At 34.6% G+C, this 72,089-nt stretch overlaps 3 protein-coding genes and 1 long non-coding RNA gene across 5 annotated transcripts; 3 read left to right on the top strand and 1 right to left on the bottom strand.

Moving 5' to 3' along the window:
* The first annotated feature begins 21,905 nt into the window (after positions 1-21,905).
* Positions 21,906-25,818, top strand: LOC100260085 (cellulose synthase-like protein E6). Its single transcript, XM_002266237.5, has 8 exons — positions 21,906-22,309; positions 22,399-22,717; positions 22,937-23,077; positions 23,183-23,314; positions 23,425-23,637; positions 23,745-23,969; positions 24,046-24,393; positions 25,006-25,818. Exons 1-8 carry the CDS (start codon positions 22,029-22,031, stop codon positions 25,555-25,557), a joined length of 2,211 nt encoding a protein of 736 aa, XP_002266273.1. The 5' UTR covers positions 21,906-22,028; the 3' UTR covers positions 25,558-25,818.
* Positions 25,819-39,245: 13,427 nt separating this feature from the next.
* On the top strand, positions 39,246-40,681 carry LOC104877625 (cellulose synthase-like protein E6). 2 transcript variants are annotated; one of them, XM_059735369.1, is made up of 3 exons: positions 39,246-39,475; positions 39,618-39,839; positions 40,047-40,681. In XM_059735369.1, the coding sequence occupies exons 2-3, from the start codon at positions 39,618-39,620 to the stop codon at positions 40,599-40,601; spliced, it is 777 nt and encodes a 258-aa protein (XP_059591352.1). In that variant the 5' UTR covers positions 39,246-39,475; the 3' UTR covers positions 40,602-40,681. The 2 variants fall into 2 exon arrangements, with proteins under 2 accessions (XP_059591352.1, XP_059591350.1); XM_059735367.1 differs by lacking the exon at positions 39,246-39,475 and having other exon boundaries at positions 39,485-39,839.
* A 40-nt stretch (positions 40,682-40,721) lies between these two features.
* On the top strand, positions 40,722-52,187 carry LOC100242996 (cellulose synthase-like protein E1). The gene is made up of 12 exons (XM_010646294.3): positions 40,722-41,593; positions 41,860-42,178; positions 42,738-42,878; positions 43,038-43,169; positions 43,340-43,552; positions 43,640-43,861; positions 43,944-44,291; positions 44,395-44,907; positions 46,326-46,511; positions 50,644-50,830; positions 50,929-51,036; positions 51,920-52,187. Exons 1-12 carry the CDS (start codon positions 41,328-41,330, stop codon positions 52,051-52,053), a joined length of 2,769 nt encoding a protein of 922 aa, XP_010644596.2. The 5' UTR covers positions 40,722-41,327; the 3' UTR covers positions 52,054-52,187.
* Positions 52,188-53,085: 898 nt separating this feature from the next.
* On the bottom strand, positions 53,086-56,610 carry LOC100852587 (protein NOI4). The gene is made up of 3 exons (XR_784654.3): positions 56,479-56,610; positions 54,063-54,245; positions 53,086-53,475 (listed from the first exon to the last, which is right to left on the bottom strand). It is a non-coding gene; the product is annotated as a protein NOI4 (long non-coding RNA).
* Between the last annotated feature and the right edge of the window lie 15,479 nt (positions 56,611-72,089).

The following is a 72,089-nucleotide window of genomic DNA, read 5'->3' as shown; positions in this document are numbered from 1 at the left end:
ACTATATCTAACAAGTTTCTTGGAGAAAATCACATATGGTTTTGAAGCTTAGGAAGTCAGGAATCCAACACTACAAATGGTTTGCAATTTAGAGTTGAAACGAGGTAGATATGACCAATTGAAGTAAGGTTGCGCAAAAAAAAAATGCTATTTCAAGATTACATTCAAGTCCAATTCATTTTGGTTGTCTGGGCTCAATTTTGGGCCTCTTCTTAGGCTCATTTTTTGGTGGCAATTGGGCCTTTTAGAATTTTTTCAATTTTTACTAACCCTAATCTTTGGTTGCAAGGCTATTTTGGTAATTTGGATTTTATCCAAATTTTAACTACCAAATATGCAAAAAGATCCCTAAAGGCTATGCGAAATATTTCTAATTAATCATTCCCTTGTTTGTATTATATGTTTTTTTTTGTTTAATTGCATATATGGCCTAAAATAAGATATTTTGGTGTTCTTAATTAGAAATAATTTTTTATGAATTTTCAAAATTAGAAAACTTATTTAAATTGGAACATGCATGGTTAGAAAATTTTATTTTAGGTAAAAGATAAGTTAGAAAAAGATTAGGAACTCTCTTACCTTTTAAAAAAGGGTTATTTGGTTAAATGGGTTAAAATAACACCCATATTTGCAAAAGTAACCCATCCCTCAAAAAACATAAAAAATGATTTGATTAGGACAAAAATGCCCTTTATTTTGTTTCCCTCCAAAACAACTTTCCCTGTATTTTATAGATTATCTTCTTGCCTTTTTATTTTGTCATATTTTTACTCTTTCTCTTCATTCTTCTGTAGAGAAAAAACCTAAGTTTTCACTATTCTTTCACCTACTCTTCATTGTTTGCCATGAAAAGATATTAAGAGTTGCAAGTAACTAATATTATTTTTTTATATTATCATTTTATTTTATTTTTCTATTTCATCTATAATAAGGAAATTTAAAATCTCACTTTTGTCCTAATATGGTTATTTTTTATGCTTTTCGAGGGATGGGTAACTTTTGCAAATATGGGTGTTATTTTGACCCATTTAACCAAATAACCCTTTTAAAAAAAATTAATTTTTAGAGATTTTATTTTGTTTTTATAAAATTTTCTCAAATTTTTGAGATCTCTAAGAATAAAATCTTTTTTTTTTTAAGGAAAAACTTCTATTTTTCCAAATCTTTATGAAATAATATATTTTCTATTTAGCACAAGATTAGGATTTAAAGAAAATAAGTTAATTTTGGAAATTCATGATAGATAATTTATAATTAAGAAAGTTACCAAAATTAGTGTTCAAACCTAAAGAAAAGTATTTTAGTATTTTAGTAAATTTTCATGAGAATGTTTTTTTTTTTCCTAAACATTATTTATTTAAATTGATTGTTGCTAATAAAAATGCTATTCGTTTGGGAACTGTCCACTTGGTTTTAGCATAGGTGGTTCTCCAAACTCTCTCATTCTGAGAGAAAGAGAATTACACCTATATGGTCCTTCATAGTCGATCTCTTTCCTTGAGAGAATGAGGAAACCATTTTGTTTGGATATGGATAATTCAACGATATGGAATAAGACAATTCTTTTAGAATAAGAGTTCTGATTTAAAATATAAATAATGGATTTGAAAAATCTTATGATAGAGAATTTAAGATAAGAAGGGTTGCCAAAATATTTTTGGAAACTCTTAGTAATTTAATGGAGATATAAAATATTTTTGAAAATACTTCCAAAATGGGTTGTTTAATTTGTTTTTGGAATTGAAACTAAAAAAATAAATTCGATCTTTTCAAAACTTTTGGAAATTTTTGAAAAATGACACTGAAAAAAATTAAACCTAAAATTTTCGAAACTTTTGGAAATTGACGTTAAAAAACTAAATCCGGAATTTTCAAAACTTTTGGAAATTGACGCTAAAAAAAATAAATCCAGATTTTTCGAAACTTTAGAAAATTTTCAAAAATGACACAAAAAAAAAATAAAAAAAATAAAATAAATTATGGACTTTTAGAAAACTAAGATAAAAAATATTCAAAAACTAAAAATCCATTAGATATATTTTTTTTAATAAAACCAGAAAACATGCCACTCACTTATCCTACACGCATTCATAGGAATTTTTTTTTAACAATCTCATGCCACTAATATATTCTGTAACTAGCTACATTATCACGTGGAATTTTCAAATCAACTTTTCAATTTCTTATTATTGTTTCTTTCAAAGCCAGCACGTCACCAACACACCTTCATGGATTCAAATTTCCGGAAATGGATGTTAAAAAAAATAAATTCGAACTTTTCGAAACTTTAGAAAATTTTCGGAGGACTAAAACTTAAAGATTAAATAGACAAAAAAAAAAACAAGGATTTTAAAATGCTATTTGGAACTTTTCGAATTTTTGGAAACTTGGGTATGTGAATTTTTTTTTTTTAAAAAATGAATCTGGGATTTTTGGAATTTTTGGAAACTTTGGTACGAGAATTTTTTAAAAATGAATTCGGGATTTTTGGAATTTTTGGAAACTTGGGTACGAGAATTTTTAAAATGAATTCGGGATTTTTGGAAACTTTGGTACGGGAATTTTTAAAAAATGAATCCGGAATTTTTGGAATTTTTGAAAACTTGGAAAGGGAATTTTTAAAATGAATCCGGGATTTTTGGAATTTTAAAAAACTTTGGTAAGGAAATTTTTAAAAAGTGAATCTGGGATTTTTGGAATTTTCGAAAACTTGGGGTACATGAATTTTTTTTAAAAATGAATCCGGGATTTTTAGAAACTATATATATATATTCTAAAACTAACAACTAAAAATCATAACTTGCTATGTTACTAAAAATCTATATAATAACAATTATAATCTTTAAACTCATGCTACCATATCAAAACCAATACATGCCGGAGCTAGTAAGAGTCAAACCACCCAATATTAATATAATTCCACTTGAAAAAAAAAAGATAAAAATAATCTAGACTTGCACTGTTACTGAAAACCCATATAATAACAATTCTAATTTTTTAACTTATGCTACCATATCACAATCAGTACATGCCGGAGCTAGTAAAAGTCAAACCATCCAATATTAATATAATTCCACTTGAAAAAAAAAAGATAAAAATAATCTAGATTTTCACTGTTACTGAAAACCCATATAATAACAATTCTAATTTTTTAACTCATGCTATCATATCACAATCAGTACATGCTGAAGCTAGTAAAAGTCAAACCACCCAATATAATAATCCAACTTTAAATAGTATATTACAAGACATCAAAGTTCCACCGAATGTAATAGATAAAAAAAAAACTAAACCAATAAAATGAATACACATGAATTAAACCAAAAGTAAGATTTTGCTGCCAATGCCATATTGAAATGAATACACGCTAGAGCCAATAAAATAAATTAACCCATTCAACCCAATATAATAATCTAACTTTAAACAGTACATCACAAGACATCAAAGTTCCACTAAAAACCCATAAAAAAAAAAATTAACTTACCTAGTCGGCTTACCAAAACAACCCGGTGGCATGTAGTTACTTTCTTTTCCCCAGTGATGCTCAGGAACAGCAGCAGCTGTCCCCTTATCCAAATAAAAATCAGCAGTAGCAGCACGGTGATCTTCAAAATAAATCCTTCAACCGCCGTCCCTTTCACGTTGTCCCATTCTTCTCTCATCCCAAAGAATCTTCTCTCTCGATCCCCATTTTAAAAAAGAAATGGCACCCTCTTATCTCAAAACCTCATCTGATGCGTCATTTCCAGTCTCCTAAAACTGTCGCCCGAATTCACTCTCTTCTTGGACTGATTCCCATACATCTCCATTTTCCCATGGCCTCCTCGGAAAACCCCACTTTTCATTCCTCTCAAAGGAACTTTTTTTTTCTTCTCATTTTCTTCATATTTTCTTTTAAAAACTCCACCACTTCTTCATTCACCAACCGATTCCCATGCCTCTCTATTTATCTATATTTTTATTTTATTATTTTTTTTCCTTTATTATTATTATTATTATTATTATTTTCTATTATTATTATTTTTTTGGTAAATAAAATTAAAAAAATAGAAATAGAAATAAAGATAAATAAACATAAAAAAATGAAACTAAAATAAGAATGATAAAATAATAATGAAAGTAACATATAGTAAATAAATCCTAATAATGATAATAACAATAATAAGATAAAGTCCTTAATCACATGCAATTTTCTGAAAGTAAATAAGTAAATGAAGGAAATAAATAAAACAAGAAAAATAAATAAATACCAAATGCATGTAAACAATAATCTAAATATTAAACTAAAACACAAATAAAAAAAATAAAAAAAAATAAAAACCCAAAAATATCAAATTGTCACAATTAAATATTGAAAATTCATCTTAAGCAATTAAAATAGAAAATTAAGCTAAATATTCACCTAATCTCAAACATCTAGCAGTCAAGAAGTTAATCTTAAGGAATTAAGCCCACAAAAAAAAATATCTAAGTGATCTAGGTGTCCTAAGTGAAAACTAACCCAAGGAGGTGTCCAAGTGATTGAAGAAAATGTGCTGAGTGACCTAGGAATGTACCTACTGGGCCAAGTGTATCCAAATGGGCTTATGGTGCCAAGAATGCCAAAAACCAACTGGTCGATCCAGTTGAAAAAAATTCTCAAATTTTAATAGAATATCCCTCGAGAAATAAGGAATCCAACAAAAAAAAATAAAAATGGTGAGCAATTCCAAGGATGAAGGAGAAATGGCTAAAACAAGCCATAGTGCTCCCGACTTGGATTGGCTTTAGCAAGCTCCAATTGAACTGAAGCTTTTGTGTGGACCCTAGCTTCTGGCCTGTAGCATGATGTGAACAAGGAATTGGCCATGATGGCATTTCATAATGGACCAAACGCTCTCACTAAATCAAACCATAATTGAACTCATGTGAGGTCCGAAAATCGATTAAGCCCAACAAGGGTTCCATGGCTGTGACATATAGAAATTGGATGCGGGTGACACCCCCAAGATACATGCAAGTGGTAAGGGACAAAATTGAGGGTCTATAAATATGCCCCTCTTCAGTAGAGTGAATGAACGGATGGTTCGTGAGCATGAAGTGCTAGCGATGAATGAGTAGAAATAAACTATAGTGAAGAAATAAAAAGCCAACAATTTTGTCATTGCACAACAATACTGAAGGCCAAAGGAGTTGGGTCTCAATGACTAAGGACTAAGGGATCCAGACACAATGTCGGAGAGCCGTTGAAACGATAGGGGATCCGAACACGATATCGGAGAGCCGCCGAAACGATAGGGGATCCGAACACGATGTCGGAGAGCCATAAAAAAGAAAATGGATCCAGGCATGATGCCGGAGAGCCATCGAAACGATATGGGATCCAGGCACGATGCTGGAGAGCCGTTGAAATGATAGAGAATCCGGGCATGATGCCGGAGAGCCGTCGAAAAAAAAAAAGATCCGGGCATGATGCCGGAGAGCCACTAAAACGATAGGGGATCCGGGCACGATGCTGGAGAGCCTCGAAATGAAAAGGGATCTAGACACGATGCCAGAGAGCCGTTGAAACTATAGGGGATCTAGGCACAATGTCGGAGAGCCACTGAAAGGAAAAGGGATCCGGGTAGGATGCTAGAGAGTTACTGAAATGATAGGGGATCCGGGCACGATGTCGGAGAGCTACCGAAAAGAAAAGGGATCTAAGCACAATGTTGAAGAGCCACTGAAATGATAAGGGATCTGGGCACAATGCCGGAGAGCCGCTGAAACACTAAGGAATCCGGGCAAATATTCTGGAGAGCCGTTGAAATGATAGAGGATTTGAGCACGATGCTGGAGAGCTGTTGAAATGAAAAGGGATCAGAACACAATGCTGGGGAGCTGCTGAAGTGATAGGGGATCCGGGCGCGATGCCGCAGAGCCATTGAAATGATAGGGGATTCGGGCGCGATGCCGGAGAGCCGCCGAAATGAAAAGGGATCCGAACACGATGCCGGAGAGCCGCCAAAATGAAAAAGGATCCAGACATGATGTTGGAGAGCCACTTAAATGAAAAGGGATTCGGACACGATGCCAGAGAGCCGCTGAAATGATAAGGGATCCGACACAATGTTGAAAAGCCATCAAAACGATAGGGGATCCGGGCGCGATGCTGGAGAGCCGCCGAAATGAAAAGGGATCTGGACACGATGCCAGAGAGCCGCTGAAACAATAGGGGATTTGAGCACGATGCTGGAGAGCCGTCAAAACGATAGGGGATCCGAACAAGATGCCGGAGAGCCACTGAAATGATAGGGGATCCAGGCACGATGCTGGAGAGCTATTGAAATGAAAAGGGTTTCGGACATGATGCCGGAGAGTCGCTGAAATTATAGGGGATCCGGGAATGATGTCGGAGAGCGACAGAAAAGAAAAGGGATTTGAGCACGATGCCGGAGAGTCGTTGAAACGATAGGGGATCCAGACATGATGTCGGAGAGCCACTGAAAAGAAAAGGGATTCGGACATGATGTCGGAGAGCCATAAAAAAGAAAAGTGATCCAAGCACGATGCCGGAGAGCCGTCGAAATTATAGGGGATCCAGGCACAATGTCGGAAAGCCATTGAAACAAAAACGGATCCGGACATGATACCAAAGAGCTGCTAAAAATATAAGGATCAAACAACTCAAAGAAAGAGAGGGGATGCCCTAGTATAGCGTCTAGGAAATGCCGATAAATGACTTGAATAAGCAATAAATCAAACGCCTAAATAAAGATGAAATAAGGGAGTATGCCCCAGTCTAAGACGATATGTAAACACCAAGAGTTAGCGTGAGGCAGAAAGAGAGGGGGTATGCCCCAATCTAGGATATCAGTATTTTGCAAAAAAAAATGGGGTATGCCCCAGTCTAAGATATTAGTACCATGTCAGACTTCCGCAACTGCACATGCAATTAAAATCAAAAAGCTGAAAGCATCACACATAATCATTCATGACAAATCATGCACTATTTTCTACAACATCTAATGTCCACAAAGCCGTTAAGGGGAATGCCCTTGGATGTACATCTAACATATGTATTCCCTAGAGAACCAACTACGAAAACGCATCCCCAAAGACCATCATCTGTATGAACATGCGAACATGACAATGCATGGGATATGCCCCAGTGTACATTCCTACTGGGTTAATGAATATGGATGAATCTGATCTTGGGCGAGCCCCGTAAGCACTCTGTTGTATGAAGAATCCAGGTTGAATGTGGAGTATGTCCCAAACACTGATGTCATGGTGCGAGGGTAGGGGGTATGCCCTAGTATGAACATGTCAAAGTAGCAAGTAAAGGTGTCCTCGATAGTCTCAACTCTCTGCATCATCTATATCTGATCGTGGCCTAGGGGCGAGGAGATCAAATGGAGAAAGCATTATGCTATTCCTTGATATCATCAAGAAATGGAGGTCGGCCGACATCCCATACTTCAACCAGTGAAAGGAGCCTGTCCAAATGAAATATGTCGAAGCGAACATGAGATCTCGTGGCCTCAAGGTGGTCTTACGACTCGGATCGTAATGTAGGTCAGGGTAAAAGGTGAATGAAACGATGGGGATACAAGACTCAAATACCCAAAAGGTAATACCAAGCCTCTAAGTGCACAATGTCAGATACTAAAGAATCGTGTGAGCCTAGTGACTCAACCTACATATAAATGAACAATGTCAACTGACGGGTTATAAACGCTAGATGACACACTGTTCAAGAAGCAAAACAACGATCGACGAGGGTAGAAAAAAAATGAAAATGGACAAGAAGAATGATGAAGGGATACAAAAGAAAATAGTGAAAACAATCGGGATAGAAAACATGACAACATGTGAGAACGACGAACGACGAACAACTGACCCCAATGATGACAAGTCGAAGCAGGCCACTGTAGGACGGAAATGGTGATATAGATAATGATCTAGGGGACCCAGCACTAAGGGAACCCATTCCTCACTCCCAACGTATCTTCTAGATCCATGCAGAAATAAATCATACAATGCTCTCACCCACTCTTAGAAGAAAAATAAAATCACTTTTGCAAAAAACGACATTTGATGACTGAGCCGTGATATTGAAGGCTAACAGGGTTAACTCTAACATCAAAGAAGTGAACAACAAACAAACTTATTTTATTTTTTATTTTTTTTGCAATGACACCACAAACCAAGTAAGCTAAGGGCTACACTAGCACAATCTAACAAGTTATTTTCAAACCCCAAACCCAAATGGTTCCCCCCAAACTAAGACTCCTAGATCAAAACCTAACGGTAGAATGAGGGAAGTGACATGCTCGACCTGAAATACTGGGATGAGAGCGCATCATCATCGTGCATGGGAAAATAAAAGAAGGACAAGACGACATGATAAAAACCAAACTAAAAAATAGACAGATCGGCGATGCCAAATGGATGGATAAAAAACTATGAAAGACATATAGAAAAGAACAAACAAACAATGACACAATGTGCTCATAATACTTTCCAATCAAGGAAGTAGCTGCACAGTGCACCATAAGAGGCTCCCAACCCAGGCGAGAAAATGTATGTAGGGCTAAATGAACGAAAGGGTCGCAATGTACCATGCGAGGCTCAATGGGCTAGCAACTGGATATATCAATGTATGGATACACAAAAGAAATATGGCTACTTGAAACGATGGCCACGCATTATTCGACCATGATCTCACACGTAAAACTTTTTCAGCTGATCCACGTTGACAGGCTCCGAAAACTAATTTCCGTCCAGATCTGTCAACCAGACGGCCCATTCTCGAGTCAACTCTCAGATAACATAAGGCCCGCTCCAACTTGGTCTAAACTTACCCCTAGGGTCACCGATCAATCCTTTGAGGACCTTCAAGACTAGGTCACCTTTCTAAAATTTTCTGGGCTTGACCCTCTTCCTGAATGCACGAACCATTTTCCTCTGGTAAGCACACATGTGATCTGCAACTCTCAATCTTCTTTCATCAAGTAAATTCAACTGGTTGTATCTGGCTCGTAGCCAATCCGTCTCAACAATCCGATGCTCCAAAGCTACTTTCAATGAACCCACCTCTATCTCAACAGGCAGGACAACTTTCATGCCATACACCAATGAAAAGGGAGTAGTCCCTGTGGACGTGCAAAATGATGTGCGATATGCCCATAATGCAAAATGAAGTTTTTTTGACCAATCTCGAGATGTTTCGACCATCTTTCATAGAATCCTCTTGATATTCTTGTTTGCTGCCTCAACTACCCCATTGGTCTGCGGCCTGTACGCAGATGACCGATGATGCCAAATACCATATTCCTGAACTAGTGTATCCACTTCACCTCTGAAATGTACCCCCCTATTTGAGATCAACTCGTGAGGAATCCCGTATCAACAGATAATATGTGATCTGATGAACTTGGCCACCTTGGCCGCTGTCAAGCTAGCATAAGAAAGGACATCCACCTATTTGGTGAAATAATCAATAGCTACTAGGATGTACTCATGACCACTAGAGGATTTCGGAGAAACCTTCCTAATCACATGAACACCCCATGCTGAAAATGGCCAAGGAGATGTAAGTGCATGTAGCTCAAATGGAGGTACATGTATCAAATCTCCGTGCATTTGACATTCTGGACATTTCTATACAATCTGGCAGCAATCCGTCTCTATAGTCAACCAAAAGTAGCTAGTCCTCATGATCTTACGTGCCAGCATGTGACCTCCCATGTGTGGTCCGTAGACTCCTGCATAAACCTCTCTCATCACCATATCTACTATGGCTTGATCTATACATAACAACAACGTGCCATCTAATGACCTCCTATAAAGGGCATCCCCACAAATAACAAATCTGGTGGCCAACTGTCTCAATGATTTCCTATCCTTGGCTATAGCTCACTCAGGGTAAGCACCATATACCATAAACTGATGAATATCGTGATACCATGGTGACTCAAACTAATCCTCAACATCTCCAATCAAACAACAGTAAGCTGGTGCGGATCTAGTCTCAATTAATAATGGTCGCATAGTCATTCCTACAGGAATCTTAATCACAGAAGCCAAGGTGGCTAACGCATCAGCGAACTGATTCTCTTCCCCTAGGCAGATGTATATACCTCAACTCATCAAATCTATCAACCAACAAGTCCAAGTAAGCATGGTAGGGTTTCAACTTCTCATCCTGAGTCATCCAAATACCCCGAGTCTACTGTATCACCAAGTTGGAATCTCCATGGATTTCCAACTGTCTGACCCCAAGATCAAGTGCAGTCTCTAGGCTTGTGATGCATGCCTCATACTCCACAACATTATTCGTCAATCAGTGATGATCGAAAAATGCTAACCGAATAGACCTAAGGATATGATCACTCTATGGTGATATCAACAAGATGCCAATACCAAATCCCGACTGATTGGTGGCACCATCAAAGTACAAGCACCACCCTATAATACTAGCAACTGAAACAAATTGCTCGTTAGGAAAATCGTCATCGATTGGTCCATCATCAGATACTGGTAATGAAGCTAAGTAATCTGTGACAATGCTATCTTTTACTGATTTCTGTGTGACGTATTGAATATCAAACTCTGTCAACAGTACCAACCATCTCATGAGCCTACCAGTTAGAACAAACCTATCGAACAAATATCTCAACAGACCAAATGTATGGAGTACTCTATCATGTAGTGCCTTAGTCTCCTAGTGGCCCAAACCAGTGCCAAACAAAGACGCTCAATCATAATGTATTTGCACTCATACTCAAGCATTCTTTTACTCAGGTAGTAAATGGCTCGCCCTTTCCCTGAATCATCAAGTTGAGCCAACATGCACCCTGAAGCCATGTCTGAAATTGACAAATATAGAAACAGATGGTGCCTCGGTGTGGGAGGCATTAAAATTGGAGGAGAGAGGAGACACTCCTTAATCCTTTCAAAAGCATGTTGGCAATTCTCATTCCAAACTGTCGGCTGGTTCTTCCTCAGAAGACGGAAGATAGACTCGCATATGTCTATCAATCTAGCAATGAAACGACTGATTTACTGTAATCTGCCTAAAAAACCTTTTATCTCTCTCTCACTTCTTGGAGTAGGCATGTCAAGTATGACTATGATCTTCTCCGGATCAACCTCTATACCACACTCGCTAACGATATGTCCCAGTAGCTTCCCAGAAGTTACCCCAAATGTGCACTTCTTGGGATTTAATCGTAGTTTGAATTGTCTGATTCTCTTAAAGAATCTCTATAAGGCTGCTAGGTGATCTACCCTGTCTCGGGCTTTTACTATCATGTCATCCACATATACCTCAACATCTTTGTGCATCATGTCATGGAATAGAGTAATAGTGGCTCTCTAATAAGTGGCTCCTGCGTTCTTCAACCCAAACGGTATGACCCTATAGCAATAAGTGCCCCACTCAGTGATGAAAGATGTCTTTTCCATATCCTTTGGAGCCATCAAAATCTGATTATACCTAGAAAATCCATCCATAAATGATAACATAGAATACCTTGCAGTGCTATCAACTAACATATCGATGTGTGGAAGGGGAAAATCATCCTTAGGATTGGCCTTGTTAAGATCCCTATAATCGACACAGACCCTAACATTGTCGTCCCTTTTAGAAACGGGAACAACATTAGCCAACCACTCAGGGTACTCGAACACATATAAGAAATCGAAACTGAGTTGTTTCTGAATCTCATCCTTAACCTATAAACTCCACCAAGTGTGTAGTCTTCTCAATTTCTGCTTAACTGGTCTAGCATGTGGCAGAATGGGCAGATGATGTTGAACTATAGAAGGGTTAAGGCCTGACATGTCCTCATATGACCATGCAAATACATCTAGGTATGACCTAAGCAGGTCAATCAATCTACTCCTCTTGTTAAGAGATAGGGAAGAGCCAATCTTAAGTTCCCTAGGTTGATCAGAAGTCCTGAAATCCACTGACTCGGTGCTACCAGAGACATGTGTAACTTTCCTTTCTTTTGAGTCTGAATCACAATCTGACTGACCACTCAGTGGGTCATCTGGGTCTTCCACATCATCAATATCATGCATCGGTGCTGTGGGTGCCTGAGGTGCGATCAAAGGGAAATGTTGTGACACAAGTAAGTACTCGAAAATGCTCATGTCATTATTATTTCCATTAGACATAACATCATAACGGGTGACAAACCCGGACATAAAGTCAAAAGAAAGAGGTCGGTCCATAGGATCGGACGCTCCCTCAACAAAAATGAAACCAGAGGTAGCAACATCAGTAATAGAGTCATCCTCATCTATCTAAAGCATAGAAAAACCAAACAAATCAAAAACAGAATGAAGCCTGTGTGGAGTAGAGTCAAGAATACGACCTATGCTCGTCATGTCCATCTCGTCAGTGTAGGCATCATCAAGGGTCACTCCATCGGGTCCACCTCCAGAATCCATGAGCAGTCCATAATCAAAGTCCTCATTCGGGATACACATAGAGAACCTGTCCTGGTAACAAGGGTGCAACTATCACAACACCAGACCCCTTGGTGATCCCGGAACTCAAGTGCATCTGTCCTAGTGCCTGCTGAATATCCTGAATCTCCACTGTCTTCGAAATATGGTCAATCCCCTCCACGATGGGTACATGCTCTGAACCTCCGATAAAGTAGTTAGCCAAGCGGAAGGTATACGAGTGAAGAGGATAATCAAATGGAATGCCAAACAAACAAGCCCTCACCCTATCCATGCTCAGTCGCGCCATGTGACGTGCATCATCTTCTGTAGGAGTGTAACCTAAACCGTAGGATGCGTCATGACTAACTGTAAATCCGAACTCATGTGGTCCCTACTGGCGACAACCCAATCCTAAGCCAGGTAAATAAGACATGTCTCTCATCATGCTAAGTACTAAGGTGCTAATGTACTGATCAAACAACATAGGCATCGCGTTTCTACTGTCATCCTCTAAGCTAACTACTCGAACCTCATCGAATGTGAACCCGGTCAAAAGCAAGTCATCATCACTATGGCCAATCTGCAACATAGGCTCAGCAGAAGTGATGACATCTCTGTTAGACTGTATCGAGATGACTCGTCCCTCATGTATGAACTTTAATTTTTGGTAAATGGAAGATGGTATGGCACCAGCCTCATGAATCCAAGGGCGACTGAGAAGCAGGTTGAAGGATGATTGGATCTTCAAAACCTGGAATAACACTAAGTATCTGACTGGCCTAATCATAACGTGTGCAGTAATTGTACCCATAATAGTCCTCTGAGTCCCATCATAAGCTCTAACAATCTGTGTAGAAAGTCCAAAATTAGACGGAGAAAAGCCAAGAGCAATGGTTGTAGCCAAAGGACAAACATTCAGGGTAGAGCCATTGTCTAGCAGGACTGTCAGCACTCGATGGCCTAAACATGCAACACTGATATTCATCTTAAGCAATTAAAATAGAAAATTAAGCTAAATACTCACCTAAATCTCAAACATCTAACAGTCAAGAAGTTAATCTTAAGGAATTAAGCCCACAAAAAATATCTAAGTGATCTAGGTTTCCTAAGTGAAAACTAAACCAATGAGGTGTCCAAGTGATTGAAGAAAATGTGTTGAGTGACCTAGGAATGTACCTACCGGGCCAGGTGTATCCAAATGAGCCTATGGTGCCAAGAATGCCAAAAACCAACCAGTCGATCCAGTTGAGAAAAATTCTCAAATTTTAACATAATATCCCTCTAGAAATAAGGAATCCAACAAAAAAAAAAAATGGTGAGCAATTCCGAGCTCGGATGAGGGAGAAATGACTAAAACAAGCTATAGTGCTCTCGACTTGGATTGGCTTCGATGAGCTTCAATTGAACTGAAGCTTTTGTGGGGACCCTAGCTCCTAACTTGTAGCATGATGTGAATATGGAATTGGCCATGATGTAATTTCATAATGGACCAAATGCTCTCACTAAATCAAACCATAAGTGAACTCATGTGAGGTCCGAAAACCGATTAAGCCCAACAAGGGTTCCATGGTTGTGACATATAGAAATTGGGTGCAAGCAACACCCCTAAGATACATGTAAGTGGTAAGGGACAAAATTGAGGGTTTACAGTGACATTGATAGTTCAAGGATAGTGGCTATACATTTATCATTGGATATGAAATGGTCGAATCGCTCACTGTAGTCCCACTTTCATAGTCCATGAACCAAATTTATGTTGATCTTGCCTTTAGATACCTTTATGGTTAAGGTAGGGATATCAATCTAAGAGGTTCTTTAACTATTAATAAGGTCATGACCTGCCCATCATAGACTTGATTCTTATGATACTAGGATACCTTGCAAAAGGACATGTAGTTTGAGAATACTACATTTTTGTTAAATTAATTGTCAAATGCTTTGAATACTTAATTATGTCATATGCTTGGTTATATTATTTGTTACAAATATTATGTTGATTTTATTATCACTCTCTTTCTCACAATAAACCAAGTCCAACTAATCATTTGGACTAATTTTATTCTAGATACATTAACTAATTGCATAGAAGCTAGTTTAGGTAGAGCTTGCTATTCCTTATGAACTAACCAAGTAAAAGGAAATAGTAGTATATCAAGGTGGTATTAGATGGATTAGAAGACAAAGTGTCTAATACTTGGATCTTTAGATAATGTGTTGCAATAACAACATGTGTCTATTATTAAGGACTTTGATATTGTCTTTCTAGTTTGCAAAGGTTATTTGGTGATAAAGGTAGGTCAAATTTGACAAGTTTTCCTTAGGACTGTTAGGAACACCAAAGTTCATATGATCTTAGAGACCTTGTTAGTTTCTTTGAGATGGTTAAGAGGATTCTCAAAGATTATAGGGGTGTTCAAATGGGAGTCAAGGGTTTTTCAAGTTCTTCTACCAAAAAGAAGAATAATAATATCAAAGAAGGAAAGTCCAGGAACCGAAATAAGAGAGCAAGCTTAGGGACAGATGAGTCATGTGTGACCTTTTAAGGCACTAGAAAAGAAATGTCCAATTTACCTAAAGGAAAAAAAAAATAAAGTTTACATCATTTTCTCATTCTTGAATATTTAGTAGTGGATTTCACCATTTATGGTGGATAGATTCCAGGCCCATTGTTTGTAAATCCTTACAAGGTATTCAACAAGTGAGAAGGTTAAATGATGAGATTGTAGTTACCTTACCTTCAATTGCTAGGTTAGTTATGTAGGCTAGTAGGAGGTATATCTTCATTTTATATATTATAATATAAAATCCATTAGAGTACTATTATCTATTGTAATATATCTCTTTTATGAAATATAACAACCAAATATTTTCATAACAAAGGGCTTTGCGTGTACAAGTAATGCACAAGGAAACTAGGTGATGCTCTAAGATCTTGTAGGTAAATGACAATCTACTCATTAGATATGATGTAGGGATATTGTCATTAGTCAAGATTTAGTAGTCTATTTCATAATTAAAGCTTTGGACGAATGTCAAGCATATACTCAAATATCTTTAGAGAACAAGATATTATATGTTGGTGAGTCTTTACAATGAGTTGGTGTTTCTTTCATACCAAGAATTAGACTTTCAGCCTAGTGGGGACTTGGGTAGATCTACCTTTAGGTATATATACACTCTAAGTGGTTTTTGTTGCTTCTGCAACAACAAAGAAAGTCTTTTGGTTTATACGTAGTTCCTTTGACTATATCATCAAAGATCTTATTATGCAGTAATAGTGGGACGGTGGCATAGTCTAACGAACTAAAGTACCATTAGAAGAGAAAACATATAAAGAGGAAATGCTACCTTATTGTGGGATAGTATAAAGAGGAGATATGGTTGTGGAAGCCCAATATGTTTTTGGGGCTAGTGGGAATTAGTTGGGATTGAGCCTTCAAAAGTAAGACATGATGTAACAAAGTTAGATTTAATTGTCCTTTTACTATCCCTTTAATGTATTGACATTGACTTGAGCATTCATTTTATGTCTTTTACATATTACATGACTTGGGTGCATTAGGAGTTATACAAGATATATAAGTCATGGGTTCCTTGTAAGTAGATAAGTTGTCCATAATCCATAATCAATTCATGGATTTGGACAATCTTGTAGAGACTATAGTGCACTACCTTCTAATTGGAGGAATGACTTGTCTTGGCTGTTGGGATGAGTTTCTTGAGATGAGTGCACTAGTGTATGTTAAGCACATTGAATAGAACCTATGGTGAATCATAATGCAAGGCTATCAATTTCCATAATTCACCAAGCTACTATACTGCTTGGACCCTCAACCTTGAGAGGATATTAAGCCTATGCTAGAATCAAAAGGAAGCTTTGACCTATGGGTGAGATCGTAAAATAGTCATATATCTCTATGAATTAGGTTACTATTGATGAAGGTTGGTGGCAACAAATATTCTCAATTGAGACACCATGATATATCATGGGATTGAGACAGTGTGTCCCCTTAGGTGATCCAAAAGATATGTGACCATGAAATCTATAACCATAGTAATTACTTTAGTGGAATTTGACATATGCTTCTTGGAGTTAGAGTATATCAATTGATCACATAATAAGTGAGATCTATAACTTAAGGATTAGAGAAGTAATCTTGATAGTTGATAACACTACCTTGTTAGATTATGAACACCAGTTCATGAGGAGTCTACATGCAGTAGATAATACGTCATGTACCCTGAGTTTTGCCTCATTGTTATTTACATAGGGTGTATTAGAGTGTAGTTGATTCTCTTTAGTGGAATGTTGAATCAATTTCAGAATTAAATTATGAAGGAACTCGTATTCTTATGGGTCCTAGTGGTCCTTGCTCCGAGCTCATATACCATGATGACACGATTTATGATGGTTGAATTGACTCTAGGTTTATTTTTATGCATAAGGACGTTTGGGTAATTACATAAGATTGCACAGAGGATAATAAACAAGGTCTTTCGATTAGGTCAATTGATTAATTGGATGACTCTATGTGGTTAATTAATCAATTAAGACCAATTTTGAGTTAGATTAAGTGACCCAAACCTTGATGGGCTCAAGTCACCTAAGCTTAGTGAGCAACCTTATAAATACTCCCTTATGCGTTAGGGTTTCCTAATGAATTTAGTTAGTCATCTTCCACCTCTAGATAGAGAGATAGAGAACCAAGGTTTCCATCATTTGAAAGCCCACACTTTGGAGTGTTAAGATTGTGGTTCGAGCCATCAGGCAGAAGATCTTGGGTGTATGAGACCTTTAGACAATTCAGACATGTTCTTCATGGCAAAGAATTGATTTGGGAATATCCAAATCTAGGTATAGAATTCATATCTCTAGATCTATAGTTAATAATGGTCTTTATTGATATTTTTTTTTCCATTGCAATAGAAAAATAGAAGCCTAGGATAGTTTACATGCATCCTACAAGATCTAAGGATAGGAAATGGAGAGATCCAAGTATTCCTGGCAATAACAAGACTTAAAGCCCTAACCCCTAAAGGGGGCATTTATAGGCTTCCTACTAGATGCATTTTTGCATGAAGATGACATCCTTATTGATTATGCCATAGTTCATTATCATAGGCCTTTTTCGAAATAGTTTGAGGTTGATATCATATATGTTCATATCCATCTAAGGAATACACATTGAGTATCATGAATTCTTCACCTTCCTAATAAGAGAATTTAAATTTATGACTCCTTAAAGTCAATTAACAAGCCCAATAAACTGAAAATAGTTGTCACACCTTTAACAATGTTGTTATCACATATCTTAAGTATTGTAAAATATTATGGGGAGTCTAAGGGTGATAAAGGGTGGTATATTGAGAGATTGAATAGTATTCCACAACAAACAAATGAGTAAGTATAATATTTTTCATGATAATGCATATATTTCATTATTTATACAATAATCTTTAACATTATTGACATCACATTTTGATGTTCATGTACTAGTGATTATGGCATCTTTTTAATCAAATTTGTTGAATACGTGATGCACAACACACTAACAACCGAATGGATGGATTGGTTTTGGGAGGAAATGGAAATGGAGTTGTTGTCCTACGAAGATCTTCCTATATAATCCCACTAATCTAAAATGATAGTGGAAGATTTTTCTATGATTTTTGACATTGAAGTTTTTTGTTTCTCATATTCCTACATAATCATATTGATTTAAACATTTACATGTTTTTCATAAATATAGAGAAATAAATGATAGTGAAATTTTATTTTATAAATGTGAATATTTTATGAATGTTGATAGGTTTGAATTTATTCTAATATGCACAATAACAGGCCTTTGTTTCAACTTATTATAATGTAACCTAGGTCAATTTTTAGAATACAAAACTTAAACAATTGTTAAGTTCTTTGTTAAAAAAAAAAACTTAGCCCCTTTACATTTCTGGTGAAATTTCTAAATTCAAACTTAATTCATACTAAGTTCTTTATAAAATAAATTTAACTTCAATGTGGTTTAGGTGATTTTTGTTTTTTTGTTTTTTTTTACTAAAATTTAATGATTGTTAAGTTCTTTAGAAGAGAAACTTAACCCAAGTGCAGTTTAGGTGAGTGTTCTAAATTAAAATATAATGATAGTTAAGTTCTTTGTAAAATAAATTTAGCCTTAGTTCAATTTAGATGAATATCCTAAATTTAAGTTGTATATATGATTTCAACTTGCATAGTTGGTATGATCTCAATTCGAGTAAAATATTAATATCTTTCAAAACATGTATGATAAAATATTAACATACATTATCTATACTAATTATATAAAGACAATGCACTCAAAGTACGATGTTTTACTATAAGACTAATTATTATTATTATTATTTTAATTCAAGTTAATGCTTGAATGTGGCTCTTATAAGCCATGTCTCATAACTAACTCTAGAAAGAAATTTTTTAAGTAATCTTAAGTCATTTAAGTTTCTCATATAAATCATATATGATACTATTATACTTGATGTAGAGACAAATGTACTAAACCTATAATGACTTACAACATAGACTCAATGTAGTACAACAAGACACCTTTAAGATAATTAGATTTATTACAAAAGATATCTACGTAAAATTTGTACTGAATGTATGAGACAAATTAATTGATTAACTTTATGATGTCTTATTACAAGACAATATAATTTATTTATAATTTTTTAGAGCAAGTCAACATTTATGTGTAGCTTTGTATTATATTTGTAAGCTATCTCCGATGACCAATCCTAGAAGGTAGATTTTTAGTATTTTTAATATATTTAGGTTTATTATAAAAATAATATATGACACAAATAGACTCAATATACGAAATAAATACAATGTAACTATGTTGACTTACAATGACGATATAATATACTATATTTGTCATCATAATATAAATAATAATATTTAATAAAAATAATATGAATAATATACTATTATACTAATAATAATAATAATATAGCTTCAAAATAGTAAATAATGTACAAATGGGTAAATTACGAGGTTAAATAACAATCCTAAAAAAAATTAAAAAAAACAAAAATGTTTTAAAATTTGAACAAGACTAATTGATCAAACTGTAGTACATGCTCAACCTGGGTTATGATTGGAAATCCGGTTCAATAACAGATTTGATTTTAAAAAGATTGAAAATAAGGATATGATTGAAATTTTGGGTTTTATGTTTTTCAAAATTCATTCTAGGTGCTTTGGATATCGCAGATAGGCCTTATATAGGAATTTATATAGTTGATGATTTATGTAAAAAAAAAAAATAATCATTTCCTTTTTTTTTTTTTTAAATTAATAATATCAATATCTTCGTTTAAAAATTATGAATTTGATTTCAACTTTTAAGTAAAATAAAGTAAAAAAAAACCGAAGCTATCCCAAACCAAGCCTTCTTAGCCCTTATGATAAATGCATGTTCCATGCGAGACAAAAAAAAGGCCAGGGCCAAGGGCTGTGATTCAAGTGGCTGGTGGTGGCCCCTCTGCTATTTTATTTCAAACAAAGAAGGCTGAAATTTTTAATTCCATGGAAACAGGATGGAACTTTGACAAAGTCAGAAAGCCAAGCCAAGACAAGATGTCTCATGTGTCTTGAAGAAGACATACGCCACTCTCTTGTATTTTTCCTCGAAGTCGGAGAAACCACGTTTGGCTTCTCTTGTATAATTTATACCTATATGGTCATGGCAAGCCTTGATAAAAAAAAAAGGAAAGAGAGAAGAAAAATCAGACATTAGCCAGGAGGCCTGCATCTAATGACATTGCCTTTGAACATTGTCTTGGTCTCATTAGTGATGGTATATAATGGAAACATGACATGTCTATCAAATTTTGTCGGATTCTTGTTGACCCACTGTGCCTATACTCCTATCCATCTACTAAATTTCATCCCCTCCAATCAGCATTTGGTGGGTCAGTGCACTCTCACACAGTCCAAAATTTACACACAATATGGTACACTGTGTGACATGTACCACTAACTCCCATTTTTCTAGTTTAACCCTCAAGCATGCCATATGGCACGTTATGGCATTTATTAAAGGGCCTTGTCTTACTATACCATCCCCCAAAAAAAACTATATTCTAATCAATAATGTTTACCTGAGACGAAATAAGAAAAGGGTTTAGAATAATGTCAGCCCATCATGCCTATATTTCATGGAACTTTAGGTTAACTTTCTTCTTGCGGAATTTTAACTAAAAGACTTGGATATTGTTGATCAGTATATATAGTTGCGTTCTACTGCAAGTTTCATAAGTCCATATGTGATGGAAACTATAATAGCGTATCCCCACAATAAACTAAGCTAAAAGGATGGGTGATTTTGAAAGAAGCCCACTAGCCATACCAAATTTAATGCGAGTGGTTGCATTATAGAGCAAGCCAACAAAATTTTATCTACTCCCAAGGAAATCATGAAAATGATGGGAAAGAGCTAATAAATTTTAGCTTTTAATCTTCTTCAAGAGAATGTAACAAAGATTCTAAAAAATCAGCCGCTTTTAATTCCCATGGAAATCATGAAAGTGATGGGAAAGGAGCTAATAAATTTTAGCTTTTAATCTTCTTCAATGTAACCCTTCAAGTAGTAACAAAGATTCTAAAAAATCAGCTGCTTTTAATTCCCATGGATATGAAAATGATAGATATACATATTTTCATTTTCATGTACCTTGACACGCCAACGAATGCGTGTCATGGCCGGGGTTGTGAGCTTTGCTTTGGTGTTATTAGTGGGAGAATTTTGGAGCTTTGCTTTGCTTTATAAGTTCATCTCCATCTCGTAACTTTTTTCCTCTTGTGACTTAAACTATGTTTGGTTGGCAGGATAGGATAAGATATGTATATTGTAAGATATCATATCCCATTGGAAATGATATGTATATCTTAGGATATAATTTCTAATGAAATATATTATATTATATTATATTATATTTATATTTAATTTATGAAATAAATAAAAAATAATTAGAAATATATATTATTTTCAATATTTAAAATAAAAATTATATTACATTCAAATATTTTCTATTTAAAAAGATGAAAATTTTGTTATGTTTAACAATATTCATGATTAAAATATTTAAATTTTACAAATATTTTTCTGTATTATGTTATTTAATATATAAAAATAATTTATATATCATATATTAATATTATTTTATAAATAATTTTTTAGTTTTTCTTTTTTAATCATAAATTTAATTTATAATAAAAAAACTTATTTTGTAAAATAAGTATATTAAAAAATAAAATTTGATAAAAAATAAATTTTTGGTACATGAGATATGCATATCTTATGTCTTATTATGGGATTAACATATCTTATATAAAATAGATGAAAAAAAAATTGTGAATAATATATTTTATCACTTACTATATCTCATGTTTGTTAAATATATGATATAATATAATATCTCATCTCTTCTTCAATTCTCCCATGTTATATGTTATATTTGGCTAACCAAATATGTCCATTAGGAATAATTGGTCCTTCTACATATATGCTGCTATTTGTACCGTGAAGATACATGGGCACAGAAAATTGTGTGGTTGAGAGATGGGTGGTGGAGAGGATGAGGCAGTGCAGCCACTGTTTGCGACCAAACAATTGAAGGGTAGAGTTGCTTATAGGTGTTTTGCTTCCACAATCTTTGTGGGAATATGTTTGATTTTGGTGTATAGACTGAAGCATATACCAAGTGCAGAAGAACATGGCAGATGGGCTTGGATTGGATTGTTCATGGCTGAGCTTTGGTTCGGGTTTTATTGGATCATCACACAGTCTGTTCGTTGGAATGTTATCCATCGTGTACCGTTCAAGGATAGGCTCTTGCAGAGGTCTTTTTCTGCTTCTTCTCCTTCTTCTGCATCTCTCTCTTTTGTTGTATGCTCAATTGTAAGATTTATCATTATTCATGTGGTTTTAGGTATGGGGAGAAGTTACCAGGGGTGGACATCTTTGTGTGCACGGCGGATCCAACCTTAGAGCCACCAACTTTGGTGGTTAACACCGTCTTGTCAGCCATGGCTTATAACTATCCAACTGACAAGTTGAGCGTCTATCTTTCTGATGATGGCGGTTCAGAGCTGACGTTCTATGCTCTCTTGGAGGCCTCTCATTTCTCTAAACACTGGATTCCCTTCTGCAAGAAATTCAAGGTCGAGCCGCGGTCTCCACAGGGCTATTTTGTCCAGCATAATGATTCACAGGACATCACTTATGCCCATGAATGGCTGGCCATTAAGGTAACTCCTTGTCATTTCAATTTACATCTTTAGCAGGTTTTAATTTAATGTAATTTCTAGCAGGCCATAGAAATTGAATGACTGTCTTGTTTTGGTATGCGATATTGTTACTACTGACTTGGTCTTTATGAACTATATGAAGGCCCATGAGGCATCAAACTGTTAAAACACTTTGTTCTTAATGACTGAATTTTGTGAGTTGTGTCTTTTCTTTTGAAGAAATTGTATGAAGAGGTGAAAAACCGGATTGAATCAGCTGTTGAGGTGGGCAGCATTCCAAAGGAAGTAAGGGATCAACACAAAGGATTCTCAGAATGGGACTCTAAAATAACTAAGAAGGATCATCAGTCAATTGTTCAGGTGCTTGTTAGTTTAAGTTATGCCAGTGGAGCACTACACTATTGTTTAATTTTGTGTTCTTTTGTTTCAATTTATCTTTATGGCTTTTTTTTTTTTTTTTTCCAGATTTTAATCGACGGGAGGGACACAAATGCAATGGATAGTGATGGAAATCGGTTGCCAACACTGGTATACATAGCACGAGAGAAGAGACCGCAAGTGCATCATAACTTCAAAGCTGGTTCCATGAATGCATTGGTAATTCATCAATACCTCAATGAATGAAAATGTTAGAAAAAATCAGAGAAAGGAGAAAAAAAAATGCATCTCCAATGTGTTGATTATGAGATCAAATCTTGATTTTGCAGACAAGAGTGTCATCAGAGATGAGCAATGGACCTATAATCCTAAACCTGGATTGTGACATGTACTCGAACGATCCTGATGCGATAATGGATGCACTATGTTTCTTCCTGGATGAAGAGAAAGGCCACAGGGTTTCTTATGTGCAGTATCCACAGCACTACAATAATGTCCACAAGAGCAATATTTATTCATGTTCAAATATGGTTGTTAATAAGGTGGGTTTTCACAAACATTCTTGGGGAAGTGAGATTTGTCCTTTAGAATTTTGAGTAGTTTATGGACTATTCAATGGGCTGAACTCTCTCTGATATTGGTTGTGTAGATTGAGCTTGCTGGCCTAGATGGATATGGTGGGGCTCTGTATTGTGGCACGGGGTGCTTCCATAGAAGAGAAAGTCTTTGTGGAAGGAGGTATTCTGAGGATTTCAAAGCAGAATGGAGCACTAGGACTTGGAAAAATGCTGAAAGAACTGTCCAGGAGTTGGAAGAAGCATCCAAAGTCCTTGCCAATTGTAGCTATGAGAAGGGTACTCTATGGGGGCAAGAGGTCTCTCTCTCTCTCTCTCTCTCTCTCTCTCTCTCTCTTTCTTTGTGGTGTGATGATTGTTTGTATGAATTTGCAGATGGGTTTGATGTATGGGTGTTCAGTGGAAGATGTCATCACTGGGTTGGTAATTCAATGCAAGGGTTGGGAACCAGTTTACTATAGTCCCTGTAAAAGGGCCTTCTTGGGTGTTGCCGCAACTACATTAGATGACGCTCTTATTCAATACAAGAGGTGGGCTGAAGGGATGTTTCAGATATTTTTCTCTAAGTACTGCCCCTTCTTCTATGGGCACAGGAAGATAAAACTGGGAGCCCAGATGGGTTACTGTGTTTACCTTCTGTGGGTTCCTAACTCCTTGCCAATGCTCTATTACACTATTGTTCCTCCCCTGTTCTTGCTTCGTGGCGTTGCCTTATTCCCAGAGGTACCTCACTCTTTTTTCCTTTACCAACTCTTGTCATATCTCACATCTCACATGGGACAGGGATAGAGAAAAAGTTCCTAATACAATATACACTTGAACTCTTTTTTAACTTTTAGAGGTGTTTTAAAACCATGAGTGTTCTTTAAGCCTAAAACAGATAATATCTACGCTAAACCCCAATGTGAACTTTTATTTGTTCGGCACCACAAGAGGTGCCTACTTGCTTGCTTTCCCCACTATCCTGTAGGATACGACAAAAGAATATGGGCCCAAGACTTCTATTAATTTGTTTAGCCTTGCAATTTGCAAAAGGTGTATGTTTGCTTGATCTTGAAATCTTACAGGACACAACAAGACAATGTGGACCCCTTTGTTTGTTTGGCCCCATCTCATGGACACAATAAAGCTGGGATAGAACAAGACAATAGGAAAAAATCTTTTTGGAGCTATATATATGAGGTCACATTGTAGACATGATTTAAAATCATGAGGGTTTTTTAGGTTCAAAATGAACAATATCTACATGATTAGTAATTAGTGACGGATTATTATTAACTCTTGTTCCAACTCTTGTTCTCAATTCACTTATCATCCATGCTTCTGTTGTCTTAGGTGTCAAGCCTATGGTTCCTGCCATTTGCGTATGTTTTTACAGCCAAGTACGCTTACAGCATGCTTGAGGCAGTGTGGTGTGGAGATTCATTCAAGGCATGGTGGAACCTAGAACGAACATGGCTGATCCGATCAGCAACTTCATACCTTTTTGCCTTGATTGATAACCTCACCAAGCAACTGGGGCTGTCTGAAACAACCTTTGTCATCACAGCCAAGGTGGCTGACGAGGGTGTTTTGAAGAGATACCAGCAAGAGATTATCGAGTTTGGAAATGTATCTCTAATGGTTACCATCATATCAACGTTGGCACTGCTGAATCTTTTCAGTTTAGTTGGGGGGATGACGAGAGTCATCTTCAGTATGGAGTTCAGGGGTGGTGTTGCAGGCTTGATCCCACATATTATCCTATGTGGGCTGACTGTTATGCTCAATCTTCCAGTGTACCATGCCCTCTTTATCCGCAGTGACAAGGGCAGAATCCCATCCTCTGTTATGTTCAAGTCAATTGTTTTATCCTCACTGGCATGTCTACTGCCCTATTTATTATAGTTCTTAACACATTGTAATGTAGGTGTTGTGTTATGTATGAACCAAGAAACATTAATTGTATACTAGGGATTATGATTTTTATATAGTATGCTCAAAAGATTATAGCATCAGAGAAATATTTTTAAAAAATGCATCCCTATTCTTTGATGCCATGTGTTTAATTTACAACAACAATATCTTCACACACAAAATGTAATAGGGTCATGTTCCTTTTCTCCTTGTGTTTGATATTCATTATATGAAATAGTGGATATTTTTATATATCTTTTGTCTTTTCTAAGTAGGGTTAATTCTTTACATTGAAACCTTTTATATAAATTTGTCTTTTGAAAAGACGAGTTCCATATGAAATTCAATTTAGCATAAATTATGATAATTGTAGAATTAGTCTTAGTAGAATGTTTTTCATTTTGCTTAATTTTTAAAAAAATTCCATGCCATTAAAGCTTCCACTATAACAATAAGTGATATCAAAGTAGGGGTGTTATTAAAGAAGTTATAGGACCTCAGGTGCTACCAACTCTCCTAAAAGCAATTGTTGTTAGGAAATGCGCATACTCTAACCTTATAGTGTATTCATCCAAGCACCGACGACGAACACAAGGGGAGTTGATGGACACGACCAACCCTCTGATTTGCCAATAAAAGTTAAAGGTGAAAATCTTTCAAGAGAAAGAAGAAGAACATCCGATGTTGAACATAAATACAGTTTTGATTAAAGATGAAGTAAATTGTTCTTTAATCAACATGGGATAGATAAAATATGCACTTTGTTATCCAAAATATGTGTAGTTTCTCTTATATACTTATTTAAGATATTACAATCTTCATTATCTAAAAAGTGGAAACAATGAAACGAGTTGAATGATTTAAATTTGGGTAGATGTACAAGAAGCCAAGAGTCATTACTAATACATCAAAACTTTAGTGTATGAAATTTTCATGGTGTGTGATGGAGTTATGGCATAGAGTACGGATTTGGAAAATTAAGTACCATCCCCTTGGAGGCACTGAATTATTATTTACCATTTCTTTACTCAAAGCTTAAATTTTAGTGGATATGATTGAAACAACTTTGCAGGTGAAGTTCATCCCATGATTGCCTCCATAATGGTGTATTAGATGAATATTTGCACTAATAAAGACGTGCATGTAGAAAAGTTATATGTACAATGGAAGTATGTATTATAAAGAGATGAAAAATTGACTAAGTAGTATCAAAGCCAATTGAAGATTTTTGAGTGATCTAAGAGACTATCTAAAATTGAAGATTTTGAAAGGGCAATTTGAACGTAAAAGTATAAAAAATTTGGAATCTATAAGAGGGTTACAAAAGTATTAATCTTTCTTTCATAAGTTGGTATATGATACATAGAATAAACATAAACAATTTAAATTCATGGAGATTTATTAGAAGGCAAACATGGAGTCTTTGTGGTGCATGAGAGATTTATGATGAAGAAAGTCATGTTAGGAAGCTTTAAAAGATTGAGGATTGTGGACCTAATATTAGATATAATGGATATTGTTTAGTATTCCTTTTCTCAAAACCGAGTAGACGTGATTTAAATAAGTTTTCACTTAGAGTACATTATTAGAAATATTTCTAGAAAGTGCAGAAATCATATGCATTAGAATGTGCATGTGTGTACAATGGAGACATACACTGTGTAAAAATAGAAGATTTCCTAAATAGAATTTGAGTCGAAGTAAAGGTTTTTAGAAAGTATCTCAAATTCCTATTTAATACATATTCATTTCGGTAAAAGAAAATTGTGTGGAATATTAAATAATTGGTATTTTGTTGTAATAATAGGCTTTCTTGAAAAATAAAAAATTATCAATAATATTTCTATAACTATTATAGGACATAAGGGTAAAATAATTATGAAATTGAGATGAAATTATAAAGACTATATAGCATAGGTAGGGATATGATGAGGAATGGGGGACACTCGATGGAGTAGAGCTAGTGGAAACATGAGATTCTTTCAAGGCTCAGAAACCTCTCCTTTGTGTATTCCGGTAGAGGCAAAGTGGCCAACAACAAGAAATATTGTGAAAGTTTCTTAAATTGGTGGTTGCATGGAAAATAAGCAAGAATGCTTATGACAAAGTGAATATGGAGGTCTGCCACATGACACATATAAGAAGAAAGACTATGATAGAGCTAGGGAAGATGCCTTGAATGAGTTGCAAAAATCAATAGCCTATAGTAACCAAAGGATTAAGGATAAGAATTGTAAACTCTTAAAATAGAGAGTTATGACCCATTACAAGGTAAGAATATCAAAGTTATATATATATATATTCTTTAATTCTTGAAAATTTTGAGACTTTCTTTATGAGAATAATGAACTTGTGAAATGTTGGCTGGTGGAAGGTCACATTGGATGAATAACAAAACTATGAGGATAATTAAATAGAATTTGGTTGGAATTTGAAGGAATGTTATCTGTTGGATCACATGGTTGAAGGAACCACCTTGTAGCATGTCTTGTTTGCTAGTGGTACCTAAATTAGTCTGAGTAGGAAGGATTCTCCTGTGTTCTCTTGAAGGTGGCTTTGCCAGCCTATTACCAAATACTTGAGAAAACAGACTTAGTGACATTTCTATTACATGTTCATGCCAAGAGAGGAAGATTGTTATAAATAGTAAAGAGCTTAAGAGAATAAGTCAAGATATTAGGTATGATCAGGCTAGTTTTCAAGTATAGGCATGATCCTCCTCTCATAGGAATGATCCTACTGTACCTAAATGATAGGAATATAGAATTCTATTCCTAATAACTTGATCAGGCTAGTTTTCAAGAACAGGGTGAAGAACCATTTCAATGTTTGAATGAAGCATTTACCCATGTTTGAAGGGAAGAGATTTGTAAGGAACTACTGGTTGGAAATTCTACAAACTTATACCTAAAAATTCAGATTTGGTACTAACTAAACCCCCTTCTATTGCTGGAAATTATAATGGATAAGGCAAGTGGACAGTGGACAAGAATAAATTATGGAGTAATTATTGCAAAGTCTAGCTAGCTAATCCAAGGTAATCACCTAAGAGGGGGTGGGGGTCAATTTTTAAAAATTCAACTCTAATGGATGCAATTAACTAAGAAAAAGATAGAAGACCTATAAATTGATGGTGATGTAAATAAAAAATATAAGGAAAGAATGATGCAAGCTTGATTTTATGGTGATTTGACCCGGTCTTAACCTATGCCCCACTCTTCTCAAGTTTCAACACATTGAGAGTCTACTAATTGAGGCTGTAATATATAATTGGATAATAGTTCCGATCAACCCTTTACACTTCTCTTTCAAGTGAATCTGACACTTGAATATCATTTCAAGGACAATCCTAACAGCAAGATAAACTCTTAAGATACAAATAAAATTTAGGATTGAATCAAAGATAATGCACTAGTGAACTCTTATTGTTGTATGGATTGAATACACTCAATAAGAATTAACGAGAAATATTTTGATAGGTAGTAGTAGTAGTAATTCTCTCTTTCCCAGTTAAGTAGTAGTAGTAGTATTGTCTCTCTCTCTATCCCACTTAGCTTGCTTCAACCATTCACTACATCCAAATTTAGCTTTCCAGCTTATTGTCTCCCTCTCTATCCTACTTAGCTTGCTTCAACCATTCACTAGCATCCAAATTTAGAGCCAAGGGTGGTTGGTAGTAGTAGTAGCAGTAGAAGTGTCTCTCTCTTATCCACTATGCTAGCTTCAGCCACTAGCATCCAAATTTGGAGCCAAGGGTGGTTGAAGCCAGGCTGTCTTCCCAAAGGCCACAACCAAGTTAAGCAGTGTTGAATTTTGACTTAGTATTTGCTGGAATTTGAATTTTGAATATTGCAGCTGGAGTCTTGCACAAAATCTGCAACATCTAGATATTTTCTTATTTTTATTTGGTTTTCTGCTATTCTAATGTCATTTCAGTTACAAGCTCATGTATAAATTCAGCACTCTTCATCAATAAAATTTGTTCCAAAAGCCCAAAAATATATATTCTGTATAAGTATTTAATCTTATACCATCAAAGTGGTATCAGAGCCATAGTTATCTTGAGGGGCCAGTGAGGTGAGTGAACCCAAACACCTTCTAAAATCATTTAGCAATGGAAGAGTCAAGTCTCACAGTTGCACCATCAATTCTTGATGGAGACAATTATGAAACTTGGGCTGTTAGAATGACAGTTCATCTACAAGCACTTGATGTTTGGGAAGCAGTGGAAGAAAATTATGAAGTTCCTCCCTTGGGAGCCAATCCAACTATGGCTCAAATGAAGTTGCATAAAGAAAGAAGGACAAGAAAGGCTAAAGTGAAAGCTTGCTTGTTTGCTGTAGTTTCACCATCAATTTTCATCAAAATCATGAAAATTGATTCAGCTGCAGAAATTTGGGAGTATCTCAAGGAGGAATACAAAGGAGATGAAAGAATCAAGAACATCCAGGTGATGAACTTGATTCGAGAATTTGAAATGAAGAAAATGAGGGAGTCTGATGTTATTAAAGACTATGCTGCACAACTTCTTTCAATAGCAGACAAAGTTAGGCTGCTTGGAAAAGAATTTTCCAATGAGAAGATTGTTCAAAAGATATTGGTTACACTTCCTGAGAAATATGAAGCTACAATTTCCTCTTTGGAGAATTCAAAAGATCTGTCAACTATTAGCTTGACAGAATTATTACATTCCTTGGAGGTTGTGGAACAAAGAAGACTCATGAGACAAGGAGATATTGCAGAAGGAGCATTTCAAGCAAGAATGCAGAAAAATGCAGGCCATAAAAATGGAAAGGTGAACAACAACAAGTCGTGTGGCAACAACCAGAAAAATGGAGTTTTTCCACCTTGTCCTCATTGCAAGAAGACAAATCATTCTCCACAAAAATGTTGGTCGAGACCGGATGTGAAATGCAACAAGTGTGGTAAACAAGGACATGTGGAGAGGATTTGCAAAAATCAACAGTAGGAAGAAACTAGTGCAGCAGTTGACTATTGCCAGGAGGAGCAATTGTTTGTAGCAACGTGTTTTGCTAATAAAAGCACCTCTAAAAGCTGGCTTGTGGATAGTGGTTGTACAAACCACATGACAAATCAAGATCTCTTTAGAGAACTTGATAGAACAACTATTTCCAAAGTCATAATTGGAAATGGTGAGTATATTCCAGTGAAGGGCAAAGGAACGGTTGCTATCGAAAGCCAAACAGGTTTGAAACTCATTTATGATGTTTTGTTTGTGCTTGACATTGACCAAAACTTACTCAGTGTTGGACAGCTTGTTGAGAAAGAATTTAAAGTTTATTTTGAAGATAGGAATTGCATTATCAAGGATGCTGAAGGCAAAGAGGTGTTCAACATAAAAATGAAGGGCAAGAGTTTTGCCTTGAATTTACTGGAAGATGAGCATACTGTTATTTTACAACAAGATAGCACAACAATGTTTTGGGACAGAAGGGTCGAGCACTTTCATCATGATGATGTGCTCTACATGAAGAAAAATCAAATAGCTGAAGGACTTCCTGACTTAGAAAAAGATCTTCCTATATGTGCTACTTGTCAATATGGGAAGCAAACTAAACTTCCCTTTCCAAAGAAAATATCCTGGAGAGCAACCCAAAAACTGCAACTGGTGCATACTGATGTTGATGGATCTCAAAAGATGTCATCCTTGAAATGGAATGCAAACAATGTTCACCAGCTCACTGCACCATATAATCCATAACAAAATAGAGTCGTGGAGAGGAAAAATAGAACAATTTTGAAGATGACAAGATGCCTTCTGCATGAAAAATATCTACCTAAAAAATTTTGGGCTAAAACTGCAAGTAGAGCAGTATATTTTCTGAACATATTGCCAACAAAAGTGTTAAAGAAGCAGACCCCTTTCGAAGTTTGGTTTGAGTGTCTACGTACAAGACTTGGAGTTTGCATCTACGAAGTCAAGGAGGAGTGTTGAATTTTGACTTAGTATTTGCTGGAATTTGAATTTTGAATATTGTAGCTAGAGTCTTGCACAAAATCTGCAACATCTAGATATTTTCTTATTTTTATTTGGTCAAGATTTGGTTTCTATTTTATAGGAAGTAGTTGTTCATCATCTTGTAGCTTGATTTTCTGCTATTCTAATGTCATTTCAGTTACAAGCACATGTATAAATTCAGCACTCTTCATCAATAAAATTTGTTCCGACAGCCCAAAAATATATATTCTATATAAGTATTTAATCTTATACCATCAAGCAGCTAACCATCCAACAAATCTTGTTTTCTACTTTTTCTTTATTCCGACTTTGATATGGATCTTCTTCTTGCCTGGAGATTCGAATTTGTTGTGATCTATATAAACTAATTAACCACATATTTTTATTTGAAATCAATCAATTAATGTCAGTTATCTATCAATCTGGTTTCTAAAAGCAATATTAATTTTTTTACTCTAAATCTTGATTCAAATCTCCTAAGGGGGTGTTTGGTACGTCGGAATAGGGAATGAAAATAATATTTTGTTTCCTTTCCTATTTCTTAGTGGAATGGAATGAATTTGATGATTTCATTTCTAACATTTGAATGAACTTAGGAATGCAAGATTGAAATGATTATTTGTTTTCATTCCAATGTTTGATAATAATAGGAATGGAAATGAAAAAGAAATAAATTTATAATAATATCTTTACATATAATTTAAAATATTTTTTTTTTACTTTTTTTTTTTTTAAATTGAGAGGTTTTTTGTTATTAAATAATAAGACTAAAAAATATATATATACTCAATAAATAAAAAATTAACCATAAAAAATCGTATAACCCTAATGCACAAATATTCAATTATTATTTTTATTAAAAATTTGAATAATTTGTCATGCTTAAGTAGTTATAAAATTATATTTTTCAAAAAAATATTATTTATTATAATATTTAAATTCTCAAAGCTAGCAAATGTTTTTCCTATTTTCAAAAGAGGAAATAAAAGAATTCAAATTTATTCTAATTTTCAACAAGTATCATATCCGATAAAATCCATAACCTTAAAAAATTTTAAATATTCGTTTTTTTTATCAAAATTTTAAATAATTTGTCATGCAAAAAAAGCTATAGAATTATATTTTAGTAAGAAAAAAAAAAGAGAAAAAAAAATATAAGAACATATAAATTGTGAAAGCTACCAAATACTTATTTCTTATTTGCAAAAAAGGAAATAAAAAAACACAAACTTCATTCTAGTTCTCAATATAAGTACCATATCTACTAAAATCTACAACTAGTATATCCTCCAAAATTAAGCCATCAAATCAATAAAAAAGTTCATAGGAAATTGATGAAACAAAATCCAACCTAAAATTTCTATCAATCCAACCTAAAGACAATAAATCAATAAGGATGCAACATGGAGATTCATGGGGTTCGAAGAAGTTGTTTCGCCCATTCAACCTTGAGATCTTCATCTAAATTGAACAAAAGTTTGACTTTCATTGGGTCACTCATAATAATTTGACTTAACTTCAATATGTCCAAACTTAATTTAAACCTAAATAAAAGCATTAGTATTGCTATAATATGAAATAATTAAACCTATATAAACTTAATTTATAATTTATATACCTTAAACCATTTCCATCTCTCATCTGTGGAGTTCTCAGAGACTGGTTCTGGTTTTTTGAGTAATTCTCCTTATAGGCGAATGACTGCATTCAATACTGCATTGAAATGTCTACTAATAGTTTCTCCAGACCTTAAGAATCGAAATTTTATAACTCAATTCTTTACATGATGTGCAAGAATATGCAAGAATAATGCAACCATTTCTTCTACATCAACATATTTTGAATCCTTTAGTTTACCAATAGTACGAAGCATAGAACATAACATGGTGAAAGTATGTCTATCCATCCTAAGTTGCTCCATACATGCTATATCACTCCCATAAATCAATCGATTAAGATTTTCAACTCGCAAAAATTCTCTATTTGCAAGTCTTTCCATCAATGTTTGCCTCTGATAACATTTCCTTGTAGTCGTGCAAAGTGCAGTAAGCATGTTAAGTATGTTCACTATAATATATAGAATCATGATAAGTTGTTCTCTTCTTTCCATCTCAATGAGGTCCATGGCTGTGCAAGAGTCCTAATCATAAAGGCGGGAAAAAAAAACATTCTGTGTTTTTAATAGGAACAAAAAAATATTAAATATTCCATGTTTGACCTCATTATTAATTTTCTATAAGCAAAGAAAAATTTATATATGTAAATTCATTTGTACCAAATTAATACTAATTTTCATACCTTTTAAGAAAGTTAGTAGCTTAACAAAATAAAAAAATAGGCAAGTGGGGCACATACAAATAGGCAAAATTTATCATTACAATACTCTTGCTTGGGAAATCTAGCAAAAATTAAATTAATCTATTTAACATAACCATATGTTCTGTTGACATTTTTGTATATGGTCAGAATCATGGTAGTCCTCACAATCATGGTAGGCATTACTTCTAAATTTATTGTTACTTGAATCATTAATCCCAAATTTTGGTCCGTTTATTCTGCCTACTGTTTCAATGTAGGCAAATATGCCTTAAACAACTAATAAATATTAAAAAGATTAAATATTCTATGTTTGACCTCACAATCATGGGTTTTTTAATCATTAAATTTATTGGTTGTTTAAATAATGTCCATAATTTGCCTTAATAATAACAATAATAATAATAATAACAATAATAATAATAATAACAATAATAATAGTAATAATGATAATAATAGTAATAATAATAATAATAATATCCGTTAATAATAATAATAATAATAATAATAATAATAATAATTACAATAACAAGAATAATAATAATTTATTGGATCTGGAAAGGTATGAAAATCATGTTTTATTGGCATTGGTGTTGTGATGTGATATGGCTTAGGTCGGGAGATTTGCATCATGCAAACCTCCTTGGGATGTCTACATCAAACTTAAAGTTAGGCCGATATAGATTAATAGCAGCTGGAATAAAAAAATTAATCAATGTTGGTTTCTCGGTGCTTAATGGTTTGTTTATTGTTAAATAGCAATGATATGAAGAGATCTTCACTGTGGCCCATGCTAAGTTCCAAAATGAGCTGGAAACGCAGCAGATTTTCTGCGAGACGGCATAATCCATAGCTTTAACTAGGAAAGGAAGACACCGATAATAATAAACAAAGGGGAAAAAAAACCAAAAGTTTTGTTTTTGTTTGTTTTTTTATTTTTATTTTTTTCCTAACCATTAAAATTTTTCAATATTGTAAACACGTGAAATCAAAAAATCTTTTTCCAACCATTTCAATTTTTCTCTCCAGTTTCCATTAATACAAGATAAAGAAACATAAAAGATTCCAAACATAAATTAATAATAAAAAAAAATTAATCAATTTATAGAGAAGAAGAAACACATATAAAGAAGTAGAAGAAGAAAGACAAAATAAGGTAAACCTGATCGAAGATGTAGAAGGGAGTTTCAGAACCTAGTTGCAGCAAACAATGACGAATCCTAAATCCAACAATCAAAATGAACATCCAAAACCCTATAAATTAGAAATTGAATTTTTTTTTTTTTTAAAATATCGTGGAAGGTTTAATTGATTCAATTTGGAAGAATCACTTGTTGCAAAGAATTGGATGATGAGTAGGTCTTTAGCTTTGAAAAGAAGATAAGAAGTGGATGATGAATGGATCTCTACCTTTGCAAAGAAGATAAACATCGGGTTTGAAGAACAAGATAAGAGGGTAAAATAGTAATTTAGGTTATTTTATATTATCAAATAGGTTTAATGAATCCGAATACCACCTACTTTTAATGAATGCAAATCCGACTCATAAGTTGGATTTGATTTCTGCCGTAATAATTTTTTATTTCATTTCCGCCTTCTTAACATTTATCCAAACATAGGAATAAGGGAGAAAATGAATGAGATGTCTATTCCCACTCCCTATTCTCGTGTACCAAACACCCCCTAAACGATAAACCCAACATATAAATTAGTGGGTTAGATGTATATAATTCCAATAAGGAGAAAAATACTATTTTCTCCTCCACTGTTTATTTATTTATTTATTTATTTTCCAATGTAATTAAGTCTTAATCCATAATTAAATTCAAAGACCCAAAATTATAGACAACTCACATTTAAATCAAAGTTAAGACTATATTATATTAAAATAATCTAATTTTTTTACTTCCTTAAATTAAATTACAAAATTACATCCGCTATGGGTTGGGTTCTTATATCCTCTCCTATTTTCTATCATAAATTTTTCATGATAAAATTTATTTATTTATTAATTTTCATTTATGTCCTTTTCATTTTCTTATGAATAATAGTAGAATATTCTTATTTCTAGTGGTCTTATACACTATAACTTAATCACCACAAGTTTCATAACCTAATCCTAAATGGGTTGTATGTTTATAGCACTACATTCTATAGCTTTAACATTACTTTGGATCTCCATCTATTGTGTAGATATTGTTTGTGCTAAATTATCATAACTTTAAAACGTATTTACATATTTAAGCAAGTCTCATCGAGGATATCTAATACCCTTTTTATTCTATTTTATGTAGTATATCACAGAAAAAAAATGTGATTGATGGTCAAGTATACTAGAAACTCGTCTATAATTCTAGCCATATAAGTTAGTTGGGACAGTCAATAGAGTTGTGTATGAAAAATGGGTACTATTTTGATGTCACTTAAATAACAATAAAAAATCCATTAGGGAATAGGTTGAATGAGTGATTTAAAAAAATTAAATAAAGATCTATATGTTATATCAAATTCTTTTATCTCAAGAGATATTAGGGATGTCTCAGATAAATAAATGGTTATACATAGAATCTTTAGGTGTATAAAAATAAAATTTTTAAATTTTCAAGATACCCTGCAATTGGTTAGTGATAAAAATAAAATATAATTGTTAATATATGAAATATACTTGAGAGGAGTTGGGAAATAATGATTGGCTATAGGTATAACAACCATAACCTGCAAGATAACCAATCCAACAATCTCAATAACCAACTAACTAATTAATAAAAAAAATTATCAAAATCATCAACCAAAATATAAGCAATAATAAAAAAATATACAATGAGGCACGAAGATTTTTACATGAAAACCCCCTGCAAACTATGGAAATAAAAAACACTAGTCTAAGACTTATCAATTAAAATCTATTATTTGAAATCAAGTTACACAAATTTACCTAGTCATTTTACCTTAAAAGCTTGCCCTCCAACACCTACAACTTGATCCACATCCGCGATGTAACAACTCCTTGTTGCTCCCTAATAGATCATTTAGTCACTCCAAAGGGATTAAGGTCTTCAACTCATAATTCAAATATTCAAATTCTTGAATGAGAGATCAGGAATGATGTGGCGATTTAAGCTTTCTTTCAAAGAATCACTCTTTTTAAGAATGAGAGGTCTCTAATCTCTAACCCTTAAGGGGTTACAAGAAAGATATTTATAGGCAGGCAAAAGCCCAAAGAGTTTTGATATTTTAAGTTTCCAAATTAGAGTTTGAGTAAAATTCATTCAAAATCTATTTCTAAAGTCGAGAGGACTGTCTTGACCACTTGAACAAACTTAGGTCATTTAAGCACTCCATTTGAGCACTCCTTACCATTAGAGTTGGCTAATCGCTTGAGTGGTCCTTACTGCTTAAGCAGCCCCTACTTTTTTTGAAAAATCATTTCAAAACATTTTCAATTAAAAAAATGATACCAAACCTTTTTATATCTCAAAGAAGCCTTATTTGCCACAAACCAAACATTTTTAGACATACTTATGACTTCCTAGTTGAACGAACAACAACTTTTAATCTTTAATGGAAAGCAAATCATTATCTAAAAAGACTTTTATGATCAAATATAAATTGAAACAAAATTACCAACATATAAACAAGACTTAATATCCTAACAGTGTCCAATGTGAAAGTTTAGTTGGGGAAGTCAAAATAGCTGGGAGACTACAGGCCTCACACACATTTTTATTTGTAAGGTAATGGTTGTGGCCTAATATGCCTGTAGACCAAGCTCTCTTCATCCAAAATGATGAGTATTGCGCACCATCCACTATTATATTCGAGCCAATTGTACAAGGTTCCTTGATATGCTTATTAATTTATTTCCATTAATTTGTGGAAGAAATAAAAAAGGCATCATGTTAATATAGATGTTTGCCTCATACCATCCAGTAGGATCAACTTCTCACATGGTTATGATCAGCTAAAAATCTAGAGCTTATTAATTAGGGTATAATTTCACAGTTGGAAGAGAAGCTTTTGGGGCATGAAAACTGGGATTCATCTAATGTAGGACAAGGTGACTCGAATATTATTAAGATTTCTAATTATTATTGATTTCTTTCGGTAAAGAATATTATATAGAATATTTTTTAAATTAATATATTATTGTAATATTAGATTTCCTTAAATGACAAAAAAATGAGAAATATCCAATGGAGTAGGGGGGTTTTTTATAATATTTTATATGATATAGTGAAATGATTCACTTATAATAAAATGATTCTCTTTCATCTGTTATATATACATGGGTCAAACTACATTAAAAGTTCATGTACCATTATGACAATTATTTTATCTTTGTGTTCATAAATTAACAATATTGTTACCCACTCCCTCTTGTGAAAAACTAAAATACAACCAGGCTAGCTTTGTGTTGTTGGGTGACTCCTAGCTTTCCCACAAGAGTTGCGGCATGGATAGGGCTCTATTATTTTGTTGAAATGAAGTTAATTGCTGCATTATCTTCTCAATTGGAGTGTTCATGTGGTTGAACCCCGAGGCATATTAGTTTTAAAGCTCATCTTCTTTGAAAGTTGTAAGGGTCTTTTGGACCGGAGCAGCATGAAGCACATGGGACCTTATGAAAATTTATAAAGCATTTATTTTAATAGAATAATAGTACAAAAATCAACAACTCCACATGTACAGTTTGGACTGGACTGCACGTATGACACCATAGATTGTGTTAAAAAATGTAACCATTGCCAAGAAATTATAGTTAATGGAATTAATTACTCAAATGATCAATCTGCTACAACATCTTGCTCAATGTGGGCGGTGTGAGAGACCTTGACTCGCCATATTCATTTTTTTTTATATTTTTTGCTTATAAATATCCTCTACTGTATTTGTCACCATTGTGTATAGACACAACTACAGAGAGATGGGTGGGTATGGTGCGGAAGGCAGTAAGCCAATGCAGCCACTGTTTGAGACAAAACAAGTAAAGGGTAGAGTTGCATCTAAGGTTTTAGCTTCCACAATCTTTTTGGGAATATGTTTGATTTTGGTGTATAGACTAAAGCATATACCAAGTGCAGAAGAACATGACAGATGGGCTTGGATTGGATTGTTCATGGTTGAGCTTTGGTTCGGATTTTATTGGATTTTGTTGGTAGCAAGGCAGGTTAAGACACCAAGCAACTGAGAACAGAGTTGTGCTGCTACTGCTCTATATTTTTATTGGATCATAAGGCTGAATTTATACACGATATTGTAACAGATATGACCTCAAAAAAACAGCAAATCAAGCTACTTGTTGAACAAACAACTACCTCCTACAAAATAGCATCAGAATTGGACTTAAAAACATAAAAATAGCATCAGCACTCTAGTAATCTCGCTGACTTCAATTGCATGTGGTTGATGATTGCAGCCTTTCTTTCAGCAGATACTAAGGCATAACTCTCAACACTGCTCATTGACTTAGGAGCTACAAACTCCGAGCAACCTTCTCTGGAAAGGAATAGTGAAAAGCCATGTCACTTGGAATGGAACTGGTTGCTTACTTACTTTCAAGTCTTTCTCATAGAAACTCAAATCTTATTCTAGGAAGAGCATTAGTTAGAATAGGTCTCTCTCTCCCTCTCTCCCCCTCTCCCCCTCTCCCCCTCTCCCTCTCTCCCTCTCCCTCTCCCTCTTCCTCTCAAAGGCACACACACACGAACAAGTATGCAATTTTGGTTATGTGATGACCGCTTCTACGAATTTGCAGATGGGCTTGATCTATGGGTGTGCAGTGGAAGATATCATCACTGGCTTGGCAATCATATGTAGGGGTTGGAAACCAGTTTACTTTAGTCCCCATAAAAGTACTTTCTTGGGTGTTGCTCCAACAACATTAGATCAAAGTCTTATTCAGGACAAGAGGTGGTCTGAAGGTCTGTTTCAGATATTGCTCTCCAAGTACTGCCCCTCATTATATGGTTATGGGAAGGTAAAACTGGGTGCTCGGTTGGGTTACTGTGTCTATCTCGTATGGGCTCCTACCTCCTTGCCGATGCTCTATTATATGATCGTTCCTCCCCTGTTCTTGCTTCATGGCATTGCCTTATTCCCAGAGATACCTCACCCTCTTTTCTCAAAGGGTTTAACAATTCTAGCTTGCAAACTATTGAGTTAATGGCTTTTATTTATGTCTCAGGTTTCAAGCCTATGGTTCTTGCCATTTGCTTATGTTTTTGTAGCCAAGAATGCTTACAGCATACTTGAGACAGTGAGCTGTGGAGAAACATTCAAGACTTTGTGGAACTTCGAACGAATGTGGATGATGCGATCAGCAACTTCATACCTGTTTGCCTTCATAGACAACCTCATAATGCTATTTGGACTTTCTGAAACAACATTTGTCATTACAGCCAAGGTGGCTGATGAGGATGTGTTGAAGAGGTACCAACATGAAATCATTGAATTTGGAAGCTCATCTCTCATGTTTACTATCATGTCAACATTAGCCCCGCTGAACCTTTTCAGTTCAGTTGGGGGAATCAAGAAAGTCATTTTCGATATCGAATTCAGGGCTGCTGCAGGCTTGATCCCACATGTTATTCTTTGTGGGGTAACAGTTATGCTCCATGTGCCTGTGTACGAAGCCCTCTTTGTCCGCAACGATGAGGGCCAAATCCCATCCTCTGTTATGTTCAAGTCAATTATTGTAGCTTCGCTGGCATGTCTAATGCCCTATTTGCTTTACAATTAAGCACTCATCGGCATGTAAATTTCAAAGGTGTGATGTTTTATATTTTTTTATGGTATGCTCAAAACATTATGACCTTGGGAACACTACAAAGAGACTAGGTCCAATATCATAACCCGCCAACTATTTTTATAGTCGGCCGAAAAGGAAAAGATGATGATTTTCAGAGTTGAAAACTACAAAAAGGGTGGGATTCTGGTAAGTTTGTGCCTTTACACATGGAGAGAAGGAGGAGAGAATCGTGTGGAGTTAGTATTTCTCCGATGCAGCACCTCCTCCTCCTAAACTCTTTTTGGAGGTTCTATATTCTTGTGCTATACACATATGCATGATGTTAAGTTGATCACACAAAGGGCTGAAGATCTTCTAAAATTGAGGGATTTCAAGACGGAATTGGTCTCCAATTTTCATTTCTCAAAACAATCAACCTGAGGGATTGTCTACTTCTGTCTCTATGGATATTGTGTTTCCTCCTATATTTTAAGCTCGTTTGTTTCTTAGGCTGTTTTCATTGACCACACAACAGTTTCTTCTTAAAATTTGAAGCAGCCCGGAAAATGTCGAAGACCCTTATGCTATATATAGACAAGTGCCTTCACAATCTGTACTTCAAGTTTTGATAGAGAGAGGCTCCCAATTTATATAAACTTGGGTGCTTTAATATTCTATACACACATAACTGTTCTCTCTGTATGTAAGAGTGAGAGAAAGAGAGAGAGAGAGAGAGAGATGGGGAGTGAAGGGTATGCTCCACTATTTGAAACAAGGAGAGCTAAGGGAAGATTCCTATACAGGATGTTTGCAGCATCCATGTTTTTGGGGATATGCTTGATTTGGGCTTACAGGGTCATTCACATCCCTACGGAAGATGGAAGATGGGGTTGGATTGGATTGCTTTTGGCTGAGCTTTGGTTTGGCCTTTACTGGCTTGTCACTCAAGCTTCTCGCTGGAACCCCATCTATCGATCCACTTTCAAGGACAGGCTCTCACAAAGGTTCATCCCTCTCCCTGCACTCCCTCTTTCTCACACACTCTGGTGCACCCCATCTGGACCAAACATTTCTTGTTCTGACCAACTTTTGTTAAGAGGTTATTGTGCTCATGAAAAATGCCAAATTCATCAATACAATTGTTAGACAAGTTATGGATTAGGTACACAATGATCTTCCTAATACTAATTAAGATGGGAATCCTAAAATGATATACATTTTTTCACGTCTGCATATGTTTTCATCTCCAAGATTTATTGCTAAACTGCAGGTATGAAAAAGACCTCCCAGCTGTTGATATATTTGTGTGCACGGCAGACCCTGTGATAGAGCCACCAATAATGGTGGTCAACACTGTTTTATCAGTCATGGCGTACGATTATCCGCAGGAAAAACTTGGTGTATACCTATCTGATGATGCTGGTTCAGAGTTAACATTCTATGCTCTGTTAGAGGCTTCCCATTTCTCCAAGCACTGGATACCTTACTGCAAGAAGTTCAAAATCGAGCCAAGGTCGCCTGCAGTCTATTTTTCCTTGACATCTCACCTACATGATGCTGATCAGGCTAAAGAATTGGAGCTTATCCAGGTATGATTGAGCTGTTGGAGAGTCTTTTTGTCCACATTCTAAAATAAGAAGTGGGGTAATGTGCTGCCCATTTGTTAACATCTGCATGAACCTGGTCAATTGATATGTAATCAGGTTACTTTTGACTTCCTGCCTTCCATTAGTAGAGTGTGGGGTTTTACTCATCCTCTGAATTATCTTCTGAATTTGAGTGGGAGGACCACCCCACATGGTTGAAATCCAAGGCTTATCTTCTTTTAGATATTAGTTTCAGTGCTCATTTAGTCATCTTCCTTTTTTGAATGCGACAATCTTTGAAAGCTTATGCATTATTAAAAAAATAAGTCTTGGACTAATTATTCAAATTAATGTGCAATAGTACAACTTACTAAATGTGGTTGTAATGTGTTATTATGGCCTATATATGTGTGTATACAGTGACCTAGACTGGCCATATTTTCATTCCCCACGTGATACATCAATGCTATTTGACTATAAACATGATAATCTGAATTAGTTGTGTCACATCCCCATTTGAAATGAGACTCTCCTAAACACGTATTCTTATTCATGCTTACAGAAATTGTATGAAGAGATGAAGGACAGAATTGAAACTGCTACCAAGCTAGGTCGAATTCCTGAAGAAGTACTCATGGAGCAGAAAGGATTTTCTCAGTGGGATTCATTTTCTTCTCGGCATGACCATGATACCATCCTTCAAGTACTTCACCTAGACAGACTTTAATTAAGACTATATGTATATATATATCTGGACTAGCTGAACTAAAGGCTTACTTTCCCCAAATATATTAGCTCCATGAATAAACAAGCATATTCAAGCATTCAACCTTGTTCTAAGGTGCTCTATGTTTTTTGCCAGATACTAATTGATGGGAGAGACCCAAATGCCATGGATGTTGAAGGGAGCAAATTGCCAACTCTGGTATACTTGGCTCGTGAAAAGAGACCCAAACATCCCCACAACTTCAAGGCTGGAGCTATGAATGCATTGGTAACATTACAACCATATATGCATAGAAATATGCATATGTAAAGTTAATTTGTAGTAATTTTTGCTTGTGAATTTAGTCCCAAATGTGACCAAACTCAAGTCTTCTTGTCCTGTTTATAAGTACTCCACTGCTAGTTTTTTGTGATTCCATTCCTGGATCAATATTGCAGATAAGGGTGTCATCAAAAATTAGCAATGGAGCCATCATTCTCAACGTAGACTGCGATATGTACTCGAACAATTCACATTCCATCCGGGATGCTCTTTGCTTCTTCATGGATGAAGAGAAGGGTCAAGAGATTGCTTTTGTGCAATATCCACAGAACTTCCAAAACATCACTAAGAACGAATTATATAGTAGCTCATTAAGAGTTATTAGCGAGGTGAGTAGACACACATGGAAGTGAAAACTCTTTGGGACATGTTCTTATTTTCTTATCCTTATTTGGTTGGAATGGTTGATTATGAAGGTGGAATTTCATGGTTTGGATGGCTATGGAGGTCCTATGTATATTGGAACTGGCTGCTTTCATAGAAGGGATACTCTATGTGGGAGGAAGTTCAGCAAGGACTATAGGAATGAATGGAAGAGAGAAAGCATAAAGACAGAAGAAAGTGCACATGAGTTACAAGAAAGTCTAAAGAATCTAGCAAGCTGCAGATATGAAGGAGATACACAATGGGGAAATGAGGTCTAGTTCTCTCTATCTCTCCCTCATATCAAACCATGCGAATCATTCTCATACTGAACTGTTTAAATTTCTGTTTCTGCAGATGGGGTTGAAGTATGGGTGCCCAGTTGAAGATGTGATAACAGGGCTGTCCATTCAATGCCTAGGATGGAAATCAGTGTATCTCAACCCTGCCCAGAAGGCTTTCCTTGGGGTTGCTCCCACGACACTGGAGCAGACTCTTGTGCAGCACAAGAGATGGTCTGAAGGTGATCTACAGATTCTGCTTTCCAAGTACAGTCCTGCATGGTATGGACTAGGAAGAATTAGCCCAGGCCTTATACTGGGTTATTGCACCTACTGCCTCTGGCCTCTCAACTCCTTGGCAACACTGTCCTATTGTATAGTCCCTTCCCTTTATCTTCTCCATGGCATTCCCTTGTTTCCACAGGTAAATTCTCACCATTTTCTTCATATTTTCACCCCAATTTTGACACTTCTGGGCCCTCTGTGAAGCAAATTGAGACAATCTGAATTGGGTTTTACGTGTTCAGGTCTCAAGCCCATGGTTCCTACCATTTGCATACGTGATATTGGCCAAGTACAGTGGCAGCTTGGCTGAGTTCCTCTGGTCTGGAGGCACACTCTTGGGGTGGTGGAATGACCAGAGAATCTGGCTCTTTAAGAGAACAACCTCCTACCTCTTCGCCTTCATGGACACCATTCTGAGGCTACTGGGATTCTCTGAAACATCGTTTATACTGACAGCCAAAGTTGCTGATGAAGATGTGTCCCAGCGATATGAGGGAGAGATGATGGAGTTTGGAGGGTCTTCCCCCATGTTCACCATCTTAGCAACACTAGCAATGCTCAATCTGTTTTGTGTTGTTGGGGTGGTGAAGAAGGTGGGCTTGGATATGGAGGTCTACAAAACAATGGCTCTGCAGATTCTGCTAGCTGTGGTTCTGCTTCTCATCAACGGGCCTCTGTACCAAGGCCTCTTCCTGAGGAAGGATAATGGCAAGATGCCATGGTCACTCACTGTTAAATCAGTTCTTCTGGCCTTAGTTGCTTGTGCCTGTTCCACATACTTCCCCTTTCTTTTATCATAAAGTTCAGTACGTCTCTTTCTGGCTGTAGGATATAATGCAAGATCATGGAACAATGTATTTCAAGAAATTTATTTCATTTTCTCATGAATGTATACTTGTTTTGTACTTGTCCATTTAAATGAAGATTTTTATTTATCTATTTATTTATTTATTATTGTTTAAAATCTCTATAAAATATCTAAAAGAGTTTCATGAATTATTTCTTATTTTTCATAAAAAAATTTATTTGATAAAAATCTTTATACTTTTTAAACTATGTTTGGTTCCGAAAAAAAAAAAATTTCAGGAAAACGATTTTTTTTATTCTTGGTTTTATTATGAAAAATACGAAACAAAGTTAAACATAATTGAAATTATTAAAAATATAATTAAAATTAGTAAAAGAAATAAATATATTTTTAAATTATTTAATTTTTATAAAGAATGGTTACGTAAATTAAATGAGTTTGAAATAAAATATAAAAATAATGTATTGAATTTGGAATAAGTAATGAAAATGATTCCAAGTTGGATTTATTGTGGCATGTTTGGATTATTCATTAAAAATGAGAGTATGAATCAAATTTATTATGTAATTAATTCGGAATAGCTATTGAACTCGAAATGGGCCACAAGGCCCATGAAAAAGCCCATGAGAATCCACCAATCTCTGTGGGCCATATCATGGTCGAGGCCCACAAGAAAAGTCAGTCAGTCGGACTTATAAGGTGTAAAACCCTCCTTCCCCGACAGCAAAGCTAGACCTCGAGAGTCAAACAAAACGGACATTTCCTCCTCGGGAATATCTTCGGAGGTAAAATAAAAATGAATTCAATTTCCTTCTGTCTCTATTTCCCATCTTCTTCTTTTCCACAATTCTTTGCTTCTTTCGATTTTATGCTCTGTTTGTTTCCAAGGAAAATACTTTTCTGGGGAAAATTTATTGTTCAAGGTTGAAACTTTAGGGAAATTTCGTTCCTTTTTATTTTGTATTTGGTTTTTTCAGTTTGATTGAGGAGAACGGTTCCTGCATATTCCCAATTCCCCGTTTGGTTTGGGGAAAATAAACAAGGTGCTCCCTTTACACCTGAGTTTTAATATCTTGTCAGAAAGTTTTCTCTGTTTGTTTCCGAGGAAAATAGGTCCTGCGGACATTTGTTTTGTTCAAGGGTGATTAGGGAAAATTTTATTCTCGTTTTTTGAGTTGGATTTGGGGGAAAATATAAAGGTGTTCATTTTCCGCAGAGACTTTGATTCTATGACATTAATTAATGATCTTTTGTAGAATTATGGTTTATTTTATTTGATTTTACTAGGTTTTTTTTTTTTTGTATTGGATTCATGAAAAGTTCCAAATTGATTCCCATGTACAGATGAAAATTTGGGCGCCTGAGTTCGGGTTCATTGTGATTTTGGTGCTTTTGTCTGTACAAGCGGTATGTGGGATTAGGTTTGTGATTGATAGAGAAGAATGCTTCTCCCATAATGTTGAATATGAAGGGGATACAATTCACGCATCATTTGTGGTGATTAAGGTTGATGCTTCATGGCATTATAATAAAGATGGTGTTGATCTTGTTGTAAGTCCTACTTTTCTTCATATGAGTTTTCAGATTCTGTTGAATTCTCCAATTTTAATTGTTTGATATTTTTTTCTCTGCTATGCTGGTAATGTTTTCTCTGTCAATTGGGTGGCATGATAACTGATTTTTGTGAGGTTTCTTGCTCTTAAAGAAATCATATTATAACTGTATTTGGAAATATAAATTTTTGATGCTTATTGTGTTGCATTGCATCCGACTTTCATACTGTGGGTCCCAAATTAATCTACGATCAACTTAAGGAAAAATAAACTTCAGAAATTGTTTTAGAGCATTAGGTGCAAGCTTATCGGCTACTGATCAATTATGGAAGTAGTCACTAGCATCACAAGTTAAGCTTATATACTTTTGATTTTCTATTTTTAGCTCTACACTTCTTCATACTCTTGTGATGCCTTGAATTTATTTATTTATTTTTTTTTTCAGTCTGCAAATGACTGGATACAACCCGTCATTTGATCATTAAGCATTGGGATGTATCCTGTGCTATCTCAATTTTACTTTGTAAACATATGATCTTTTTGGAGCATAATGATCAAACTTGAACCCAAGGGAAGTTTATTATAGTGGTTTGTAATGTTTATTGGGATTTGTATGGTTTTGGTAGTGGTATTTCCAGTATGACTATACATTAAGCAATAAGGTCAGCTATTCATACTTGCAGAAGTTCTAGAAAGCAAATAGATCTTAGGAAGAGGGCTTGTATTGTTTTTTCTTTTTCTTTTTTTTTCTTTTTATATGTTTTCCAATCATGTGGAACTAGGGACTGATGAAGTGGAAATGATGGAACTCCTGAAGTATTTCATTCTGTACATGAAATAGAGATCTAATTGCATAGGAGGGGTGACATGAGTTTTCCTTGAAAGGATTAACTATTGGAGATTAAATCATCCATTATAATAATGTACCCGCAGTTTTGAGGTCTTGTTGGAAAAAGTGCTAATTAAGTGGTGGTTTGCTTTGCAACACAAGCAAAGGTTTCCCCAGCACCTTGCTTGATAACTTTATTGAAGTAGAATAACTAAAGTTGTCCCAACTGTTTAGTTAGCATAACTGTAGAGTCACTTAAGAATATTCCTTTCAGTCTTTTATTTTCTTTTTTATTCAGATCTTTGTTATATACTCAAAGTTGTCACAACTGTCTAGTCAGTCAATGAACATCTTGTTGCCATAGGTGCTAAGGCTCAAGGCACCACCACTCCTTAGTTATAGCGCCTTGCTTGCCCAGATATGTGCCTTATTGAAAAGGCGTGCCTTGTCAGCTTTACCCTTCCTTTTTAAACACTTCTATTTTTTAAATTTCTAATTATATACAGAAATTTATATAATTTCATAACTTTTTTTATTGAATGCTTCTTTCAAATGTTTTGAATCTTAAATTTTTTATTGATCAGATTCAATTTTGAATCATATTTTACAAAATTGATGTGTATCCTAGGTTGCATTTCACTTCACTCAAGTATGCGCCTTATGTTGCGCCTTGCGCTTAAGCTATAGGAGACTTTTGCGCCTTAGGTGTGCCTTACGCCTTTTAAAACTTTACTTTTTGCCAATCTCTAATTCGAGCTAGCAAGAAATAGGTTAAATTGTAGTATAGAGATTCAGGTTGATCCCATGGAAAAACAGGTATTGAGAATCAAAGTATGGAGGGGTTGAGAAGAATGTGATCCAATAGGAGAATTAGAATGTTTGGTTGGTACAAAAATAGAAGGAAAATGAACACTAGTGTAAAGAAAATAGAGATTCAGTTCTCAGAATTAAAAGATTCCATATTCAGGTTTAATCCAACAGACAAGTATCATGGTGATCATTGACTTTTTAAAAAGTAATTTTTTCATCAAGTGTGATGAGAAACTCTAACTCGAGCAATCATTCATATATGATCTTTCGGTAAAATCATATTACAAATCAATCAAAGTTGAGTTTCAATCTTCGAAATCAATAAGTTTGATTTCATCTCAAATCAACAAGTAATACCACTTATGACAACTCTAAATTGATATCAGTGAGTGAAACAAGTATTCCTTGAACCAACTAGTTAGTCATCATACCAATATATATAATTTCATTCAACTATAATTACCATAATTGAGCTGCCCTTGAGGCTTGGCTCAAGTGGTAAAGGGATGGGGAGGGCTTTGTGGGAGGTTCCAAGTTCAAGTCCCAATGGGGAGAAAAATTGACCTATCAAAAAAAAATTATAATAATTACCATAATTGAGCCAAATCAAACCATGATCCTTGTGTACTATCTCAATCTTTCTCCAGAAATACAGTGTCTACTCCAAAACTCATATTTGGTTTGATGGAAAAGGAAGGAGAATAAAAGAGAAAAGATGAAGAGTAGAAAACCTAGGGCTTGTTTAACAACATTTTCAAAAATAGATCTCAAAAAACAATTTTTGAGAATAGTTTGTAAAAACAATTTTCAATTATTTTCAAAAAAAAAATTGTTTAGAAACTGAAATATGAAAATTTGTTTTCTCAACTTATTCCCCATGGAAATACTTTATACTTATATACAATTCAAAAGTTCTCAAATTATTCTTCATATTTTTAACAATTTTCAATTATTTTCAGAAGAAATTATGTTTAGAAACTCAAATATGAAAAACTCTTTTCTCAACTTATTCTCCGTGGAAATACTTTATACTTGTATACATTTCAAAAGTTCTCATATTATTCTCTATATTTTTAATTGTTACTCAAAACACTCAATAAAAAAACCATTGAAAACACCTCAAATGTGTTCTAGAAAACAACTTATTTTTAGAACAAATTTTCAAAAAACTTTTTTCCGTCAAAAGTTTGTCAAACATATTTTCAAAGTTAGAAAACTGTTTTTTGTTTTAAAGAACAAAAATATGTTTTTGAGAACAGTTGCCAAACAAGTCCTTAGAAACTAATCTATAAATGCTGAAATAAAAATGTAGAGATTAACTAGAGAATTCCCAAAAAAAATTTCAAATAAAAATTACAAATATTTATAGTCTTCCATGAATAGGGATACATGACTTAGGCTTATTGGCCGCTTTGGAACCTTCACCAACTGGATTTCTTGGAGTTTGAGCCAAACATGCTTTCACATGCACATGCAAATTGTATCCTCACTCTGAAAACTCCCTGCAACTGTATCCCCCATGCACAAACAAGTCCTTAGAAACTAATCTATAAATGCTGAAATAAAAATGTAGAGATTAACTAGAGAATTCCCAAAAAAAAATTTCAAATAAAAATTACAAATATTTATAGTCTTCCATGAATAGGGATACATGACTTAGGCTTATTGGCTGCTTTGGAACCTTCACCAACTGGATTTCTTGGAGTTTGAGCCAAACATGCTTTCACATGCACATGCAAATTGTATCCTCATTTTGAAAACTCCCTGCAACTGTATCCCCCATGCAGAGACACTGTTCACCTTGCAATTTCGCCGTGCAAAATGAAGTTGGTCATACACTTTTTCATAACCTTTCAACTCCATTCACCTTTTGATCCCTTTATTCAACTTTTAGTGATTGTGGCCTCGCAAATAAGCTCCAAAAGTTCACTGAGCCCTCCATGGTTTCTTTATCCTTATTTACGCTAAATGAAGCTAAACCTACACAGAAATCACTAAAAAAAACAATATTAGTAGAAAACTAAAGCTTAGCTATGAACTTGATATAACTGCTATGATAATAACTCAATTGTGGACTTAAAAGCATGGTAAACCTTCTAAAAAATATGCATTTTTGAGCTGTTTTCATTAGCATTGCCCTTTGAGTTCTTTATTTGTTTCCTTATTCAGATTTTTGATAGATAATTATTTTCCTTCATTATGTAAATTATTCGTTGAAAAGCTTAGTAGAAAAGCAAATAAGTCTGCAAGGGGAAGGAAAAACGTTCATTTAGCTTCTTTATTTTATTCATAATAGTTGAAAAGAGTAGTTTTCTGCATCTGTCCCATACAGAGTTTTCTTCTGATAACTAAACAAAAAGGGAATAGAGAGAGAAAGAGAGAGAGAGGTTTTCTAGATAGCATGTTAACCTGTCCTCATGTCTTTTTTCAATGCTTCTTTGTCTTCCCAGTAAAAGGTACCATTTATTTTGCAAATTTTTTTAATCATCAGGTGAAGGGACCTTCTGGTAATCAAATTCAAGATTACCGTGACAAGACAAGTGAGAAGTTTGAGTTCATGGCTCATGAAAAAGGACTTCATCGGTTCTGCTTTACTAACAAGTCTCCTTATCATGAAACCATAGACTTCGACGTATATACTGGTCATTTTGCATACTATGATCAGCATGCAAAAGATGGTGAGTGATGCTTTAGTGTTCTTTATCTCGCTGTTCCTTGCTTAGCCCTTGAGAAATATTGGAGGTTGACTTCATATAACTGTTGTGCATATCCGCAGAGCATTTTAATCCTTTATTAGAACAGATATCAAAATTAGAGGAAGCACTTTACAACATTCAGTTTGAACAGCATTGGCTTGAGGCTCAGACTGAACGCCAGGCTAGAGGTACTACTAAGTCTGCTATAACGTTATATGCTTTAATATGATATTACTTTTAACTGAGGGAAGCATGGTCCAGTTGTAATGCTCCCAATTCCAACAATCCACTTCCCTCCTTTCGTGGGTGATGCCTTTTCCCTTCAACAAACTTTTAGATGAGATCTTTTGAGGGCAATACAAACAGAAAAATATGTGCTAGTCTTAGTTATCTCAGATATGAAAATCTTTTGAACAAATCATTTGGAGTTGCAGTCTACACATGAGCTGACTGGTATTCTCCAGGGCCTAGGCAGGGTTTTTTTGCACAAACATGTCTCTTTTGTTATGAATCTATTTCCAAAATTGTCTTTTGAAAAATGCAAATTTTTAAAGTCTGCTCATACTAAAATTCTATTTTGAAAAGACAATTTTACCTGAAATAGGATCAAAATAAAAGATGGAAGATGGAGTATCAATTATCAAAAATTGTTTTTTTCATGTAAATCATTTTTTGAAAAGACAATTTCTATATATAAAATCCTTTTTTTTAAGACAATTTAAAAGGTTTTGAATATTTGCAAAATATTCTCTAAAGTGCTGTTTTTAAAAAATAATATTATTTAAATAAAAAATCCACCTAAGCAAAACTTTCAAAGGGACACTAGCTCAGCAAGTGCAAAGCTTTGTTCCAACATGGGAGAAACTGAGATTAAATTTACTGTAAATAAGCTGTGCTGAAATTTAACTTAACAGCTTGAGAAAATCACTAAAGAAACCTAGTACAAGTTTTTTCTTAGTTTATTTTAGTCGCAGATACTGTTCATGAAATTTGTTTGTGCCATCAACCTAAAGAATTTGTCCAAACCAGACCATTTTGAAAGTTAATGACACTCTTCCAACTGTTTTGCAGTAAATGATGCAATGAACCGGAGAGCAGTTTACAAAGCCTTCTATGAATCAGCAGCACTTATTGGGGCTAGTATCCTTCAAGTCTACCTTCTACGACGTCTGTTTGAACGGAAGCTTGGAACATCTAGAGTTTAGGTTCAGTGCTGCCATAGAATATTTATAGATTGTAGAATTTTGGTGCCCAAAAATGCAATTTTAGGCTCTTGCCTTGGATACTATTTGCCTATTTGATGGTTGAATGATAATGGTTTTTATAGTTGCTTGAGTAACTTTGCCCATGATTGTGGTTGCTGCGGCTTGGCTTCTCATATTGATAGCCCCCCATATTACACATCACACGTTATTGAAGTCATGGCAGCAAAATTTTGGCTTATATCTTTTCCATAACAAAATGTTAAAGTTGGAAGTCCTCTTGAGGGAAAAGGCAAAAACCATACAGTAGCCATCAAGGTGGTTTCCTGCATGTTCTCACCATACAAGTCTGTTATGACTGGAGATGGTACCTTGGTTCCCATTTTAAATTGTTCTCAGGAATTTTGGAAAAATGGGAAGAATTGCTATTTGTATCATGGCTAATTGCTGTCTGTATCATGGTTGTTGAGACCTCTGATATTCGATGCTGTTTAGCTCCAAGGATAGCCATGTCCAAAAAGGTTTAATGAGTGGAAACTTTTCCTTGCGTCCCATTTCAATTGGTACATAGTTTTTTGAAGGTCGGTTAAGTGTGGCCTCTAAGGTCAGATATGTCCACAAGACAAAATAAACCAAGGAGTTTATGATCCAATCATAGAGGCATCCAAAGTGGCAGCCTGTATATTAGATAGAACTATATATTAGCTCCAAGGAACTCCTGCCAAAATGAGGTGAGGGCAACATGGTATTTAAGACTCCCGACCCGGCTGACCTTATGGTTAAAAAATGTGCCAGACAGATGCCCCATATGGTGATCTCGACTCCAAGGTCTAATTGTGTTGAGGCTAATGACATTAGAAAGCATTTTTTTGGGACAGTGGGATGGCTGTTAAAGACTTGGGTCTTATAGAATACAACATTAGCTCAACTGGGTTTTGTCTGTTACTTAGCTCAATGGAGGCTGTGCAAGAGCAGTGGTAGGAGGATGGCTCTTGGCAGGCAATGTGGAGGGCTGCAAAGATGAGAGAACACATGGGAAAGCCAAAAGCACTCCACTAATACAATAATGGGGAAAAAATTGTCACAAACAATCTCTCTACAGCTCATAGCAGGAGAGAAGAAAGAGACAGAAACAAATAGCTCAGCTTCTAATCACAGCCACCAAATCAGTACATATTTGATACAATATATCGTTTGTCTTCTTTCATCCATACTCTTACTCTTTCCCCACAACACCACAGTTCTACAGCACACAACAAGAATTCCATAAGGACACTTCTCAAGCTCTACAATTCTGATCTTAAGGAAAATATGGTGGGGCCTGTTACATATAAACATCCTTTTGTATTGAAACTCTTGACAGGAGGCCAACTTGCCTTGTCAAGATTCTGCACGGGGGGCTTGCAAGCAACAAAACCATTTTTTCTGCAAATCAATGCATTTTTCATGTTAGAAAACAAAAACATACATTGGCAAAGAAAAAAAATAGCAGAAATGATTACCCACCCCTCAATTCTGCTACAATTTTTGTGCTCTGGTGACTGTAATTTACCATTATTGATGAATAATAGCATAAGAACTTCACATTTTCCACATCCATACCAATGCATAAAACAGCCATATAAATTGCACCTGGCAGGTGATTTCAATTGGTGCATATTTATTTTGATGGTCAATGAAGTGTGGCCTCTAAGGTCAGATAGTTCACAAGACAAAATAGACCAAGGAGTTTATGATCCAATCATAGAGGCATCCAAAGTGGCAACCTGTATATTAGATAGAACAGCCAAATCTTCCATATTTCATTTCTTTTAGAATTTTCCTCTCCAAGTTACGGAACCTAACTACTGAAACAGACATGGTGATTTAGGATGAGTTGGTTTATTTTCCATTTAAGGATTATCCCTGAACTGATAGTCCAGGCAGAATTAGATGATGAAGTTAAATTGTTTTCATACTACTATTTTCACAACAATAAGCACCAAATTTAAGCAACTAATCAAAGAACTTACAGTTTGAGGCTTGCTAGGCTCCACTCCCTGCTTAACATTATTTTCCACATTTGCTGGTGACTCAGGTTGGCCACCAGTTCTTTTCTCATCCCTAGCCTTATTAAAGATCACAGTAAAACCTTCAGCAGAAGCAGGGTCATTAACATCCCATTCACCAAATTTTGGCAGTGGTCTACCGTTGTCCTGTTGAAGAATTTAAAAACAAAAAATATAAAAGAAATCCCACAACGATTTTAAGAGCTATTTCAAGTTCAATTAATCGCTGAGATATTTGGATTCCCAAGGTTCCTGAAACTCAATTTCCAACTCAATGCTACTTTCACCATGAAAATTAGCAATAGATTAAAGAAATAACTCAACCTGACTTCACAAGAAGAAATAATTTAAATTCACGCCTAGTGGCCTTTTCTTTTATATATAGGTAAAAAAAGATGTATACATATGGCAAAAGCAATGAGTACACTAGAGTACACATGACATATACTATGGGTACAAAAAGGCAAAGCCACATAAGAAGAACATAAAAACAACTCTCTCTTTCTCAATGAGATCCTAACCAATCAGCAAAATCGCTCCAAGTGATCTTATTGCTCAAATTTTTACATGATAAAACTGAGCATTTCATGAGTAGCTGATAATCTGATAAAATGTTGTGGACATTCACAAAAGTGTAAAAACTCAATGACATAGAAGAATATGGGTTTAAAAAAATCTCTCCTATATAAAAGGCAGCAATATGTGAACTCCAGGATAAATTTATAGTATTTCCAATCTATCCATGAAAGATAATGGAATGTTGAGATTGAATTATGCCTGTCTGAAACAGGCTCTAATGAAACAAGTCTATATGGAGCAGGCTATTACTGAAAAGGAGACTCATTGGACCACAGAAAAATAGATGGATACCATGAGGCAAATACCCAATAAACAAAAGACATAACAATCTGAAATCGGCAGCCTCAGATCAGTCACTTTGTCAGATTAATAGACAAAAATGATCAAGTCCAGAACCATCTTATCCATCAGCAATAAGGATCATAAAGGCAAAGATATAATCTACTAGATAATCAGAATCATTAATTCATGTTTTTGGTGGATATCATAAATATCATGTCTTTTTCCAAGGTTAAAATACCTTCAGGATATCCCAAAAGTTATCACTAAGCAATAGTGAAAGGGTAATCTCAGAGAACTTTAAAAAACAGAAAGTAAAATGAATTATGACTTATTTTTCTGATCCAGACAAAATCAGAAAAAAATTGTGCACACTTTAGGATGAAGCCTTAGTCATCAAATTCACCAAGCATATAGATTAGCACAATCTATAGCAAAGAAGAAATGAATAATGATTATCATGTACCAATATCTTTGAATCCCCTTAAATGTTCATTAAAGGAAGCCTTAATGTTAAAATATTAAATATCGTCCAAAAGAGGTTGAGAAACTCCAAGTTCATTAAAATTATAATAAATGAAGCTCCAACCAAAACAAACCAAAAGCAATTAAGGAAGAAATGTTTTCTCCTAATTTTGTGACAGCACCCCTTTAACCTTACTTTTGTACAGAATTTTGGAGATCCTTTGTCCAATACAAATCCAAGTTTTTGCAATTCAAACTCCCAAGATTTTGAATAACCCTATGTCATAAAATAAAAAATAAAATAAAAATAAAAAGTAGGGAAACTCAAACCACCCCCAACCACCCAAAAAAACAAAATCAACAATATATAAGGGTGCCCATATATCTAAAAAACCTATGGGCTGAGCTTGTACTGATTACCCAACTTCCACTGCCTACTCAGACTTAGTGGTGGAGAGAATATGCCTAATAAAATCCGGATCAACATAGAACAATGACTGTGCGCACCATCCCAAGACAACACTATTCACATTGATCATTGTAGCAGCAAAGATCAGCACTCAATAATCATGGGATCATCAAGCAATTAAAGTTGCTAACCTAACAACAAAGATGAACAATGCTAATTCCACGGAACACAATTTTAAAAATCAAGCCTATTGAAAAATTCCCCAATATAAAGACCTGGAAATTTATCAAATTCAGGAGTACAACACAATCATGTAGACTAAACTCACAAAACCAGAACGTCTAACACATCAAAAATCACACAGCTCAACCAATTCAAGAGACCGAAAACCTTAAATCTTTAGAACGAATACTTGGATTAAACTCGGAAAAACAACTGATTCAACAACAGATATGCAGAACCCAGCTCAAAATCAATCCCAATAACAAGCCCCATTCAAAAAATTTAATCCTTTCCTCCACAAATACGCGAAACTAATAAATAATCAAGCAAAGATCAAATCAAAGAAATAAAACAAGGGATTGATAGATCAAATTCAGTAAACGAAAAAGTTAGCAATTTAGGGTTGCAAAAAGAGAAAGAACATACCGACATGAATTCTAGAGAGAGAATTTTCCGGGAAAAAGGAGAGAGGGAGAGAGAGAGATGACTCACACGTCAATAGAGGAGAAGAGAGAATAACAAGTGAGAGAAGAGAGAGAACGCTCCTTCTCGCCGCCATGCAACTTGCACCGTCAGATTTCACTACTGTGTGGGGCCCACATGGATTCTCCAATCAGCGCTGCGAGTTCACGGTGGAGGTGGGAGTGGGGGAATATATCCCATGTGAACGTAGATTTTGTGGGATGCCAACCGTTGAAACGACGTTACATCTGACGGTAACGGTAACGGAAACGGAAACGGTGACACTACCGTTGAGTGAGCCAACCCCGTTCACTTTCAATTGCCTTTATTTTTTCTTCTCCCTTTTTTCCTTGGAAATTTTGGCCTGATTGATATTTGTTTTCTAAAATAATTTTGAAAAACCATTTTTAAAAACTATTCTCTAATATTTTATAAAACAAAAATATGAACATGAAATGTTTTTAACATATTTTTAATATTTTTAAATATATTTTAAAATTATTTTTTATTTCTAATGCTTTATTTTAATTATTTTACATGTTTATATAATTATTTTTTAAAACAATCTTTAAAAAACAAGTGAAAATAATATAAAATAACTAAAAGATATTCCCTAAAAACACCTTATTTTTTATTTTTAAGAACAGAAAACTATTTCTGATTATCAAATGTATTTTTTTCATTTTTTTTAATCTATTCTCAAGAGAAAAAAACTATTCTTCAAAACAGATGTCAAACAAGCCCTTTATGGTTTTAAAAAATCAAATAGCACTTTGAGGTGCTTTTTACAAATAAAGTACATAAAAACCACTTTTTAAATGAAGTCACTTCCAAAAAGTTTGATAGAATAAGAATTTTTTAATAAAAAATAAAAGAAAGAAAAAAAGGAATTTAAGAAAAAATAAAATTATGTCTAGGTTTCAACTACAATGTTTATAATAATTATTTTTAATATAATGGCCAAATATCTTAAAATATATTTGAAAATTAATACGATAGACGACAATACAGATTTCTACTTATATTTCATTAAAACCTTACTAGATCTTCCTAACAAAGTCTTTGTGAAAAAAGGGAAATACAATATTTTTAATAACTTGAATAGTTAGAATTATCTATTAAAAATTTTGTGAATAAATCTTCATAAGATAAACCCTACATGAAAACAAAAGCAAAATAATGTAAGAACATTGATATTGTATATTCTCCCCTAAAGTAGATATGATTATGCTTTATTAATAATGATGTTATCAAAGAAATCTTTTATGTTCAATGATCTAAATGATAATGATCAAGATTATTCGATGGCTATGGCGATTCCATTAAGTTAAAATTTAATACTTATTATAAGGAATATAGATATATCAATTGATTGATCATATAAACGTCAAAGAATAAAAATGTAATTCATATGGTAGATAAAAAATTCTAATTTGAATTATAGATATCTACTCATAAGTAACATCCTAAAATGATATGGTAGGTATTGGATAAAATATTTATTACTTAATTACTTTATTATAATTTTTTATAAAATTATAGAGTGCAATTAATCTTTAATGGAGTGAAGGTTAATTATAATTTTTGTAAATTTTTTCTATAAGACCCATTTTATTAATGTAAAGCCCTTAAAAACACATTTTATTTCATTATATATTTTATCCTATTTATATTATTATGGTCTATTTAAGCATTCAAATATAATTACTTATATTGTATATGACTTAAATGTATTAAGAGTTACATAGAAGGTTCAAGTCATGGACTTCTTATAAGTTGATAAATTTATTCATAATTGGTTTATAGACTCAAACAATTCATTAGAAATCGTAGTCACTACCTCCAAATTGATAAAATGATTTGTCTTGGTTATCGAGATATATTTCGCATAATGAATATGGTAATGTGTATTTTATACATTGAATATCAACCTATGGAGAGTCATGACTCAATGACTATCCGATTGTTATGAGTACTCCAAACTACTATGTTGTATGAGTTCTCAACCCTAAAAGAATATAACTTTAACTTACGAATAAGATCTTAAAGTGATCACACATTTCCTATGATATTTTATGGGTTTGAAACACTATATTATCTCAAGTAAGATTTGACTAAGGTTTAAAATATTTGGATACATCCACAATATATCATATTTTGTCATATTTTGACATAAAATTTGTGAAGATATATCTAAGGACTGTTTTTTTTATTTATCAAAATTTTCTAACATTTATTGATTTTTGTGTGCGAAAAAAAAATTAAACATGTATGATAAATAAAATTATAAATATTTTTAAACGGAAAAAAAATGACACATATGGCATAAAGTAGATAAATTATCATTTTAGTGTTAAATATATTTTCAAATTCTATATCTTCCCTAACTGACTGGAGAAAGAAGACTTGATTGATATGAAGATAATGACTTCAACCTACTTTAGGCTATGATAATTTGATTCTAATTGTTTGACTAAATTGAATGAACTAATCTAAGTATGGCTCTTCCTAAGCCTATAAGGAAGCTTATAAAAACTCCCTTAAGGGTTAGGGTTTTAATCTTAATGTTCATTTTTCTGAAATTCTAAAGAGATGAACCCTAGCTACCCATTAGAGAAAGAGAGAGAAGTCCACCCTTCTCTCCTACCAAGATTTATGGAGGAAAATATTGTGTAGAAGATAGTTAGGTAGATGAGGTCTACAATAACCACTACCATTTCAAAGTCTTCATTGGATGGAAATCAATTTGAGAACACCCAGATCGCAAGTATGAAACTTTAATCTCTATATCTAATATGGTTTATGGTTTTTAAAACCATTATTTTTCGTTGCATTAGATTTAGAGGAGCCTAGGATAGTTTGCATGCACCCTACATGATCCAGGGCAGAGAATGGAGCAATCTAAATTTCCCAACATCTAATGCCAATCATTCCTGACCATTCTAGTACACTGATGTCTCATCATAGCGCAAAAGTTGTTCTACAACCAAACCAATTCATGTATTTAGGAGAGGTTTTTTAGATAATCTTAAAGAAACATGATATCAATCCCACAAATTATGTTGAAGTAATCAGAGATGTGGATCTACATCTTTAGCAAGGAGTTATGAAAGCAGAGCAATGTGGATGCGCATCTTTGGCAATGAGTTATAAAGAAAAAGTAAGAATATATATATTTTAACAAAGTTTGGGAGCTTATAGAATCGCCTAAAAGGATAAAACCCATAAGGTGCAAGTGCTTTTAAAAAAGGAAAAAAGAAGTAGATGAAAAGGTTGAGACATATACGGTTATGCTTATAGCAAAGTGTTATTCAAAAACCTGGTTTTGACTATAAGGATGCCTTCTTGCCAGTATCCATGCTCAAGTCCATCAAAATACTCCTATGTTCTACGACACATCTCAATTATGAGATATGAAAAATGGATGTCAAGACAACATTTTTGAATGGCTATCTTGACAAAAGCATTTACATGATGCAATCAAACAATTTCATAGCAAAGGATTAAGAACATTTGGTATGCAAGTTACATAAATATATTTATGGATTAAAGCAAACATCGCTTATGGAACAAACGTTTCAATCAAGTAGTCAAGACCTTTGACTTTGATTAAAATAAGGATGAGTCTTGTGTATACAAGAAGGCATAAGATGTTAGGATAGAGTCCTTAAAAGTGAGACATGATGTAACAAACTCAAACTTGAGTTTCCACTTCTCTATCCATTGAATGCATTGATAATAATTTGAGGATTTAGTGTTATGATAGAACCCTTAAAAGCATGACATGATAAACTTTGGAGTTTATTATTTATTAATAATGTCTTATTTCACTTTTTATCTATCCTTATTCCATATATTATATTTTGTAAGCATTCTAGCCTACACCTCTTGCATTGTACATAGCTTGGATGCGTTAGAAGTTGTATAGAAGATCTAAGTTATGGGTTCCTTGGAAGTGGATGACTTATTCACAGTCAGTTCATATGCTTAGGCAACCTATTAGAGTCTATAGTGCACTACCTTATAATTGGAGGAATGGTTGGTCTTGGCTTTCGAGATGGGTTTCCATGGTGAGTGCACTAGTGTGTATGGTTACACATTAGACATGACCTACAATGAGTTGTGACATAAGACTATCAAGTTGTCATGACTTCACTAAGTTGTTTCATTGTGTTTTCTTTTAACCTTGAGATAATATTGAGTTTATGCTAAAGTTAGCAATGGTTTTAATCTACGGGTGAGATCCGAAAATGATCATATATTCCCTATGGATTGGGTCACTATTGATAAAAGTCTATAGTAATAGGTATTCTTAATAGAGTCATCATATATCTCATGAGATTGAGAGAAATTGTCTTTTTGGGTGATCCTAAGGAGGTATGTTCATGTAAGCTATGGTCATAGTAATTCCTTAAGTGGAACTTGACATAAGTTCTTGGATAGCTAAGATATGCCAATTGATTACATAATAAGAGGATCTGGAACTCAAGTATAATAGACGTAGTCTTAAGAGGCTTATAACTTCCACTTTGTTAAACTACAGATACCAATTTGTAGGGAGATTGTACGCAATGGATAGCAAGTCACAAACTCAAGCACTCAGTGTCTCGTTATCATTTACATAAGGTATTGGAGTGTAGTTGATTCTCTATAATGAAATATTGAATCAATTGTAGAATTGGACTCTAAAGGAGCCAATACTGCCCTATGAGTCCTAATGATCCATACTCGAATTCATATACCTTGATGGCATAGTTTATGAGGATTGGATTAGATCTTGGTTTTCTTATGTGCATAAGAGTGTTTTGGTAATCACACAAGATTATACAAAGGTTAGTGAACGGTATATTTGGATTGGGCTAATTGATTAATTGGACAACAATATTGGGTAAATTAATCAATTGGAACCCTTGTAGACTAGATTTAATGACTGAAGTCCTTCATGGGCTCAAGTCATTTAAGCTTAGTATGAAAACCTATAAATACCCCTATAAAGGTTAAGGTTTCTAGTTAGTCATCTTCTAGCATCCAGAGAAAAAAAAAGCCCCAACCTCCTCCCTCTCAAACAACCCTTACCATTTGTGTGTCAAGGATCAAAGTAAAGCCATTGGGAGGAAGATCATGGGTCTATGAGACTTCTTGAGACCGTAAATCTTGTTTTCTCCAAACAAAATTGATTTAGGAACATCCAAATCAAAGGTAAGCACACTAAACTTGATATCTAAATCTTATAATCATTTTTAAATGCATGTTTCCATTATAAAAGATTTAGAAAAGTCTAAGGAGTTTTTCAAGCCTCCAACTTGGTCTTGGGATAGGGAACAGAGAGATTTGTGTTTCTCTACAACTGGTATCAAAGCCATAGGTTACCAAAAGCATGATACAACATTTCTAAGATGTGTTAATCTTGGTTTTACAAGATATTATTATACATAAATGACCCAAGGGATAAATGTTTGTGCATAATACATTGTTATCTTTCATATGATGATTATATATTGTGATTGTTGTTAGGATTGCTTTTATTTTTTTTCCTAGATAAGTTGTAAGCCCCATAAAAGGCATAGGATTTTTGTTGTTGTTCTTTTATAATAGATTGATTTGTAAACTCTAAATAACCAATATAGGAATTTTTTATGTAAAAATCTAGTTTTTATCTTTTTATGAAACCCACAGAAAGTATGGAAACAATTCGAACTATCACAAGGAGTTCATGCACACTACCCCACCGGAAAATGAAGATTTTTTTAAAGAAAACAATCGTTAGAGATTAAGAAAATAGCTCTTGGAACCTATAGATTTGCATCAGCCCTTGAGTGGTTGGATTAACGCTCGAAACACTCAAATGTTGCATCCAATGCTCAAAACCGTATCCAACACTCAAAGCTGGATCCAAAGCTCAAAGCTTTTTAATCATAGCAAAAGTTATTTCAAGCATTACTAGCGGCTCCTTTGGCCATTTTAGGGTTTTTAAGGTATTTTGGTCCTTTGAAAAATTCACCAACCCTAATTTTGTTGTAGGTACATTTGGTATGTTTGAATTTATGGAAATCTAAATATTTAGGTTATCAAATAAGCAATAGAATCCCTAAGGATATGGGATTATCTTTTATTTATTTCCTTATTATGCTTTATTTATATCACATATGTGATAGGAAATTTTTTTCTAATTTAGTAATTTTGGATTTTCTTAAAAGAATAAATTTTCTTCAAGATTGTTTCTTTTATTTATTTATTTAAAGAATTGGTTGTTACTATTTAAATTGCAATTCCTTTTGAAATTTCCTAATTACAAATTAGGTGGTTCTCTAGGCTTTCCTACCATGAAATAAAGAGAATAATACCTAAGGTAATCCTTTAGACTCACCTACCTAGAGAGAAAAAGAACTATGTTTGGGAAAAGAAAGTTCAAGCATAAGGAATATAAATGCAATTTCGTTTTTGGCACAGGAGTCCTAATTCAAGAAATAAATAAGTGTTAGCCTCAGGGTTCTCCTAATCAGGTTTTAATGATAACAAATCATGGTTAAGTGACTAATTGGTTTGAATGGTAAAGAATCTCAGGTATAAATTTGGAAATTCATCAAATGATCAAATGGATACAAGATCGAGACTTTTGGAAGACTTTTGATCATAGGAAACAAATGCAAGATGAATGCATGGGTGCACTTAGGTTTTTCATATCTTTTCATGCATCTTTGAAAACTCGGTTTATTCTTTAAAATTATAATTTCATTAAAACCCGAGTCTTATCAAATGTACCTTAGGCAAAAGGTTTCAAAATTAGCATATTAATTTACCTAAAGACCTTGTCTAAGTGTTAGAAAGGAAAAGAATTGAAAAATATAGGTTTTCAGGGCCAAAAGGCTGAATCGATCAAGGTATAGGCCAACCAGCTCAACCGACCAAGTAATCGGTCGACCAGTTGCTCTTGTCCAGTCGAGGTCCAGTCGAGGAGTGTCAAAAACACTTTCTCTCTTCCAATAGCCTTATTTTCCTGGTTAAGGTTCCCTCTTTCCTAGTCGACCTCCGGTCGAGGCAACGGTAACTTGCCAAAGCATTAAATGTTCCAACGACTAGTGAACCGATCGACCCACGGCTCGACCAGTTGAGGTTGTTTTTTGCTATTCTTGGTTCCCGAGCTTAGAAACCTATAAATTGAGAGCTTCGATTCATTTATGATATAGAGAACACTTGCAATCAATTGTCTAACCATTTGTTCTTGCCTTAAAAGCTCTCATTTCTTTCTTAGTGCATTAAATCCTCATTTGCATATCTATTAGTACACCCTTATGAGTCATTCTAGCTTTGATTTGTATTTGTTCTATCATTGAGCTAGGTTAAGGAATTCATTCTTGTAAAAGTTGAGTGTTAAAGCCTTCAAGAGGTTTGAATCTTAAAGAGTTTGTATAAGAGCCCATTGGAGCCGGAATTCAAGTGTACAGAAGTTTAGAAGCTTGGTTGAAGTTTCAAGTTAGTGGAACCCTCACTCGGTTAGGAACTTGAGGAGAGTGGACATAGGCAAGGAAGTGTCGAACCACTATAAAATTCGAGTTTGAATTCTCTAACTCTATCTCTTTATTTTTTTTTTTATTATATTGTGCTTAATTTGTTGTGTTGAAAAAGTTTTTTGAAAAACCCAATTCACCCTATTTTGGGTGTTTTTCTCATTTAAGCATAGTCTTTATTTTCTCAATTGCTATCAACGCTAAACCTCTTGTTTAAAACCTAATAGTCTAAGAGAAAATGGTTATTCCATCAAGCTCATCTCACAATGAAATTTTTGCAAAACATAGAGCTCCATTTTTTACGGGAACCAACTATCCCTATTGGAAAACTAAAATGACTTGGTATTTACAATCAACCGATTTAGACGTATGGGACGTCATTGAAGATGGCCCAACTTTTCCTACAAAACTAGTTGATTGAGTCATGGTTCCAAAACCCAAGCAAGAATGGAATGAGTTTGATAGAAGAAATGTTCAATTAAATGCTAAGGTCGTTTTTACTTTACAATATGCTATGGATAGAAATGAATATAATAGAATATGTCAATATAAATCAGCTAAAGAAATTTGGAGATTACTTGAAATAACTCATGAATGAACAAATCAAGTGAAAAAGTCAAAAATAAATTTACTTGTTCATAGCTATGAATTGTTTTTTATGAAAGAAAATGAGACTATTGTTGAAATGATCACTAGGTTCACCAACATTGTCAATGGTCTTGAAGCATTGGGAAAGACCTACAAGGAATCCAAAAAGGTGATGAAGACATTGAGGTCACTCCCATCAAAGTGGCATACAAAGGTCACTGCAATTCAAAAAGCAAAAGACTTGACCAAGTTACCTATGGAGGAGCTCATAGGGTCATTAATGACATATGAGATCAATTTGGCAAAGTATCTACAAAATGGTGAAGATAAAAAGAAGAAGAGCATAGCTCTCAAAGTTAAAACTAAGGAAGAAGATGTTGAAGAAGAAAAACCAAGTGAAAAAGATGATGATTTAGCCCTCATCACAAGAAAGTTCAACAAATACATGAGAGGTGAAAGGTTTAGAGGAAGAAAATTCACCTCTAGAAGTGACATTTCTAAAAAGGAATCTTCATCTCATGGTGACAAGGAGAAATGGGAAAAGAAAAGAGATTTGGTGTGTTTCAAATGCAAAAAATCGGGACACATTAAATATGATTGTCATCTCTAAAAAAGTGAAGTCAAGAAAAGAATGAAGAAGGCAATGATGGTCACTTGGAGTGAAAGTGAAGAATCCTCTGAAGAAGAAAATAAGAAAAAAGTGGCAAACATGTGCTTCATGGCAATAAATGAACTTGATGAGGTAAACTCTAACTTTAGTGATGAAGATATGTTTAATGTTTTTGAAGAATTATATAAGGATTTTGAAAAACTTAGTTTGAAAAATAATTCTCTCAAAAAGAAAATTCAAGAACTTGAAAAAGAACATGAAGAAGTGAAAGAAAAATTTTCAATTGTTGAAATTTCTAAAACCCATCTTGAAAAGGAAAATGAGATTTTGAGAAATGAAAATGAGATTTTGAAAAAGAAAAATGAATGGTTGACTTCCTCTCTTTCAATTTTTTCTTGTGGACAAAATTCTTTTGAAATGATTTTAGTTAGCCAAAATTGTGTTTTTGACAAACAATAGCTAAGATTCAAATCTTCAAAAAATCAAAAGTATTTTAAAAAAAAACTTTGTAAAAGAATCTTCAAGTGCAAGTCTTTATACCACTTGCAACTTTTGTGGAAGAGGAGGGCACATTAGTAGTACATGTCCCTTAAAAAATTGTTCTCAAAAGAATTCAAATGCAAAAGCTAAAAAGGTTTGGATTGAAAAATCCAAACTCACTAACCCTCAAGGACCCAAAAAGATATGGGTACCTAAATCAACTTAAATTTTATTTTGTGGGGTTCAGAGAATGATAAGTAGTTCTTGGATAGTGGATGCTCAAGACACATGACCGGGAATGAATCCAAGTTTGCTTTCCTTACACAGAGAAATGGTGGACATGTTACTTTTGGAGACAATGCAAAAGGAAGAATCATTGGTCAAGGCAACATTGGTAATGGCGCATCCTTTCTTATTGTAAGTGTTTTATTAGTGGATGGTTTAAAACATAACCTTTTAAGCATTATTCAACTTTGTGACAAAGGTTTTAAAGTAATTTTTGAAGCATTTCATTGCATCATCAAGGATATTCAAAATGATAAAATCATCTTCATGAGCCATAGATGTGATAATGTTTACACTATTAATATTTCAAAATATGATGGGCATAATAGATGTTTTTCAAGCATGCATGATCAAAGTTGGTTGTGGTATAGGAGGTTGGGACATGCTAACATGGACCTCATTTCCCAACTCAACAAAGATGAACTTGTTAGAGGCCTTCCCAAAATAAATGTTCAAAAAGACAAAGTTTGTGAAGCTTGTCAAATAGGAAAGCAAATCAAAAACTCTTTCAAAAACAAAAATTTCATTTCAAACTCTAGGCCTCTTGAGTTGTTGCATATGGATTTATTTGGTCCCTCTAGGACACCAAATCTTGGAGAAAAATCTTATGCATATGTTATTGTGGATGATTTCTCTAGATACACATGGGTCTTGTTTTTAAGTCAAAAGAATGAAACATTTTATGAGTTTTCAAAGTTTTGCAATAAGGTTCAAAATGAAAAAGGTTTTACAATTACTTGTATAAGAAATGATTATGGGATAAAATTTGAAAATATTGATTTTGAAGAATATTGCAATGAGCATGGTATTAACCATAATTTTTCGGCTCCTAGAACTCCTCAACAAAATGGGGTAGTTGAAAGGAAAAATAAAACTCTTCAAGAAATGTCTAGAACCATGCTAAATGAAAACAATTTACCAAAATATTTTTGGGTCGAAGTGGTTAACACTTCATGTTATGTTTTAAATAGAATATTATTGAGGCCCATTCTTAAGAAAACTCCTTATGAGCTTTGGAAAAATAAGAAACCCAACATTAGTTATTTCAAAGTTTTTGGGTGCAAATGTTTTATATTAAACACCAAAGACAATCTTGGAAATTTTGATGCAAAATTGGATGTTGGAATTTTCCTTGGGTTACTCAACTTCAAGTAAAGCCTTTGGAGTTTTTAACAAAAGAACCATGGTTTTAGAGGAGTCCATCTATGTTATTTTTAATGAATCTAACAATTCTCTTCAAGAAAGAGAGAGTTTTGATGATGATTTAGGCTTGGAGACCTCCATGGGAAAATTGCAAATTGAAGATAGAATGGAACAAGAAGAAATTAGAGAGAATCCCAAGAAAGAAGAATCACCATTAGTGCTACCCCTTCCTCAACAAGTGCAAGGTGAATCAAACCAAGACCTTCCTAAAGATTGGAAGTTTGTCATCAACCACCCACAATATCAAATTATAGGTAATCCATTTAGTGGGGTAAAAACTATATCATCTCTTAGAAATATTTGCAATAATCTTATTTTTATCTCTCAAATTGAACCTAAAAATATAAATGACACTCTAGTTGATGAAAATTAGATGATTGCTATGCAAGAAGAGTTAAATCAATTTGAAAGAAGTGAAGTATGGGAATTAGTGTCAAGACCTTCAAATCAAAGTGTTATTGGAACTAGATGGGTCTTTAGAAATAAAATTCATGAAAATGGCATAATTGTTAGAAATAAAGCAAGATTGGTAGCCCAAGGTTTTAATCAAGAAGAAGAGATAGATTATAAAGAAACCTTTGCCCTATAGCTAGATTGGAAGCCATTAGGATGCTACTTGTCTTTGCATGTTTTAAAGACTTTATTTTATGTCAAATTGATGTGAAAAGTGTTTTCTTAAATGGCTTTATAAATAAAGTATATGTTGAACAACCACCCGGTTTTCAAAGTTTTAACTTTCCTAACCATATTTTTTGAACTTAAAAAGACACTTTATGGTTTGAAACAAGCATCAAGAGCATGGTATGAAAGATTGAGTAAATTTCTTTTGGAAAAGGGTTTTAAAATGGGAAAATTTGACACAACTCTTTTCATAAAGACCAAAGAAAAAAACATGCTCTTAGTTCAAATATATGTTGATGATATTATTTTTGGAACTACTAATGTCTCTCTTTGTGAAGAATTTTCTAAGTGCATGCATAGTGAGTTTGAAATGAGCATGATGGGAGAACTCAACTTCTTCCTTGGACTTCAAATCAAGCAACTAAAGGAAGGAATCTTCATCAATCAAGCAAAATATATAAGAGATCTTCTCAAAAGGTTCAACATGGAAGAAGCCAAAATAATGAAAACTCCAATGAGCTCATCCATCAAGCTTGATAAGGATGAGAAAGGTAAATCCATAAACTCAACTATGTATAGAGGCATGATAGGTTATTTGCTATATTTGACTGCCAGTAAACTCGACATCATGTATAGTGTATGCTTGTGTGCTAGATTTCAATCTTGTCCTAAAGAATCTCACTTAAGTGTCGTAAAACAAATTCTTCGACATTTGAAAAGGACAATAGACATAAGTTTATGGTATCCTAAGAGTGATAATTTTGAATTAATTGGATTCTTGAATGTTGATTATGTCGGTTGTAGGGTTGAAAGGAAAAACACTAGTGGCACTTGTCATTTCCTAGGACACTCACTTGTTTCATGGTATAGCAAGAAGCAAAATTTGGTAGCTTTGTTGGCGACAGAAGCTGAATACATAGCAGTCGGTTTGTGTTGTGCACAAATTCTTTAGATTAAACAAACACTTAGTGATTTTAATTTGTCTTTTGAGCATGTTCCTATTAAATGTGATAACACTAGTGCCTTAAATATTTCAAAAATCTCATGCAACACTTTAGGACTAAGAATATAGAGATTAGACATCATTTTCTTAGAGACCATGCACAAAAGGGTGACATTACACTTGAATTTGTAAGCACAAAATATCAACTTGTCAATATATTTACAAAACTTCTAAGTGAAGAACAATTTGTTGATATTAGAAGACAACTAGGGATGATTTCTTTATGATCTAACGATTACTTAGTGAATTCTTGATGAATATACCTTTTGATTGCATGAATTTCATGTCATATGCATCATATAGACACATACTTAGATAAATAGTCAAATTTTGACCAAAAATCAAAATTCTTTTGGCATTGGGCATAAAAAATTGGGGATTTCAATAGAAAAATGTAAAAGGGGTCACGAGACGAGAAAATACACAAAAGGTAAAAAGTCAAACACGTTGACCGTTGACCAATGACAAGGCAGTCGATCGGATCAGGACCGGTCGACCAGTTCGTCGGGGCTGTCGTTTCAAATGCCCTTCCCGCACTTCATTTTCTCACCTGTTTCCTCTAGTTCTTCAAGGGTTGTGCCAATTCAACTGTCAATAAGGGATTTTTTAGGCCTTTGTAGCATATTAAAGGTTTTGGATTGATTTTTGGAGGCTATGGCTTTGGATTTGGGACTTAGGGCTTTGGATTTGGGACGGATTCTCCTTCTTCAATGCACGTCACAACCGATTTCAACTCTTTTTTGGCGCACCTAGGGTTTCGGGTGTGTGTTTCTCTCTCTCTACCAGTCTCGTCTCCTTCATCTTTGCATTTTGATGGCTCCTAGGAGAAATACGGTTGCCTCTAGGGCTCAGGGCAAGCGTCCTGTTGAGCCCTCTCAACCTGCTTAGATGAAGGCTCGCTGAAATGCGAGGTTTGACATAACCCTTTTCAGCACCATGGAGGATTATCAGAGGTACAAGCAAAAGTTCGCTCAAAGGAAATTGGTCTCAATAAGAAGTATCAATTTCTCCCAACTGCAGCATTTCGGATTTGAGGGCCTCTTCAGTCGGATGGGATGACTGCCAGTAGTTACGATTTCAGAACCGATTTTCCCAACTCTAGTGCGTACATTCTATTTGAGGGCTACATATGGACTCGGTGGCCCAATCATTTCCACCGTTAGAAGTGTTGAGATCCAGTTGGACCCGGAGAGCATCTATCGTATTTTCGACATTGTTCCAATTGGACTCAGGGTGTATGAGTCCAAGGCTTGGCCCACTGTGTCGGGTTTCGAGCCTAGAGAGGTCATTCAGAGGATGTGTGGACTTGCAGACGCCTAGGGGATGGGCAAGCCATCGACACATAGCCTAACCGTGATCAGTTGAGTCATTCACCACATGATCTGCTCCATCATGTTGCCATGACAGACACCAAGATGAGGTCTCCTACCTTAAGGCATTCCTCGTGAACTTCATTCTAACGGGGAGACGAATTCACGTGGGGTATCTGATGATGATGCACATGATATCATGTTACGAGAGCACGACCCGCATACTCCCCTATGGTCACTTCCTCACTCGAGTATTCAAGGATGTCAGGGTCGATTTGAGTAAAGAGACATATTTCAAGGCCCCCAGTATTTATGATACATATGACGAGTAGTCTTTGGAGTGGATAAAGTTTGAGAAGGCCCCCGATGGCTCCTGGGTTAGGAGAGTAGAGCGACCACCAACATAGGCCTGGAGACAAGAATAAGTGCATCCCGGAGTAAAAAAGGAGGTCGAGATCCGAGAGATGGATGGTGGGTTAGACTCTCAGAGAGGCTTTGAGTAGAGAAAGCCTGAGCTTGACATCCTTCTACTCCAGCCTAAGGGTGTTCAGTTTGAAGCCACATTCTTTGAGCCAATGATGTCTAAGTCAGCTTACACAGCGAGACCATCTTCTCAGCCATCATTCATCGAGCCTCCTCACACAAAGACATAACCTCATTAGGCACCTCACACTCCTGATCATGCACCTTGGATTTATCTGCTCAGATCGGCTCTCTTAGCACTCGCATGGAGGAGCTTGCAGTAGTCAGCGATACTCGATTCTACTCCATGGAGGATTGCATGGATCAATATCAGACTGGCTTCACCTCTCAGTTTGAGTATCTACAGCAGATATTAGAGCGTATGGAGGATCACATGGATTAGCAGCAAGCTGCATTTGAGCATCTCCAGCAAATGATTGAGCACATTGAGAGTCGCCAAGAGAGTCATCATGAGGAGATGATAGCTTACCTACGCTCCGTGTTTCCACCTCCATCTCCTCAGCCTTGATTTCATAGAGACCCCTTTCGTTTTTTTTTTTTTATGTTGCCAAAAGGGGGAAAGATATTTAGGATCTAGGATCCAGAATACCTACATGCATATCATTGTCATATCATCTATTTGGATTAGCTTATATGTTTATGTTTCGTGTACATTTGACTTTACTATATATATATAATATGATATTTTCATGATTTACACTGTTTCCTATTGAAAATTTGCATGTCTTGATTATCTTGGTTTTAAATTCATAAATTTTGATTGATTGATCCATGATTGGTTTGAGGAAGAGATTTTTTTTCTTCTCTTAGATAACCAAGGTTTGTCATCATCAAAAAAGGGGAGATTGTTAGCTTAAGGGTTCTCCTAATCAGGTTTTGATGATAACAAACCATGGTTAAGTGACTAATTGATTTGAATGGTAAAGAATCTCGGGTATAAATTTGAAAATTCATCAAAGGACCAAATAGATACAAGATCGAGACTTTTGGAAGACTTTTGATCATAGGAAACAAATTTAAGATGAATGCATGGGTGCACTTAGGTTTTTCATATCTTTTCATGCATTTTTGTAAACTCGGTTTATTCTTTAAAATTACGATTTCATTAAAACCTGAATTTTATCAAATGTACATTAGGCAAAACATTTCAAAATTGGCATATTAATTTACCTAAAGACCTTGCCTAAGTGTTAGAAAGGAAAAGAATTGAAAAATATAGGTTTCTAAGGCCAAAAGGTTGAACCGGTTGAGGCATAGACCAACCGGCTAGGAAACCGGTCGACCAGTTGCCCTTGTCAGACCAAGGTCCAATCGAGGAGTGTCAAAAACACTCCCTCTCTTCCAGTAGTCTTCCCTTCCCGATTGAGGTTCCCTCCTTCCCGGTCGACCTCCGATCGAGGCAATGATAATATGCCAAAGCATTAAATGCTCCAACAGCTAGTGAATCGATCGACCTCCAGCTCGACCGATTGAGGCTATTTTTT

The sequence above is a fragment of the Vitis vinifera genome, chromosome 19, assembly GCF_030704535.1.
Source record: "Vitis vinifera cultivar Pinot Noir 40024 chromosome 19, ASM3070453v1".
In the NCBI taxonomy this organism is placed as follows: Eukaryota; Viridiplantae; Streptophyta; class Magnoliopsida; order Vitales; family Vitaceae; genus Vitis; species Vitis vinifera.
This window is presented reverse-complemented; position numbering and strand designations above follow the sequence as displayed.

Coding starts and splice junctions, on each gene's coding strand:
- LOC100260085 (XM_002266237.5), top strand. CDS start 22,029: ATGGGTGGTGGAGAGGATGAGGCAGTGCAGCCACTGTTTGCGACCAAA. Junction 23,638..23,744: donor CAAATATGGTTGTTAATAAG/GTGGGTTTTCAC, acceptor TTGGTTGTGTAG/ATTGAGCTTGCTGGCCTAGA. Junction 24,394..25,005: donor GCGTTGCCTTATTCCCAGAG/GTACCTCACTCT, acceptor CTGTTGTCTTAG/GTGTCAAGCCTATGGTTCCT.
- LOC104877625 (XM_059735367.1), top strand. CDS start 39,594: ATGACCGCTTCTACGAATTTGCAGATGGGCTTGATCTATGGGTGTGCA. Junction 39,840..40,046: donor CATTATATGGTTATGGGAAG/GTAAAACTGGGT, acceptor TTTATGTCTCAG/GTTTCAAGCCTATGGTTCTT.
- LOC100242996 (XM_010646294.3), top strand. CDS start 41,328: ATGGGGAGTGAAGGGTATGCTCCACTATTTGAAACAAGGAGAGCTAAG. Junction 42,179..42,737: donor AAGAATTGGAGCTTATCCAG/GTATGATTGAGC, acceptor TCATGCTTACAG/AAATTGTATGAAGAGATGAA. Junction 43,170..43,339: donor CTGGAGCTATGAATGCATTG/GTAACATTACAA, acceptor TCAATATTGCAG/ATAAGGGTGTCATCAAAAAT.